General features: G+C 33.7%; 10 protein-coding genes across 11 annotated transcripts; 4 read left to right on the forward strand and 6 right to left on the reverse strand.

The window, feature by feature from the left end:
- Nucleotides 1–2,334: 2,334 nt before the first annotated feature.
- On the reverse strand, nt 2,335–5,279 carry LOC102609283 (probable small nuclear ribonucleoprotein F). Its single transcript, XM_006474121.4, has 5 exons — nt 5,113–5,279; nt 4,653–4,740; nt 4,537–4,574; nt 4,307–4,371; nt 2,335–2,601 (listed from the first exon to the last, which is right to left on the reverse strand). Exons 1-5 carry the CDS (start codon nt 5,116–5,118, stop codon nt 2,532–2,534), a joined length of 267 nt encoding a protein of 88 aa, XP_006474184.1. The 5' UTR covers nt 5,119–5,279; the 3' UTR covers nt 2,335–2,531.
- A 7,176-nt stretch (nt 5,280–12,455) lies between these two features.
- Nucleotides 12,456–13,538, forward strand: LOC102608997 (auxin-responsive protein IAA33). The gene is made up of 2 exons (XM_006474120.4): nt 12,456–13,148; nt 13,245–13,538. Exons 1-2 carry the CDS (start codon nt 12,721–12,723, stop codon nt 13,324–13,326), a joined length of 510 nt encoding a protein of 169 aa, XP_006474183.1. The 5' UTR covers nt 12,456–12,720; the 3' UTR covers nt 13,327–13,538.
- A 3,920-nt stretch (nt 13,539–17,458) lies between these two features.
- On the reverse strand, nt 17,459–20,240 carry LOC102608707 ((DL)-glycerol-3-phosphatase 2). Its single transcript, XM_006474119.4, has 6 exons — nt 20,048–20,240; nt 19,405–19,629; nt 18,662–18,722; nt 18,344–18,491; nt 18,116–18,195; nt 17,459–17,869 (listed from the first exon to the last, which is right to left on the reverse strand). The coding sequence occupies exons 1-6, from the start codon at nt 20,112–20,114 to the stop codon at nt 17,737–17,739; spliced, it is 714 nt and encodes a 237-aa protein (XP_006474182.1). The 5' UTR covers nt 20,115–20,240; the 3' UTR covers nt 17,459–17,736.
- Nucleotides 20,241–22,669: 2,429 nt separating this feature from the next.
- Nucleotides 22,670–23,464, forward strand: LOC102608415 (uncharacterized). The gene has a single exon (XM_006474118.2). The coding sequence runs from the start codon at nt 22,670–22,672 to the stop codon at nt 23,462–23,464; it is 795 nt and encodes a 264-aa protein (XP_006474181.1).
- Nucleotides 23,465–25,663: 2,199 nt separating this feature from the next.
- Nucleotides 25,664–26,503, forward strand: LOC107176438 (uncharacterized). The gene has a single exon (XM_015528952.1). The coding sequence runs from the start codon at nt 25,664–25,666 to the stop codon at nt 26,501–26,503; it is 840 nt and encodes a 279-aa protein (XP_015384438.1).
- Nucleotides 26,504–32,488: 5,985 nt separating this feature from the next.
- Nucleotides 32,489–34,850, reverse strand: LOC102608119 (hypothetical protein). The gene has a single exon (XM_006474117.4). It carries the CDS (start codon nt 34,645–34,647, stop codon nt 32,710–32,712), a length of 1,938 nt encoding a protein of 645 aa, XP_006474180.1. The 5' UTR covers nt 34,648–34,850; the 3' UTR covers nt 32,489–32,709.
- A 5,666-nt stretch (nt 34,851–40,516) lies between these two features.
- On the reverse strand, nt 40,517–41,023 carry LOC102607827 (histone H4). The gene has a single exon (XM_006474116.4). It carries the CDS (start codon nt 40,939–40,941, stop codon nt 40,630–40,632), a length of 312 nt encoding a protein of 103 aa, XP_006474179.1. The 5' UTR covers nt 40,942–41,023; the 3' UTR covers nt 40,517–40,629.
- Nucleotides 41,024–42,298: 1,275 nt separating this feature from the next.
- On the forward strand, nt 42,299–44,085 carry LOC102607526 (DNA repair protein XRCC3 homolog). The gene has a single exon (XM_006474115.4). The coding sequence runs from the start codon at nt 42,373–42,375 to the stop codon at nt 43,336–43,338; it is 966 nt and encodes a 321-aa protein (XP_006474178.2). The 5' UTR covers nt 42,299–42,372; the 3' UTR covers nt 43,339–44,085.
- A 3,517-nt stretch (nt 44,086–47,602) lies between these two features.
- On the reverse strand, nt 47,603–50,943 carry LOC102606939 (hypothetical protein). 2 transcript variants are annotated; one of them, XR_370277.4, is made up of 7 exons: nt 50,613–50,943; nt 49,975–50,089; nt 49,058–49,732; nt 48,802–48,904; nt 48,344–48,406; nt 48,164–48,232; nt 47,603–48,004 (listed from the first exon to the last, which is right to left on the reverse strand). XR_370277.4 is itself a non-coding variant. In XM_006474113.4 (6 exons), the coding sequence occupies exons 1-5, from the start codon at nt 50,693–50,695 to the stop codon at nt 48,381–48,383; spliced, it is 1,002 nt and encodes a 333-aa protein (XP_006474176.1). In that variant the 5' UTR covers nt 50,696–50,943; the 3' UTR covers nt 47,603–48,004; nt 48,344–48,380. The 2 variants fall into 2 exon arrangements, 1 of the variants encoding a protein (XP_006474176.1); XM_006474113.4 differs by lacking the exon at nt 48,164–48,232.
- Nucleotides 50,944–52,893: 1,950 nt separating this feature from the next.
- On the reverse strand, nt 52,894–57,884 carry LOC102606634 (uncharacterized). Its single transcript, XM_006474112.4, has 12 exons — nt 57,748–57,884; nt 57,398–57,490; nt 57,083–57,211; nt 56,653–56,947; nt 56,398–56,516; nt 55,595–55,727; nt 55,326–55,402; nt 54,666–54,863; nt 54,090–54,279; nt 53,688–53,866; nt 53,367–53,467; nt 52,894–53,279 (listed from the first exon to the last, which is right to left on the reverse strand). The coding sequence occupies exons 1-12, from the start codon at nt 57,802–57,804 to the stop codon at nt 53,138–53,140; spliced, it is 1,713 nt and encodes a 570-aa protein (XP_006474175.2). The 5' UTR covers nt 57,805–57,884; the 3' UTR covers nt 52,894–53,137.
- Nucleotides 57,885–63,316: the final 5,432 nt, after the last annotated feature.

The following is a 63,316-nucleotide window of genomic DNA, read 5'->3' on the forward strand; positions in this document are numbered from 1 at the left end:
TTAGATGAACCAATCAAGGTATAGTCAACATAATACAACACATATTGAATCCCATAAATTCAATAGAAGACAGATTTAAAAAATGATTTATCGTGATATTCCCACCTTCTTTGACAAAATGGGCAATTAAAGCAAACACATGGGAGGTTCCGGAACACTTGGCTTATGAAAAATATATATATTTATGGGGTCATTCTTTTCCCCGAAAGCAACATTGATGTAATTCCAACCGCTATTGTGTTATTGGTGGGTAAGGATGGCAATTGTATCCGTAAATCCGTAAATTCGTTCAAACTCACCCGCCAAAACCTGCCCGTTGCGGGTAATTTTATCCGTTGCGGGCGGGTTTAGTATTATAAATTAAAACCCGCACATGGATGTGGATGGGTTTGGTATTAACCTTATACCCAGTGGATACCCGCATGGATATCCACCAAACCCGTAATAATTTTTTTCAAATATTTTTAATTTAATTTAAATATAAAAATATATAAAGAAAATAATATAATTAATCAAATTACTAAATAACCAAAGGCTCAAAGTTATGTATGTGTGTATATGGCTCATCTCCTATTCTAAAGTCATAACCTAAAGAAAACTAAAGATATTTCCCTTCGAATTAGTATTTGAAAATATTAATATTAATTATTATTATAGCCATTGTGTTGGATGGGTGCTTATAGTGGTGAATAAAATAAATATCTTCTCTTGGATCTTGTTTTAAATGATAATATGAAATGTAATTATTATTTTTAGATATTAGTTTGTGCTTTTTAAATAGATTTGTGTAATTTATACTTAAATTTGAGAATTTGTGTTGAATTGATGTGGAAATTTTACTTTTTTATTTACATTGTTTAAATATAAAATTGAATATGTTATATGGAATTTGAGGTTATTATTATAAATTTATATATTAAAAATTTGTGATTTTAAATACAGAAACCCGCAAAAAATCCGCCGGATACCATTGCGGATTTGGTAATTGTTAAAACCCGCTGCGGGTTGCGGGTGGATTTGATAATTTAAATTTTGTGCGGATTTGAGTTTAATATTGGCAAACTCGCTGCGGGCGGTGCCCATTGCCATCCCTATTGGTGGGGGACACTTAATCACCGCCACAGCGTTTCAACTAAAGAGCTTCTCCTCCTCTTGTTATAATGAAAGAAACTGTGGGCGTGTTATATATAGACCACAGATTTTGACCCCCATTTTTTTTTTCTTTTTTTAAAGTTGGGGGCCTCGGTGGTTGAGAAATGAGAAATGAATGGGGAGAAAGGAAAAGCAACTCAACTCAACTCATTTGAGTTTGGGTGGTAGACTCAGATTATAAAGCTACTTCTTTCTCAACGTGTTTCGATTTTAATTGGTCGTTCGACACAAAGCTTGAATCTAAGCCACAGCTTGCAAACTACCTCAAGTTTTTTTTTTTCAAGGGTAGATGGATGAAGTTAAAATTTCAATCATAACGTTGAAGATATGGGTTGACTTGTCGTGCCTCATTCACATTCTGTTAATTTTAACATGTTCTTAAACATCAGTATACGTATATTCTAAAATACTTATATGTACTACCATTACTACTACTACCAACTCTTTGTATGAATATAACAATTTTTAAAATATAACATAAACCTATTAATTATATCAAATTGTTGGTGATTTAATTGTGCAGAGAGGGTACCAAACAAAGGCATTGATTTAGTTTGATAATGACTGAGAGCTAACTATATGCGAAGATCAAGCGGAAAATGGATCTGAATCTCGATTATTTTATCTCATTGACTGACAGATTGGTGGCGTTACCATTTAACATCCATCCTTTTGACGGCAAATCCTATTTCCTGTATTTTTCTTACCTACCCACTTTACTTCAACGACCTATGAAGAGTTATTTGATAATTCAAACCCATTGATTGATATACCGTAATCAAAGATTTTAGTAAGCATAATTTCAACATCTTGGTCTGGTAGGATTTAGAGGCTTGCATCTACGACTTTAGAAGGAATAAGTCTTCATTTGAAGTTTTGCAAAACCAAACGTCAATAGAGTAAACTTGAAGAGGTCGAAGTCTAAAAAGATTACTATCTTCATTTCAAAAGCCAAAACATTTGGAAAAGAGAAGCTGTTTTATAGGTCTAAATTTAAGAAAAATGAAAGTCCAAAAAGTTGAAAATCTTTTTTTTCATTTTACAGGCAGCTCCCCACTGCCTCAGTTCAAACTTGTCCTCAATGGAGGACCATCTGGCCAATAGCGTAAGTACCAAAATGATAAATTCCTCCCGACAAAAGTATTGTTTTTCAAAGAACCGAGAGAATTACCCGAAGCTAAGTTTACAGGGCATTCAAACGCCAGAATTCATATCAAAGGGAAATCAATTTGTTTGTCAGGCCCCGATGAAAGGCATGGGGAATATATCAGTAAAATTACAAATCATCTGAAACTTACATACAAGTACAATGGAGCAGGTTTAAGCTTAAAATAACAGAGTTCTATTTAGCCGATGACTAAAATGCTTGAACAAATCCCTTAGTCTCGATCAGCATCCTCTATTTCTTCATCCTCTGGAACCCCGCGGAGATAGAGAACATTGTTGCATCTGCATACAAAAATAAACAAAAGAAGAAAAGGGAAAAAAACAAAAATCAGATGCATCAAACTCAGTAGGTTGCAGTTTCAACAGTGGTAAAAGACAAGAAGCCGAAGCGACTGTAAACACATTGGTTGTAAGCTTGGCAAAAGTCATCCAAGAAAAAACCTCTCCCTTATTGCAAAAAGCAACCAGTCCAAATCTAAGTTCAAGAAGCTTAACAAGCTAAGATAGCCACTTATCCAAGTCCTTTCTTACTTTCCTAACCGATTACACGTCTATCTATCAGGTTTACCCAACTACAAGAATGGTGCAGATACTGATACAAATGCAGACAGACAACAATAGTGATAATCAAGCCACAAAAAAAATCAACAAAAACAATCAAAATAGATTAACACTTAAATATATGTATCTAAATTGCTAATAAACAAAAATATGCATTAGATATTCTTCAGTTCAGACCAAAACATTAGCAAGCTAGTCAGCAGGGTCTTTGGAAATGCAGATTAAAAACATTAACCATAAGAGGAATTAGGGATGGCAATTGTGCCCGCAAACCCGCAAATCCGCCCGTTGCGGATAATTTTGAGGGTTGCGGCGGGTTTGGTATTATAAATTGAAACCCCCACTTGGATGCGGGTGGGTTTAGTATTAGCCCAATATCCGGCGGATACCCGCATGGATAACCACTAGACCCGCAATGGTTTTTTAAATATTTTTAATTTAATCTTAATTGAAAAAATATTTAAATCTAAAAATATATAAAGAAAATAATGTAATTATGCAAAGTACCAAATAACCAAAGTGTTTTTGTATGGTCTATTTTTCTTTAACTTAATGCATGAATTATTTCATTATTATAATTTTTTTCCTCGAATTAATATTTGAAAAGTATTATTCTTTAGAAAATATTAGTCTTAATCATTATTGTAGGCATCATGTTGGATGGGTGCTAATGATGATGAATGAAATGAAAATCTTCTCTTAGAGCTTGTGTTGAATGATAATATGAAATATAATTGTTATTTGTAGATACTAGTTTGTGGGTTTTTTTTAATGGATTTGTGTGTTTTATACTTAAATTTGAGAATTTGTGTTGGATTGATGTTGAAATTTTAATTTTTCATTTACATTGGTTAAATTTAAAATTGAGTATGTTATGTCGAATTTAAGGTTATTATTGTAAATTTATATATTGGACATTTGTGATTTTAAATGTACAAGCCCGTAAAAAATCCGCCAGATACCATTGCGGGTTTGGTAATTGTCAAAACCCATAACGGGTGGGTTTTCTTAAAAAAATTAAAACCCACTGCGGGCGGTGCCCATTGCCATCCCTAAAAGGAATACTCAAATGCAATCTTGTCACAAAAGTGCAAAACACTCATTCTAAGAAACAGAATCTTAAAAAATCCATATCATCTTGTTTTCTTATGTTTAAGTATGAACAAGATACTAAAGGAAAATTTCAGCCCTAGATAATATCAATAGCCACACACTTTCTACTTATCCTCGCAATGACCAAAATCAAACGAGGCTTTAAGTCCACCCTCAAATGTTATATCTAGTTTGCCAATATCCTTTACGCCATAGACAACAAAATTTAACGTAATTTCATTTACTAATAGCCTGAGAGACTTTTGTCCTGATCATTGCATTTTAAGTGATAAGATAATTCAGGAACAAAACAATAACATCAAGTGGAAGTTACCTGATCAAGATCTCTCCAAGGTTTCCAGAGAACTGTCCATCAACATATTCTTCAGCATTTCCTAGCTGCGGATACCATAACGCAAATCAAAGCAAAAGATTATTAACAACATGCACTCATGCATCCTCTATACGAGAAAAAGTTGTGCTATGCCTGACATAGATACCTAATTAACAATGGACACTAGATAAGCAAATAGAAATAAAAAGGAAAGGAATCTTAAGTTGCACCTGCAAGTTCATGTAAGAATCCACTGAGGCAAGGAAACCTGAACAAGATAATAAATTTATTAAAAAATAAACAATGGAAGCCAATTGTGTCGAATAAAAAACGAAATTGAAAGTACCTTTATACTCCATTCCCCACTTGAGTTTAACAATGACAGTCTTTCCAGTCAAGTTATTCAAGAAAGGTTTCGGGTTAACCGGTATCGTCTGCAATATTCACATAAATCATAGCAATTAAGTTGAAAACACAATGTCAATTATATCTTACAGCAAATTCCATCAAATAATGCAGTAGCATTCGATAAGTTTACGCAACCAAATTTAGTTCAGTTTTTTTTTCTTTTCTTTTTCTTTAGTGATGTTTATTTGTGCAGGTACAAAAGTAATATTATAAAAACATATACGAACAAAAAAAAAAACTAAACCCTCAAAAATTTATCACGAATACTCTTACGAAATACAAAAGTTACTTGTCTATATAGGCAAATAATCAAACAAGAAAATAAATTTACCACAATACAATGAAAACTAAAATAATTAACAAAAAAAAGTTTGCAATTTAATTTTGGTGTCACTTACAGCCATCGAAGGACGAGGAAGGAAGGAAAGTACGCTGTCGCTGCGTGTTCTATTGATGATCTTGATCTGTGGTGGAGCAGTTGCAACTTGCAAGGGTTTTTTGCTTTCTAGGGTTTTGTAATTTGTATCAGTTACTCAATGAACCCCATCGATTCCCTGACTTCACGTTCTTCTGAAAATGACAGTGGTTGTCTTAGAGAATTGATGGGTGTATTTAGTAATATTTACAAGGGTCCCTGGTCGTTTTAAGTTGGGTCAACTTCATTCTTTTGAGCCCATATCCGTTGTTATGCTCCCTTCGTTTAAAGGAATTGAGATCTCTTTTCTTTTGAATATGATTTTCTATATTATGTGCATATGATTAAGATTCAAGAATAATTCTTTTATTGCATGTCTTTTTTTTTTTTTTTTGGTTTGAACCACAAGGTGGTCTTGAGTGGGCCCCAACTGTGGGAGGCACCTTTAAGCCCGTACCACAACCCAGACTAATCCCCGCTCGCACCGGGTCAGCCCATAAGGGGTAAAGTACTGGCCAAAGTGGTGACTCCATACGAGAGTGGGACTTGAACCCCTAACCTCTCTTAAGGAGTGAGAGTGCCGAACCACTCACACCAACCAACTTTGATTTTTTATTGCATATCTTTAGTAATAACTATCGATCATGAAACTCTATAATTGCTCTAGTAATAAATGTCCTAAATAAGAGAAAATTTTGATTCGGAGAATATAGCGAATCTGATGATTTTTTAATCTCTTCAAAATTTAGTTTATTATTGGAAAGTTCTCAAGTTTCGAAACTGTTTGTTTTTATTCTACAATGTGCAACATTCTAATCAATGTCGTCTGAACAACTCAAGTCTGTATGAACAATTCAATTATTATTATTTTGAGAAGATTCAATTAATTATATTATTCTAAGTACTTGAGTAATTCTACATTAGTGTGAATGTGACGATTTAGGGTACTTATTAAAAAACTCAAATTCTTGTTCTTTTCGAAGTACTGGTACTGTATAGCCTCCTTTCCATGTGAAAAATGAAAAAGGATAAAAGCTTGTTTAGTCCCTATATTATGAGGTTAGTGTCTATTTAGTCCCTGTATTTTTAAAAACACCTCAAAACGTCCCTGCTACTAAATATTGACACTTATGCCATTATTTTTTTTTTATTTTTAACTTGCTTTTACAATATTACATTTTTACAATAATGTTTCTTTTTTGGATATTAATAAAAAATTAAATTATCAAATTAAACTCAAAAATAAAATAAAAACAAAAAAGGTATATATTAATTTTTGTGGAAGCTCACGTATGTCTAAAAAATTAATATCGTAAAAAATTACATTATCAATTTTTTTAGAAAAATTAATATTTTAACTCAAGAGTGTGTTCCACAAAAATTAATATATATTATTTTATTTTATTTTATTTTTTGGTGTTAAAGTGGTAATTTATTTTTTTTCTTTTTAATAATGTCTAAAAAATTATTATAATAGGGCAATATTATAAAAATAAGTTAAAAGGAACAAAAGATAATGGCAAAAGTGTCAATAATTTAATGGTAGGGATGGTTTGAGGTATTTTTAAAAATATAGGGACTAAACGAGCACTAACTTCAAAATATAGGGACTAAACGAGCTTTTACCCAATGAAAAATGGGTAGTGAAAAAATTTGATCATCATTAAAATGTGAAGTTGACCATATAAGTGAATTGATTTTCAGTAATCGATGATTAGATTATATATATATATATAATTAACGTATATATTCTACACGTATTAAAATATGATTGGCCGACTAGCTTTTGAAAAGATTGTTATTAATGTTGTTTCTTGTAATAAAAGACAAGAAAAATAGATAACATAATTATTAATTAAGAATTGACAAGTTTGAATGAAATGAAAGGGGATGTTAAGTACTAGTCAATTTCAAATTACATCACCAAATTGGCTAAGATGTTCAACTGAACTGATCAGTTAATTATAAATGAATTGTACAATACAGGGTTGGCTTTGCATTTAGCTCCAATTTTCGTAGTTTTTTTTTTTTTTTAAAATAGGAGATAAAAAATTTGGAACATATAAGTTGGAGATGTAGCTCGCATTTCTTTAAATTATATAAAAACCAATGTCTTTGAATTTATAAGGACTTGTGAGTGGGAAAAGGGTACAAACCAAACATGAAACATCATGCTCCGTAATACAAGTTACCTTATAAATGCCTAACTAATAAAACATATTATGGATTTCCTGAAAGAGGTTTAGGTCTCATTTTCTAGAAAATAGGTTTATACTAAGAATACGTTTGAAAGACATTAATTCACTAAGAAGATTTTAGTCAATTTAATTGATAAAATTTTGAATTCTGCCCCAAAACAATAAAATTTTTGAGATATTTTTACCATGCAAAAGGTTTGAATCCCACTCACACTCTATATGTTTAAAGGTGCTTTAACGTATATTTTAGGGTTAATTTTGAATTATTCCGTCATAAAATGATAATTTTTTAAAATACACCTATTCAAAATTATCATAAACTTCCCGTTATCCTCTACTTTTTTTAAGAAGACAAAAAAAAAATAATTTCGTTTTATTTTAAATAAAAAATGAGATAAATTGAGGTTTACAATAACTTAGAGATGTTTTAAAGATTGTTATTTAACAAAGACGTAATCGGAAATTTATTCTTTTATTTATCTAACTAGGAAATAGAACCGCACTTCGTGTGGCTTTAAAAAAAAATTAGTATTATCTTTTTTTATTACTTTACACTTGATGAAATTGATAAAAAATATGAATTGATTTTTTTTTTAAAATGACGCAGCCTTATAAAACTAATGTTATTTATGAAAGTTAATTATTTTTTTGTTAACTTTAAAAATATATATTAATATGTATAGTTAAGTGTACACAACCTTTTCATCAATAAAAATTATGTTCACACTAATCAATTCTCCATTCTTCTTGGTATTAACATACTCCCACATCTTACAAAGTCTAACTCTTATCATCTAACTATCTTTATCATTGTTTAACTCATGAAGAAAAAAGTACTCCATGAAGCACACAATACAAAAAATTTAAATAAGTCAAAAAATAAAAACACAATAACATTTCTAAAGAGGATGTTGATTAAATAATTAAAAAAAACCCAAACATAACAAATCTTAAATACTTAATATTTATAGAGTTTAAAGAAGTCAAAAAACACTAAATAAAAGATTGCATAATTAAATATGGGATTATGACACTAAAATTAGGTCCTAGTGGCATTGGTGAGAGAAAATAAAGGAACCTTCCTTCCTATATTAATTAGTTGATGTATTTTAAACCACTAAAGTTTAGTTGTTGGCTTAATAAAATAAATGAATGTTTGAAAACATATAATTAATGGTTACATATTGTTGAATTTAAATAGAAAGAGGTAGAGCCATGTAATCTTTTATACTCTACTAATTATTTTCTATTTTTAATATTTTGTAATATAATTATTTTTTAATCTCAACCAATATATTAGATAATATAGAATATAAAAAGATGCGAAATAATAATACCACAAATCTTAACTACTTAATATTTATAGAGTTTGAAGAAGTCAAAAGGCACTAAACAAAAGATTGAATAATTAAATATGAGATTATGACATTAAAATTAGGCTCTAATGACATTGTTGAGGGAAGATGAAGGAACGTTCTTTCCTATATTAATTAATTGATGTATTTTAAGCCACTAAAATTTAATTGTTGACATAATAAAATAAATGAATATTTCAAGACTTATAATTAATTATTTTTAATGGTTAAATATTGTTGAATTTAAATAGAAAGAGGAAAAGACATGTAATAATTTATAATCTAATAATTATTTTCTATTTTAATATTTTGCAATGTAATTATTTTTTAATTTCAACCAATTTATTAGATAATAAAGAATATGAGATGATGAGAAATGGTGATGCCACACCACCTCTTGTAGTCCCAACTTTATATATATATATATAGATATAGATTTTTAATATTTTGTAATGTAATTATTTTTTAATCTCAACCAATATATGAGATAATAGAGAATATAAAAAGATGAGAAATAATGATACCATAAATCTTAAATATTTAATGTTTATGTAGTTTGAAGAAGCCAAAAGGCACTAAACAAAAGATTGAATAATTAAATATGGGATTATAACATTAAAATTAGGCTCTAATGGCCTTGTTGAGGGAAGATGAAGGAACCTTCCTTCTTATATTAATTAATTGATGTATTTTAAGCCACTAAAATTTAATTGTTAGCACAATAAAATAAATGAATGTTTCAAGACTTATAATTAATTATTATTAATGGTTAAATATTGTTGAATTTAAATAAAAAGAGGAAAAGATATGTAATCATTTATAATCTAATAATTATTTTTTATTTTAATATTTTGTAATGTAATTATTTTTTAATTTCAACCAATTTATTATATTATAGAACCGCGCTTCACGCAGCTTTGAAAAAAGAATTTAGTATTATCTTTTTTTTTCTTACTTTACACTTGATAAAACTGATAAAAAATATGAATTGATTTTTTTTAAGATGAGGCAGCCTTATAAAAAACAAAAAAAAAAAACCATTAGCCAGCAATACAAATAAAGAAGCAACGCAAGATAAAGAATAAAATGAGAAAATATATTATAAATTGATTTTATTCATTCCAACTGTATGTGTACAAAACAAAAAGATGAGCTCTCATTTTATAGTTACATAATTACTCCATGAAATTAATGAAAAATTATGGATCATAATTCATTGTGAGATATTGGGAGTTATAGGGAAGTTAAATGTTGCTAATGGGAGATAGTAGGGAGACTAAGAAATATATGTTATGAACATCTACATTTATTTTAATAAAGGGTAAAAGCTCGTTTAGTCCCTATATTTTGAAGTTAGTGCCCGTTTAGTCCCTATATTTTTAAAAATACCTCAAACTATCCATACCATTAAATTATTGACACTTTTGCCATTATCTTTTGTTCCTTTTAACTTATTTTTATAATATTGCCCTATTATAATAATTTTTTAGACATTATTAAAAAGAAAAAAATAACCCTATTATAATAATTTTTTTAGACATTATTAAAAAGAAAAAAATAAATTACCAGTTTAACACCAAAAAATAAAATAAAATAAAATAAAATAAAATAAAATATATTAATTTTTGTGGAACACACTCTTGAGTTAAAATATTAATTTTTCTAAAAAAATTGATAATGTAATTTTTTACGATATTAATTTTTTAGACATACGTGAGCTTTCACAAAAATTAATATATACCTTTTTTGTTTTTATTTTATTTTTGAGTTTAATTTGATAATTTAATTTTTTATTAATATCCACAAAAGAAACATTATTGTAAAAATGTAATATTGTAAAAGCAAGTTAAAAATAAAAAATAATAATGGCATAAGTGTCAATATTTAGTAGCAGGGACGTTTTGAGGTGTTTTTAAAAAAACAGGGACTAAATGGACACTAACCTCATAATATAAGGACTAAACAAGCTTTTACCCTTTTAATAAATTCATAACATTCCCCCTTAGATGTTCATTACAAATAATATGTCTCATTAAAATCTTTACATAATTGTTATTGTATAATAACAATCAAATTAATTATGTGAAGATGTAAAACCAAATATAAAAGAAAATTTATCTATTTATTAGATAATATAGAATATACAAATGTTGTTATTGTGTAAAATCTTTACACAATAAATTCATAACATTCCCCCTTAGATGTTCATTACAAATAATATGTCTCATTAAAATCTTTATATAATTATTATTGTGTAATAACAATCAAATTAATTATGTGAAGACGGAAAACTAAATCTAAAAGAAAATTTATCTATTTATTAGATAATAGAGAATATACAAATATGAGAAATGATGATGCCACGTCACCTCCTCAAGTCCCAACTTTATATATATATATATACTTGAAAAAATATTATTTAAATGTTTAAAATAATTTACCTAACATCAAAAACGGACATTTTTCACGAACTTCCATCATGGCCACAGACAGCAGTATCATGCTGCAAAATGTTCTGTGCCAAAGGGCAACTTTGCACCTTTTCGCTTATACTATATTACCAAATTAACCCCATAGGCGACATCTGCAATTTGCCTCTAAAGCATTTGATTTAGGTGCATATTGGTCTTTTCACTCAAAAATAAAAGATGACGTGGACTTCCCGACCGGCTGAGAGTCAAAGTAGCGAGCCGTTCGGCGACCGCAGCGCGGTCGTCTCTGTAGCCCATGCGTTACAATTTACAAGATTTATTAATTGCTTAATTATTAATCAATTTGTTTTTTTAACAACCAATTTTTGTGTTTTGATATTTTAAAATACACTTCTTTTTATTGGGTTTGCTTTTCCTTCACGCCTTTTATCGCCATCCCCATAAATATTACTTTATTTATATATAATAATTAAAAATTTTCTCATGGCCAAACACAAGAATATTCAATAAAAATATTACCTACAGTGTATATAATTACTAGAGCACTTCTTAGATTTGAACTTAAAATCCAGGACTAAAATTTAGGATGAATTTATAGTATCGTAGATAATTTTTAATGTTTGTAAAAATTGGTTTATGACACCGTAAATCTGTTCCGACTTATATATATATATATATATAACTTTATAGTATCTTAAATCAATAATGTTATAAGCTGATTTACAACACTAAAAATTTGTCCTAAATTTCAATCCCAGATTCTAAACCCAAGTATATATATATATATATATATTCACAAACACCTTCTTTTGCACTCACAAGCAAACATCCCTGCCCTCCACTTAACCCTCACCCATTTGTTTCCAAAATATTTTATTTAAATAATAAGTAGGTTTGTGTGATTGACAATCATTTTTAAAATTATTAGTGTTCATGGTACTAGAGGCGTGTCTACGATTTTCTCAAAATAATAAGTGTTCAAAATTCGAATCTCATTCACATTAGAATTGACAGTTAAAATTTATCACTCACATACTTATTTATTCCTTACAATTAGTAGTTTATTTCATAATAATTGCGAAAGATAGAAAATCACAATACCTATGATAAATATATTTATGTATGAGGTCTCAAACGGCGAGACAATAAATTAAAGAACTATATATAATCTAGAAGAATATCAATGAAGAGCAGTGATGAATTATTTAAAAAAGAAAAATAAAAAAGAGTACAATTTCATTAAATATAGGGCATCGAATTTGGAAAAAGAAAAGGCATATCACAAGTTTTAGGGTGTTTCCAGACACCAGCTTGACCCGTCCCCGACATTTGTGCTCACAGTTTCTCTCTACATATGTGGCTGCATGTGTTCTCATTGAATACTCTTTTGTGTGTGTGTGTGTGTGTGTGTGTGTGTGCATACATAATCACATAATGAACACTTACATATACGCAACGTGTAAAACCAAAAGACCGTCTATTAAGTATTGATCTCTCTGCCCACACCACACCAAAAAAACCAAATCCTTTTCACTTTCATCCCACTTCAGACCAAACCCTCTTCAGTTTCTTTGTCTTCTGTCCTTTCGGAGCAAATTAATTAAACATGAATAGATCATTTGATCAGGCTCAAAGACAAGAATCTTTGAAAAGGAGATGGCAAGAGAGAAGAGCTATGTCTCCAAATATGAATTGTACCACCACTACGAATACAGGAGTACTTGTTAATAACCCTAATAATAACAGGCTCCAAGCTTTTCCTGGCCTTGATGATGATGATCTCGTCTCCACGGTGGTTCCTCCGGTGACTGTAGTCCTCGAGGGCCGTTCGATCTGCCAACGCATCAGTCTTCATAAGCATGCAAGCTACCAGAGCCTGGCCAAGGCACTAAGGCAGATGTTTGTTGAGGGCGGCGAGGCTGCTGCAATCAATTCAGAGCAAGATCTTGATCTCTCTAATGCTGTCCCGGGTCACCTCATTGCTTATGAAGACATGGAAAATGATCTCCTCCTCGCCGGTGACCTTAACTGGAAGTACGTAATGTTGCCGTATTTTTAGAAATTAACTATACATAATTATTTTACTAATTTAATTTAATATATTGTTTTTGGTTGGTTTGTGGATCATAGGGATTTTGTACGAGTTGCTAAGAGAATTCGGATACTGCCGGTGAAGGGGAATTCGAGGAAGGGACCAACAAGAGTGGCATAGAGCTTGCTGTGTTGTCTGGCCCTTTTGCAGATTATTGAGTTTCCAAGCAAGTCAAAAGAAAATTAATATGACTGAAAAAATCAACGAAGAACCGAAACCAATGTTTTGGATTGTTATATGAAATGTCTCAGCTAAGCTATATATAGCTAGCTAGTTAATCTTTGCATGCATGTGTAAAGTTTCTTGGTTTCCCTAAATGAATAAAATATCCTTTATTTTTCTAGATTTGCATATATATAAGTTAAGTTTGATCCTTTTGGGGTTCTTCACTGCTTGTATCTTTTGATTTTTTTTCCCCCACTCTCCTTTGTACTTTCTTGGCATGAGAGCAGAAAATAGGAGTTTGTTTTATAATTGTTTCCTCTTAGTTTAGGAATTAGGATGTATCCTTTATTGACAAGCAAGTTATTTTGAGATTTTAAAGATTTTGTGACATACAAATATATGATCTGATGTGTATGGTTAATTGTTAATTGCTTAGTATTTTACTTAAGAATAACTCTAATTAGGAGAAAATTTTAGTATCTCTCGATCACTTGTAACTTTTCTTTATGAAATCATGAAATCTAATGAGAAAGAAAACCGTATCTTGTGCAATTTGATGAAGAGAAAAGAGACAGAGAGTGATAATAAAAATCAACAAACATGTTCAAATTTTTTTTTCTCTTTGTTGGAAGATCAATATCTAGATTTTAGTAATTTTTCTTTATTCATTTATGCGTAAATCCTACAAAAAAAAAAGGAAAAAATTGTTTAACTTTAAATGAAAATTTGTTGAGTTATTGAGAAGTTATTCACTAATCTTTCGTAAGTGATCAACTTATTATAGGCAACATATGAGTTATACGTCAATAATCTATTATGGCAAATAATTCATTTCATTGTTGCTCTGAGCATCATCATCATACTCCTAATGAACAAAACTTTCGGAGTGGAAATGGGAGAAAAAATTTGGGTTATAGTAGGCATTTCAAAAAACTACGAACAAATCCATTTTTATTTGGTGCGAGCGTATGCATTTTGTAAAAATACTCTTCTAAAGGTGCGACTGATATTTGTTGATGCTATTGAGGACCGTTTTAATTAATGTGTTGTTGGTTAAGATATGGACCGTTTGTAGGTGAAATTGGTTAAGTGATGAATTTATTGTCCCTTAATAACAAGTGATCAATAAATATTTTGAACAATTCAAGAGTTTACATGATAAAATAAATTGAAGTGACGACTCTTAGAGATGTGGTCCTTATTATGTTCCCTTGTTAGCCACTGCGATTACAAGTAATAATACATGTCTTGAAATTTCTTTAAACTCCTTTTTACATATTCTAATTATTTGTCACAAATCACGATATTACTTCATGTTATGATTTAGAATAAGATATGTATCCATACGGTCCTTCTCAGTGCGCCAAATTATACAAGTAGGTAAGATGAACCTTTCACGTTTCAAACAACGAATTATAATCAAATTGAAATGATTAAAATGTTAACTTCATGCTAATAGTGGGAAATGTTGAAGATTTTTTATTTTTCACTGCGATCATATTTAATGAAAATAGTATTGGTTGTATTCAAATTTGGGATAGACCATGCTTTTGATGAGATCGAATAATGGAGTGACTGTGACAGAACTTAAAATGGGTTAAAAAGCAACACTTTGGGTCTAATAATATCATGTTATCGATTATTAAGGATAATCAAATATGTCTATATCATATCCCAAAACGGCAAAAAAAAAAAAAAAAGAATATAATGGGAGATTAAGGTACCTGTGAGGATTTGTAAGTAGAGAGTGGATGTATCACAATCTTTGAAGGGAATGGTTTTAAAGCCTAATAATTTGGTTGTAGAAGGAATAATATTGAATTAATAAACTTTTTATCTCTCTCCATTGTACACATTTTCTCTAATATTAGAGGCATTTACAAACTTTAATTTACATTAAAAGATTATTATGGGTGTGTTTATGATTGAGCTTGTGCAGCTGTAACTTTTAAACTATAATACTAAAGTGTTTGATAAATACTAACTGTTATAAATTAAAAACTGTGTTTATATAATTTTTCACTTATACAATAAATTTTTTTTTATATTTTTAATAATTTTATTAAAATTTAAATTTAAAATTTATATTTACTACATATTATTAACTTTAATTTTATAATTATAATTTTTTTATAATAATTATATTTTAAAAAATTATGTCACCTTAATCTCAAACACAACCTATATATGCACACTTTTGTGTAGCCGACCCTAAAGCTTCGCTGTTTGCAGCTGCAATTAATAGCTGCTGTGCTTTTTCATGAATTAGGTTCAATTAATTTAGGCCTTGGGCTGGTCCAGATAACACATTTCCTAATTGACAATAAATAACATGAAATCAAGAAAACAAAAAGCAGAAAGTGACTCATTTCCAGCATTAATATAGCTTTTATTGAATTTTTACTATTTCCTGTACTAGATGAATTATTGCTTGGCCCGAAAAAAAGAGAGAGAGAGAACTGAAACGAAATTAAATAGCAGCAATTGGGTGGTCGGCATGGTGGTTATATATCAGAACTTTAATGTTCAAACATAAGGCCAAACCATTGTTACATTACTATTATTATTATTATTATTATTGTTTGTGTGGGTTCAAATTACATTATTAATTTATTAGAATAAATAACAACTAAAATTTTCTGTCAATTCATTAGGGCACGTGCAACATTGCTTGCAAAAGCAGGTAACAAAACCGACACAGCAGCGAGCGATTTAATATATGCTGCTTCCTGAATCAAAGGGGAAGGTGTGCTCTGCCTTTGGGATTTCAAGTCACGTTCTTTGTTTTATATTTATGTGTGTGTTGCTTTGTATAAACTGATACTAGTTAATGTTTTCTTATTGCATCCATATAACCTTAATTGAATTTATTTATTTACTTCTATCGAGATTGGTTCTTATAAATATTCAAATCATCCATATTATCTAGTCTTTTAATTATCGGTAATATGTATTCAAACATTATCGCTCAAAAGAGCTGTGTTATTGCAACAATATCAATCAGATAGAGAACACGTTGATCAATTGATGTGGCTTCACGTACCACCAATAATTAATGTTACTTAATTTTAATTTGTCCAGCCTGGGATCTGGAGCCATTACTACAGACCTGCACGTTATATGTATAGTTGGTGTCAAGAAGACAATCTCACACATCGGTTGAGAAAACAAAAATCTTGAACTAAATATGTACCCTCCTCCACTATGAGTTAAGCCTGTGGTGGTACTATAATTCGCTAGCTTAACTTGATGACGTCAATCGAATAAACACTCAATTAAACAAGCAATAAATATATTAGTTCGAGTGCAACTAGCATTTAAGAACTTGCATTTGTTGGTTAGTTGTTTTATATACCGCAAATCTTTTGGCAGCTGCAAGGAAAATATCGGGTGAAGGCTTGCCTTGTTTTGCCTTGTGGGCTGCGGCCGCTCATGTTGGCATCCCTTTGGCATGGAGATGTTTCTAACCCCTACAAACAGAAAATTGACCGCTACTTAAACAAACAGAGAATTTCTTGTGAATCTATCTTCAAACATGAGTGATTGATTTCTTCTTGCTTGAAACAGCCACCATCGAAGGGTCGTTGCTTTAACTATTTTGACAAGGGATTGTAGCGTGCTTGCTAACCGCTGGCCACTGGCTGAGAAGTGTTTAAGAATAGGAGAAATGTAACACTTGATTATTGGTTTTATTAATCTATTTTTAATTGCATCTGATGACATATACTTTCAAAGCAAATGCAAATTTTAGTTAATTTTTAATTCAAGGAGTCGGTAAGTGGGCATCCTTATGAAACGGACAAGGTCCCCCATCCATTCATTCTCTGCCGTCATGGGTCTGGTCCCTTGGTCCTTTCACTACTTTCAATGGAATGAACTGTTCATTTGATAATAAGTAATAACAGCTAAAATAGCTTTCAACATGGTAAAAATGCTTTTCACTTGGGAAGTTCTTTTACTTAAAAGTGCTTTTACAGGGAACATTCACATATTCAAGTGTTTAGAAGTACCCCTGGAAAAAATTTCCCATAGTCATCTACACTGCACAATGAAATTTTAAACGAGGATAAAAGAGGTAACAGCAAACTTGAAAAGAATTTGTCTTCACTCACTGAATTCCTGGGTGCCTTTTACATTCTTCTTATTTCAAAATATTTCAGTTCCTACATTCTACTCATTTGCATATCAAATCAGCTTTCTAGGAACTGGGTTCTTGCAACAATAGGCAATCAGATCAGAAGTTCAAATGAAAGAGTGATATCCTTGACAAGAATATTAATAAAGAATAGCCTTCAAATATCAAGAATCGATGGAAATGACTCAGTACTCAGGTCGATGCCATGATAATTTCATGAATATGAAAATCTAGTTTAGTGCATCTTCAAATGGCGGCAAACCCCAATCCTTTGGGTTGAAATCTAATAATGAGCTCAATAGTTGGTCTGCATTAGAATGATAAGAGCTATCCAGCCTTGGATCTGGAACCATTACTACAGACCTGCAAGGTAGATGGAAGCTTTCATCATAATTAACATCATAATCAATGCCACATTACTCAATTGTTGCTTTCTCTTGTTCTCAAAACTTATATGTTTGAGTTGTAAAGTAAATTTCGCATCTACTTCCAAAATGCATTATGCCTCAAAAGAAATTTTTTTCCAACACAACTTGAGGCATATTGTTGAGAATATAAAATTGTCAGTATTCAGACAATCAAAACTGAACATGTGGAAGAATTGCTTACATCCCAGCATTCTTAGCCGCAAGTACTCCTGAAGGGGCATCTTCAAACACGAGAATTTTTTGTGAATCTATTGGCCCACCCTGTTTACGCACAAATTGTCATGAGCAGCAGCGTCAACCAAACTAATGAACTGGAACTGACAAAATGCTTTACAAAGATTTCAGGAAATGCTACTGATGCAAGTAATGCAACTCAAAGCATAGAAAAGCATCAATAAGATGGTTATACCTCAAATCTTTTGGCAGCTGCTAGGAATATGTCTGGGGATGGCTTGCCTTGTTTAACTTCTGGATCGTCCCCACGAACAACATGATGCATCAATGAGAAAAGTTCACGATGTTTTTGTGTCTTCAATTCAAAATGACGCGCGAGAGAACTACAAAACACATTTGAAGATAAATAGGTCACATTAAGATCCTTAAGTTAGAGCAAATTTTCCAGTAAGCACTGGAAGGTAGAGAAAACTTCATAGGTAGATGAGCTTTAGATTTCTCAGTGAATGAAACAATACCACAACAAGAGCAGAGAGTATGGGAGAGGTCTTACCCAGTTGCCACACACATTGGTATTCCTTTGGCGTGGAGATGTCTGATCAAATGGCTAGCCCCTACAACAGGAAACAATTAAACAATTAACTATCATTTGATATGCAACTAATTCTAAATGCCAAGAAAACTGATGTATACATATAAAAGTTTTCTAATTGGTTCCCCTAGTACGGATGTGTATCTGCATCAAATTCGTGTTTGTGTGATAAGATATGGAAGACTATGAGGTTTGTTCACATACAAGTGTCTGAAGGAAGCCATCAATACTTTGACCTATTTCAGGATCCTTCACATGTTACCTTCTGGTTCGCCCATGGACAGACAGATAAATTTTTAAGTTAATCGAGACTTCACATTTCAAGCCCCATGTGATCTTAGTTGACACAAAGTTCCAGCAAAGTTGTCTAAGACTTTCAAATTTTGAGCTTTATCAGAAACCATAAACAACAAATAGTGATACCAGTAAGAATGAATTTATAATTGGTAGCAATTGATTAATCTATTTTGAGAAATAATGCAACAAGGAATGGTATGGGTAACGCTGCTGACAGAGCAAACTTTCTTCTCAGACGATCAACACAAATGGATGAAAAGTTGGGGTCGTTAACTTTATTGAGATTGGATGCAGTAACCAATTCGTCATGAATACAGACAGAATTGAGAACTTCATCCTCAACTCTGCAACAATAACATTTCCCTAAAAAGCGGTACTAACCTACGTGATATCACAATAACTAATACCTGGCATGAGCTCACTCGTTGGGAACAAGGTCTGCAGGGTCTCTTCTCTTTGTACAAGAAAGTCCTCAGCCGAAAGTTTGTCACTGATCCCAGTCTCTTCAACAAAGACTTGAGCAGCTTCTACAGCTTTCTTCCCCATCATTTTTGCCTTAAGACTCCAATCAAAAGTTTTGTTGTATCTGGCAAGTATGAGTTCCTGAACTTCAGTATAGAACTTCTCTGTATCTGCAGTCATCAGCAGGAGAAAGACCGTCAGATGTACAAAGCAAGATATTAATATCAATAAGAACTAACATAACAAGCATTGCAATCGAAGCAAATTAAATCAATGACTAAATATTAGATGAAACATTTATGTCATTGAAAAAGACCACACGTACGGAATTGTCCAACAGCCAGATTTCTGATTGAACAAAACTGAATATTTGTGTATCGAAGCTTTGAATTATAAGTAAAGCTACTTACATTGTCAAATTAAATGACTTAAAGAATCCATAATGCAAGAGGTTTAGTTGCATTTGGAAATTTCAGACCCACCAAATAAATCATCACACAATATAAGATAAGATCTGAACTCAACTCAGACTTACTTATGACATGAACATGAAAGAATAATTGAGCGTGTTCGATGAAATTAAATTACCGAGTAAGAGACCGTCCATGTCGAAGATGACGTGAGTGATTGGCTTCTTGTTCGAACCAGCCGCCATTCAGATTTGGGTTTTGTTCTCTGCGTAAATAAATATTTGATGAGAAGCGGACAAAAACCACAAAAAAGATTCTTTTATAGAATGATGATCGTTTTGCCAGACCAAAGCCAGTGGATTCCGGCGGTTTATATATATAACGTTTAAGTTCCTTAATTATAGATAAAATACATGTGTTGAGACAATTAACATATCTTTGTTCTCTTGGGCCGGTCCATTGGCAAAGTTTAGCTCTAGTGAAGCCCACTTGGTTGGAACGGGGTTACTTTTAGGAGGGGTTGAGAATCAATAGCCTTACCTTCGTTAAGATTACGGAAAAAGACAAAATATTATAGTAGAATTAATTAAATTTTAAACGTACTTTTTAATAATAAAAGTAGATAATTTATTACTTCATTGTCCAAAATTATTTTGATTTTATTGAAAAAAACTAATTATATTGTAAACCAAGATTTAAAGATGGGAGGGTTCATAATTTATAGGTGTAAACATATTTAAAATTAGTTAAATACATAACTGTCCTGTTATGTAGTTCATCCAAAAACAGAAGTGTGATTGGGGGAAAATAAAATAAAAAAAAATGTGTAGGGCTTTATAAGGATTTTGGAGGGGGTGTGAAAAGCATTACTCTTTTAGGAGGCTTATTCCAAAACTAGTGTTTGAGATTCAAGACAAACAACAACAAGACAGATCAGTATGAACAGAATAGGACCGTAACAGCAAGACAGAACACAACGATATAAAAATCTAACTGAAGCTTCGTAACTGTTCAACTGAATTGGTTTTGTCAATATATTCATTGTGTCTATCGACATGGATAAAATGTTAATTAGTCGTTATCATATGTTCATTAAGGTTTTGAGTGATCTACTTGTAAGTATTGTATCAAACTAAATTCGTTATTCAGATTCTGTTATATCAGTTGGGGTCGTTAACCTCAAAGCCATCTCGTTGATTAACGAAATTAAACTAACAACAGTACATAGCGGCTGGTAAATTTATAGGTTGCCGTAGATATTTGCTAAGGAGAGCACGCATATCCAATTTTTTTTATTCTTGAAAAGGAATACGGATCGTCTCCTCATTCTCGAACTTCGATGTTTTCTTGTACTTTTGATGTTGAGATCAAAGTCACTAAAAAGCGCAGTATTGCTGATGTTGCCATGTTTATTATTTTAATATATATATATAAAATTAAGTTTTTAGATCAAACCTTAACATTAATATTTGAAGTCGAGTATAATTTTTTGATTGTGAGAAATTTTTGAATATTTTAAAGTAGATCATATGCATTGCATTCAAAGGATAGTAGATCATATGCATTACTAACGTGGCCGAATGAGACACGGCCTTCCTCTCGAAGCACCACCAAAACGACATTGGATAGCGACCAAATCTTCGGCGTTAATTTGGTAATAATTAAAACCTATTTCACACTATCAATGGCTAGTCTCTAAATCATCTGTTTTTGCCGTTCTGACCTTTGATACATCGTTGATCTTTCTTTAGACAATGCCCTTGCTCTGTTCCTTCTAGATGTCTTGCTTCTCTTCGGACTCTTCTCTCTTCACATCATTGTCTTCTAGAAGTCAACGAAATCGCGATCAATAAATACTAATAATAACAGTACGTAAAAATCTAAATATTATTATTCAATAACATCACTTTGCGCGGATGCTGGGCAATTGGACAAAAAATTCAAACGAGAAGAAGTTGTAGTTGGAACGAAACGACGTAAACCCAATAAACTCTCCCCACATTTGTGCTTTTCTCTTCACTTCCTTTTTTTTCTAATAATTAAAAATAAAAATTGTGATCATAGCCACCGTCTTATTTATATATACTAATATCCATTTGCGTTATATCACGTTTAATTAAGTGTACACTTGCTTTGTTCAATACACACACACACACACGCTTGACAACATGTTAGATAATTATATATTATTACGAACTATTCTTAGTACAAATATGTAGATATAATATATTTTTATAAAAAATATGGACATATTGTATTTAGTTACGAGTGACAAGTAATTAATAACTATAATAAATACGAATTATTAATAGAAGACCTGAAAAAACTGCATTAGAGTTTGTAGTTTTTTGTTATTATTAACTAGTCTAATTTTGCACCTAATGTATATAAAACCCATTAGATAATTATGAGATTGGATAAGCTGCATGCATAATGTATATGGGGATGATCATGATATATAGGAATGGTCTTAGTCTTGATTTCCATTAAACTTTATCTCTTATTTAACGTATAGGTTTGTGCACATAAAATATCTTCCCTATTTAAACAATATTGATATTTATTGAGGACAAAACAATTTTTCTTTTCAAGAAAAAAAGAGTCCATCCCGCCCCCCCCCCCCCCCCCCCCCCCCCCCCCCCCCCTTCTAGGCTTTCTTCGGTGTATAAATATAAAGCGTTCCCATAGCTTTCTGTAAGACTCGAGTCGAGATACATCTTGCCTAACACTAGAAAAAAGTGAGCTTTAAATTTGTTAAAATTATAGTCTAATTCCCTTAATCATTCTAGTTTCTACAAATATGAGTTTTGATTTCGAGTCTTTCCCCGAAAAGATGCAAGACAATTATAATTACACAGAAAATGAGCTTCAAGACGGTGCCGAGGAAGTAGAGGACGTGCTCTCTCTTTCCGAGCTTCCTCTTGACAGCAACGACTTCGAAGAAATGACAAGGAGCCAGCCGGAGCCTCAATATGATGACCAGGTCTTCGAGTTTGTGAGCGTCGACCACCCCAGCTTTGAAATGTCCCCTGCTGAAGATATTATCTTCTGTGGAAATAAACTCACACCTTCTTCTTCTTCTTCATTTGATGATTCGCCAAAACACCAACAAACAAAAATTGCATCCAATATTTATGAACGAAAAAAACAACACCGACGATCGGAGTCTCTCTCAGAGTTCGGAAGCTATGCAACTCGTTGTTCACAGAATCGTGAGGTCTTGACGATGAGGACCAGCCGTTCACTTGACGATCAAAAAATGGGTCGTTTTAGTAACTCAAAAGCGTCAACTGATTCGGCTGATAAAAGGCCTGCTGGGAAGCCAAGCCCAAGATGGTACTTTCCCATGTTTGGAATTTCCAAGTTTCCGCCGCAGATGGACCTCAGAGACATTAAAAGCCGACAGGTTCGCCGGGCTACTGCATCCGTGATGTTGGATGCCCAACGTAATTTCCCGGCTAACCGGAGCTCCAGCAAGGGTTCATCCTCCTCCTCCTCATCTTCTTCTTCTTCTTCTTGGAAGTTCATTAAAGCGTTAAGCTGCAAGGATCATGCTAATGTTGCTGTAACTTTATCGCTGGGTCAAGTGATGTGAGAGTCATTACTTGCTTCTCTGCATGCATGTGTTCGTACATAAATAATGTCTTTGCACAAATATGTTAGCATAGTCTTCTTTATTACGAGGGGTAACTAGTTAGACTCACTTCATCCCCCCTTAGCTAGGTGTATCTTTTTGTTTTCGTTATTAATAAATTTCTCGAGTACCTTCGAGACTTATTAAAAAAAAAAAAAAAGGAAAAAAAAAATCTCTCTCATAGTTTTGAATCCAGAGTAATATTGGTGCTAATTTGTAAATGGCACGTTACTTGCATACGAATATACGCTGGAGTTGGAACCGTAACCCCACTAAAATCATTTTCCAACACTTTATTTTCGTGTTAATGCTATATTTCCATTATCTTTTCCTATTTCTTGTTTGATGATTTGGCTGTTCATTTTTATGAGGACGCAATGGTTAAGTAATTCTATGAAAACCTACACTTCAATAGACGATGGCACATCAGTGAATATAATCATCTAGCGCATACATTAATAGTAAAACCTCAATAAATTCAAATTAATTGGCACTTTCAGGACCAATAAAACAATATTAACGGCGAGTCCACCCTCGCAGGCCAGGCTGCGCTCATATGCAAACGTCACGAAATCATATTGGCCCAGCATGTGGTCACGCTTATCTCTATTCAAGCCCACTTGTTCGGATTGTTTTATTTATGCGAACTCCGAAGTTGGATTACGTATGCATGCCTAGATGGTGTTGTTTTGTTATTCGACAGACATGATTAGTTTAGATCTCCTTGGGAGTTAGGAACGTGGGAATGTAAAATCAAGGTGACATTCATGAAAAGATTCGCATCTAAACTTCGTTATAAAAATTCTTCTTTGTCGTTTTGTGGTCGATCGGTAAATTCGAGGCTCGTCCTCGTTAATTAACTTTTCTTTTTTTTTTTGGAGCTCGTTAACAACCTTCTAGGTTGCAGTAACTTCAAACTAATTAAACTACAATGCTCACAAAATTGAAGTTACTGCCAATTAAGATACTTTAATACCCTCCATTTTGGTACTTGGCTAATCGTCATTTCTCTTTGTCCCGATGAATTAGGGTGAATACCCACCATGCCTGCTATGCAACCATTGGTGGTGTCATATAATTAAATTGATAATTTTTTTTTTGAAAAAGAAAACAAAAAAAATGAGGCTAGTGTAAATCTTTACTTAGCTGGCGTACCCGAATAAAAAATGACCATTAGTAACCACCGAAACGACGGACAGAGGCTAGTTTCCAAAACTTTTGCCGAAAGGATGTTAATTAAAATGGACATAAAATCCACTTTTCACCATTAATACCAAGTCACCAAATCCTCTTTATGCCGTTTTGATGACAATCTCTCTCTCTCTCTCTCTCTAGACAATAAATTATTTCTATCCTTGTTTTGCACTTACTAGAACTCGACAAAATTTAGCAGAGAATTAAAAGTAATTAAATTAAAATAAACAATGTCCATACAATTAATAACTCTGCATGGACTTTGGACATGTGGCCTCCAAACAATCTAAGTGGTTGGGAGGAAACTACTTGATTCCAATAAGCGCTCCACATTTGTCTCTTTCTCTACACCTCTCTATTTCCTTATAATTAAAAAACAAAAAGAAATGTAATTATAGCCCTCATATATATTAGTGTAAGAATGTCCTATCACGTGACAATATCATCACATACACGCATTGGCACATATACACTTGACAATACTATTGTGGTAAATTAATTATATATCAAATTATAAATATCATTTCAAATAAATTTAAAATCATCTTAAATATATTCGAACCCCTTTTTTTAAATATAAAATCTACAAAATTGTATTAAATGAAAAAAGTATACGATAAATATTAGTTATGACTTTTATAACAAATTATTTATTTATCTCGTATTTAAGTCATGTGTGTATATACATACATACATACATACATACATACCTACCTGTCCAATTAAATATTCTCAACCTAGAGAAAAAATAAATAAATAAATGAAAAAGCTTCCCCACTCAATTTAGACTTGATATATATAATCGTAATCGTATGTCCATCCAAATAGCTTTATTTAAGCATATAAATTGCCTTGAGACCTACTTATGCTTATTCAAAAGATCCAGCGTTGTTAAAAAAAGAATTAGCCCACCAATTACCCTTTCAACAAATGTGCTTCCATTTCCAGTGTTTCTCCGAAAACAAAATGGAAGACAGCAATAACAGCGGTAGAAATTTTCACGGCGCTGCCGAGGAAGAAGCAGAGGAGGCCCTCTCTCTTTGCGACCTTCCTCTCGACGAAGAAGATAACGCCGCCAACAACAACTCCCAGGAAATAGCAACGAGCCAGAGCCAGAGGCACACTCCGCGATCATCGTCAACGGAGGCACAAGATCAATTCTTTGAGTTTCTTAGCGGCGACTTCAGCTCTGAGATGTGCCCCGCAGAGGATATCATCTTCTGCGGGAAGCTCATATCTTCAACGCCACAGCCTGATCCGCCTTCACGAGTTTTATCGAATGAAGCTAAAACAAAAGGGATTTTACACCGTCGATCGGAGTCCCTCTCAGACTTAGATAGCTATGCAACTACTCCTCGTTCTAATAGTACCAAGAATAATTACCAATTCTTGAGAATCAGCCGTTCCCTTGACTACCAAAGGCTCCGTCGTTTCGGCAGCTCCAAAACATCGTCTGATTTGGATATCGAGAGAAGCGCTTCCGTTAAAAGCGTGGGGAAATCTGATAACAATAAGAGAGCTTCATCGAAGCCAAAATGGTACTTTCCCCTCCTTGGAATCGTGAAATTTCCGCCGGAGATGGACATAAGAGACATTAGAAGCCGGCAGTTTCGCCGGAGTTCGTCCGTGATGTTCCCATCATTGGATGCCGAAGGTAACTTCCCGGCTAACCGGAGCACCGGCAGCAAGAGTTCATCATCTTCTTCTTCTTCCTCCTCTTCTTCTTGGAAATTCATTAAAGCGTTAAGCTGCAGCGACCATGCCAGTGTTGCTGTAACGGCGTCGCTTTGCGTTTCGCACGCTTGAGGAGGATCATCACGTGCCATGCATACATATTTCAGTATTTTGGTCGAAATTGCACATAGAGTCGGCTTTCGTTGCATGGGAGGGATATTTTGGTCATTTCAGTATAAAGTGTATGGCTTTTGTTTGTACGCGTGGGTAAAATTATCATAAGACTTTACGTAGAAGGGATGATAATATACAGTGATGGAACATGGATGATGATGCATTCGTGCTCTCTTCCTCTCCAGTCTCTCTCAGTAGTAATTGAGAACGAAGGTTTTTTTATTTTTTATTTTTTTTGGTTTGTTACGCGGGGCCATAGAAATCAATGATAATCACGTCACGAGACTCCCGACAATGATATAATATCAGAAATTTATAATACACAGCTCATTGCTTTAATTTTTTTTTATTGAATTTTTGTGATTAAATTTAGAAATTTGCTCTTCCTTGCTTGGTTTTTTGCTATTGTTTTTATATGGGAGTTGGAGGTTGAATTGCATATACTTTATTTACAACTAAAAATATTGGTTATACTTTATTGTATTATCAATATCTCAACTCCTATCCAAAAGAACAAAAAAAATGATTAATATCTCAACTGATATAATAGTTTGATTAAAGATAGATTTATATTAGAAAAAGAAATGAAGTTGCTAATATTATTTCTCTTGACACAATATATATTAGGGAGGAGCATTTATCTTCAAAATGTTAATATTTAGCCAGTGACTTCATTTTTTTTTTTCTTTTGGGAAAAAAAATGGAAGTCCGCTACTTTTATAAAATAACCCTAATTTTAGGGCTATTCACAAATTTCTCTATGTTGTTCCACGTCGTGAACATGTTCTCATCAAATTAATGATACAGCCATTTTTTCTTTTGGATGCATCGACTCTTTTACTTTTTTTTTATAAGCCCGTCTCAAAAATTCCCAATTAGTCACCATTTTTTCACCTTAAAATATTAATGGAATTGACATTGTTATATTCTAGTGCTTGAACAAGAACTTTAGTGCTTGCCGAATGGATTCATGGGATTTGCTCACATAAAATCCTAATCTTTTGACAGCGATTTATTAACGTAAGAAGATACAAATTAATTCAAACTATGCTGCCATGGGTACGGTATTATTATTATTATTATTATTACAGTGCTTGATTAATTAATATAAAATACTATTGGAAGATCGATCGGCGTGATTGACACATGTAAAATTTTATTATGCTACGTTATTTAAATTATATGCTCTTAGTTTGTTATGGTACAACTTAACTAACTTTTAACTATGTTGCCGGCTCTCAATTAGATGACATCAAAGTTAATTTCAACTCTCTTGTTTATATATGAAGATTATGACTAATTAATTAATTTCTAGAAGCAGGGAATATGTTATACGAAAGATAATATAACAATAACAATACGTGTGTGGATGTTGAGACTTTGACAATCTTCGCACACGTATATATATGATACTGATTTTTGAACAAATACAAATTGAACCTAGTTAATTAAGATTGTTAATGTCTAGACATTTACATTCACGAGTCTTAGTCTTAAATGCACTTAGTTGATTAAAACCAGGAGTTTGTTTCAGTATCTGTGTAGTTTCCAAGTACATACGTTTGTCTTCACGTCAGACAAATTACTAAGCTAGAGTTAATCATTTAATTAGTATTTTAAATTAATCTTGTACTCATTTAAGGATGAGGTAAAGGTGGCGGACAAAGTGAATTCCAAGCAATCGAGGGGAAAGGGTCAGTGCCATAATTGCTAGTTTGCTAATTGCTATGACAATATTTCACTATAGGAGGAGTAATTTGCAGGCTACCCTTTACCAACCTCGTTCCAATCCTTTTACTCCATTTTCGTTTTCTATGATGTTAGGGAGATTATTAACACTTTTTACCTTGCGATTTAAGTTTCTTTTCAAATGAACTTTTTGTTATTAACATTAAAAACATTGAGATAAAAAACACATTGCTGAATGATAATTAAACGTGATACTTTAACATAGAATTTTAATTCATATAAATGTCAAATTTTCATTTAATATCAATTTATATGTTAAAACGTCGTATTTAGCAAACAGCTATCTAAGAACCGATCGAAATTATGATAGCTTGGGCATATTCACTAAATTCTAACTTGGATTTATCTTGCATCGATATCCACTTATTCAATTAAAGCTTCCATGCGACCTTTCAAGGGAGAAGGAAAAAAAAGAAAAAAAAAAGTTCCCATGCGAAATAATACAATCTAATTTGTGAAGTAAAGTATGGATGATGCATTGTTGTTTCATTTACTAAATCATTATATTATTATGATGTTGTCAACAATGATAATGCCGGGGAATTATAGCATTGATAATGGAAATGACTTACAAAAACCTTAATAAACGTAGAGAGTAAATCTTGAGGTGGCAAAGTTTTAAAGCAGTCAAGGCATTTGATTTGAAATGAATGATTTTTATTTTTTTTTGGGTTTCCATGATACAATTTAAGCCGGTGAGAAAGACTTAAGTGAAAACAAGTGTATCATTATTCATCTAATAATATTTTAATACACATATTACTTTTAAAATTGACCAACTATATTAGTAATTAGAAGCAAAGCCAAAAGTTGAGTACCATAATGAAAAAGAACGTAAATTTATAAAGATCAAATCTTAAAAATGAACATCTAAATAGGGGATCATAATGAAGAAGAGAACTCATAGAGACCAAATATTGAAAAGATATCTCCATTACCAAAATGTACATAATGACTCTTATTATATTTGCAATTGATTTCTATGGAGTGATTATGATCCATCCCATACAGTGTATATATAATTTTATTAGATCATTTAGATTGTCCCATATAAAATTTTCACTTAGCCCCTCCACGTTTTGAGTAGAAGACGCGATATAATAATATAGAAGGCATTTAAATAAGATAACAAGAAGTCTCTAATGAAAATAGCTAGAGTGGGTTGAGGCCCTCTATCGCGCGATACCGGCTTCATACTGCCTTCCTTTGACCAATTTTTAAGTCCCCAATTTCCAAGCACATGATTCATGTTTCTAATGGCCAATTTGTAATATTAAACCCACATAATTGGAATTTCACTTCTGGACGTTCCATCTTCAAATGTTCTCCAGGCTGCTATTAAAATATATATTTTGTAGACCATAATTGAATCAACTAATACGAAACTCTAATAATCAAGAAAAATCTAACTTATTTGAAGGTTCTATTCACCTTCCCGGACGGCTTGACAATTACATTTCTGGACCAAAATTATTAATTGTAAGGACTTGGCTAGATATCATATTTAGAAATTATTTGCATGTTGTACGAATTCAAGAGTGGACTATTAGGTAGTAAATTTCCAAAGGGAACTAAAAAAAACGCTGAGTTCTCTGTCAACACTCAAGACTATGAAATTTGTAAACTACAGTTTGATTCTTCTTAGAAGGCGAGCCATGTTTGATGCTTATCTTGTCTCAATCTGCATTAACTATTGACCCATCTTGTGGGAATTGTTGATGTAGTGTATAATTAAAATTATGACTTTCGGAATGAAGTTTCTGTGTTTGAAAAGGAAAGGTGGTAATTTTCAATCTTTTATGGTGGAATTGTTCATAACATAATAAATGATGCAGCATATTTATAATCCAACCTCTTCTTTGTTGCTTCGCTTTTCAGTTTCTTTCCATTTTGCTGAAATCTTCAAGATAGCTCCAAACTTGACTGCCAATAGTACCACCATTCGAGAAACTCAAATGAACCAAGGTGTTTTATTTTTATTTTTTTGGGGTGAATTAAAAACAATTTTCAGTAATGAAATATTATAAAAGTGCATGTTTTTTCAAATTATTTCTAAAAATTTTAAATTTATTTTTATATATTGAGTCGCTTATGACATTACAATAGAAGCTCATATACCTTAAGGTTAACATCAACTTGAACACATCTCAAGTTAAGGTAAATTTGCAAATACTGGAATATATGAAAAAGCTGTTTTACAAGTAACAACAAAAAACTCGTGCAATTTTACATGCATGGAAGTATTTAAGGACCGATGCTACCTGGGCACGCCCTGTACACAAACACAAGCTTCAGTGTCTTGCCACTTGGCACTAAATGACAAAAACAAGACTCCATTTCGAAGCACACCATTGAAACCCTCATCTAATTGGAATCCAAATGCCAGTAATCCATTGAAATGCAACATTTCATCACACATTTTCATCTGCACGCAGCACAACCAAGTTCTTCAATATGAGAGTAAAAAATCTTTCACATTCTAGTCCCAAGCACATGCCAGTCCTAATTCCTCTTATTTTTACCACCTATTGGATACAAACCGAGGCCATCACTAAGTTTGGCTCTGTGCTCACTGGAAAAATATAACAATGAAGAAAGGCATCAGAGTTGATTATCATACACACCCAGGTGCCTGATTAAGCCACCGGAAACAGTTCTGCAGTGTAGGACTCACAAGCAGAATCATATAAAAGGAATAAAGTTTAAATGTTCTGGATTTCCCAGTTCTCTTGCTGATCTATTGGAGAGGGAACACTGCACAAGAGTACTAAAGACATGGCAGCCCAACAATATCACTCTATCTAACCATGTAGGCGAGACTTCATTGTCACTAATGTAAGCACATTCCTGGTACTACATAAAGTTTATTCCGTGTCCCAACATGGTTGGGTATAATTGAACTTTCAGAAGTCCTAAATGAGTGTATATCCTTGAGAAACTCTTGCTGGACTTAAGGTTTAACAATATAGGTAAAAAAATTTAAAAAAAGGAAAAATAGAATGAGAAGAAGAAGAAAGTTCCCAGAATAAGAAGCTAAGAATCAGCAGGATAAAAGAAAATCCATTACAAGCATATTCGTTTATAAGAAGCTCAAAAAATTCAAAACATCATAAAGTATATAGGTCATGCAAAGTTACATTTCAATAATATTTTGTTGAATCCCAAGGCAATATTTATCCAAATTCCTAGGAAAAAATTCCTAGGAAAGTAGGAGCTTTAAGTAATTAGTGCCTACATTTTTTTATATGAAACTCAATAAAAATGTATTAATGGAGAAAAATCAAAATAGAGAGTGGACCAGTTGTCCACTAAGCAAATTTTTTGTACTATACAAAAATATACCACAAATTAGTGCCTACATTTTAAGAAATCTGTTTAGTTGATCAAAACTTAAACACACAGCCTCGTACAAGAAGAAATGCAATCTATGTTGGGGCAAAAAGTTTCAAGGAGCCACACAACCCTAGACACTTGAGAACTTGCCTCAGCATTTCTCCCTCCTTTCCTCCATGCGATCTAGTTCACAAATTTAGCATCTCAAATGTTATATTCAGAACTCCAAAATTGAAATTGTGTAAATCCTTGGGTCCACAAAATACACTTAAATGCAAGAAAAATGAATTTCATATTTAACCAAAAGAATCTAAAACCACTAAACACAGTAGCAAGCTACTGAATCTTGGAACCGTCATTATAGCATTTGTTACAAATAATCAACCATGAGACCTTGGAAAGTAGAAGAGACTTTGCATAACCTCAACCAACTACACCTAGAAAGTAGAAGAGACTCTGCATAACTTTAACCGGCTACACCAGAGAATTAAATTCTCTGCAATCAAAGAACTCCTTGCTGAATCTTAGTTATCTCCTCAGCAAAGCATCCCAATCTCATAAAAGCATTTTTCAGGTTTATGGCTTCAATAGATTTGAATAATTAGTCTCAAGACTGCTCCATTACGAACATTATGCAACATTCAATTTCAACTTAAATTGCCATCTAGACAGCATATGATCATAAGTCATTCGGCAACCATTTACTTGATCCAGATATTTGGAGTCCTTAGATACATGCAATAGTCAATCATCAACACTGGTACTCAAGTAACAAGATCATTTTGCAGCACACATTAACTTAATAACATGTATGTATGTAGCAAAATGCACCAACTAAAATTGAAATCATAAACTTCAACATAGAGAACAACATATACAATCCATTAATGAAGAACATGAACTGATTACAAAAAGAGACATTGTTTCACATAAATGTTGATCTAAATTACAGGCTCAGCGTCAAAAAAGGCTACAAGTAAAACCCAAATCACATACTCACTTGACGTCCCCTCACAGACAAGAAAAATACAAATAGAAAATGAAAACCAACAGTTGCTAAGCAGAAGCCACCTAATCACAAATTAATTGCATATATAAACCCCACTCTCATACTTGTGACCAACCTCATAAAAGTCCGTCTTACCTTCAGTAGCAGGCCGTAGACAGACCCCAGATAATGATAGCATTCCTTGTGAAGCAAATTTCACATGGCAGACAACGTCAATCTCTTCCCCACCATCTTCCTCACTTGAATCCACGGGCATCCTCACTCTCAATTTTCCAGGAGCACCCTTTACAGGTATCTCTGGCACAATCCATTTCAATTCTCTATCAGACCTATTCAACACAGCTTTAGGCGAAACCTTCAACAATGTAGGATCAACCGGGAGTTTCAAGGAAAATGTTACATCATTTAACGGCATGGGCAAATCAGGGTTGGAAACATATTGTACCATCACAGAAAGCAAAGTTCCACTATGTCTTTTAATCAACCGAACTCTTAAAGGCAATGGCGTTAACCTAGGAAGCAAACTATACCTCAAAATGGGAATAGGTTCATCAGAAGGAGCTGTTCTCACATGAAACATGCCATCACCTAAACTACTAACTTTTGAACTCTGCACAGCAAATCTCTTAACAGCACTTGTACCCTCCACCCTAAATGAAAATTCAGTATCTTTATCATCCCCTGAGGTTTTCTTAGGCATTGTTCTCAAATAAACGGCACCCATCAACCCTACTCTAGCAAGCAATGATTCCCTAAACTCTGCATTAACTTGCTCAACAATATACATCTCAGGACCCTTCATTTCTGTCCTTTTCACGAGATTATCGAGTGGAGTACCTGCACCATCCTTTGATGAAGGGGCCGGAGCATCAGGCCCTGTTTGCAACAATTCAAGTCCACTAAGACCTTCCTTTTTCGCAATCTTTTTGGGACCAACGAACTCAGAAGCATCCAATCCTCCACCCCAGGCATCACTAAACCCTTCAAAAGTCTCCTCCATAGTAGCCTGGTCATTACTAAACTCAATTCCACCATACTCACCTTCAAAACCCTCAACATTAATGTGCGTCGACTGAGTAGCCTCAGCCGGAGGCAATGTGGTAACTTCAATTCCCGCCAACGCCACCGTTAAATCATTGCTTGAATCCTTATTCTTCTTAAAACCACCCACCAATTCCGGCTCCTTATTTATAGCTTCGCTTGCTGCAAACGGGTCTTTCTCGGTAGGTGATTCCTCTGACTTCTCTTGCTCTTTATCTTGCTCGGCTGCCGTTTGTACAACAAGCGTCGCTGCCACCTCATCACCTGCTGCCAGCGTCTCAGCTGGAACCTCAAATGTCGCGTGAGAGAAAGAATCAACAGCGGCTTGATGCTCAATCGAATGAATTTCAAGTGAATTCCACTGATCCGCTCCACGAATCTTGGCCTCCGTATCCAAAGCAGAGTGAACCATCTTCGCAATCCCGTCTCCGTGCATCGAACCCAACATTGCCGCCAAGCGAATACTACTGACGCCACGTAGGACGATATCGAGCGCCATGTAAATTTCGGCGTACTTACGGTTGAGTTTCTCAGGAGTGACGTCAACGCCGCGGCACGCCGTTACGATGACGCTAACGGCTTGGTTAACGATGTTGATGCACTCGAAGACATTGATGGAGTTATCGTGATCGGCGTTGGTGATGCCGAGGACGTAGATGGAGTTGACGAGTCGGTAGACGACGCGATAGCGGGACTCGACACCGACTATGAGCTGGCCGCTTGAGGCGGCGAGGGGGTCGTCACCGAGGGAGGCGATGGATTCGAGGGCGCTTTCCGAATCGGCGGAGATGTTGGCAGGGGATTGATGTTGGGGGTTGGGGTTGAGGCGTTTGGTGGCGGCGAAGACTTCGCGGGTTTGGCGGAAGGCGGAGAGGGCGGCAAGCGCTCGGGTCGGCGGGAACCATTCTCGGGTTTGGAGGAGGATATCGGATCCGTTTACGGGTTGTAGCGAGAGTGCTAGGCACGACATTTCGGATCGGATCGGATCTAACGAGTGAGCTATAGTAAATAACAAGTTTATAGGTAGTGACCGAGGTGTGATAGCAACATTGCGCAGCGATGGTATGGAGGAATTTGATTTGATCTTTTTTCTGGTTGCAGAAATGAATCGAGATCGAGAGAGACAGCGAGCGAGGCTGCTGATGACTGGCGCTGAGGGAGTGGCTATGGGCCGAAACTCAAATTGATGGGCTTCTAGTTTGGATCTCGGAAAAAAAAAATCTTTTAGATCCAATATAAACTATTGGATTTGAAATAGATTGAGTATATCAGGTGAGCGACGGGCCACATATCAAGACTCTCAAATTCTCAATGAACCCATGACATTAGCCCGTATCCAATTGGTAGTTTTATATTTCTCTTGCACGGCATAACAGCATGCTTCTTCCCTTACGTAAAAAAGCAATAGACACATATATACATACGGAATTCAAACAGGCAAAATCATAAACGACACTGCGCGAGAGTCTTGAATTAACATAAGCATACTATAGCTTATAAAAATAAATAAATTAATTAAATTAATTCTGATGAACTTAAATTATATCATAAACATTTACTGGCTAAACAGTCTACATAGGGATGGTAATGGGGAGGGGAGGGGAGGGACCAATCTCCCTGTACCCATCCCCGATATTTTGCGTATGTCCTTGTCCCTGTTAAAATTATTTAAGAGAATCTCCATCCCCTCCCCGAATAATAACAGGGGATCCCCGAGTGTCTCCGATCCCCGAATAACTAATACATTTTTTTATTTTCGATTTTGAGTTAATCATATTAAAATAAAAAATTCAAATAAAAGTAAAGTTCGAAATATATCTTACATTAATATCCATTACAAAAGTCACATACATTAAATTAGTAAGTAACGCAGCATGCAAGGGATACAAACTATCATGAACAAATTAATAGCCTAATACAAAATTGTTACAAATAAAATCAAATTTAGATTCAAAATTAACTTTTCAATGGTGGTGTGGGCACTTTATAAATTTGAATTATTCACTTTACAACACAATAGTTAAGTCGTAGCAAATCAATAACAAATATTAGATTAGATTAGATATTAAAATTGTGATTTGCTGTAGGCAATTATAACATCTAAAAATAAATAAAAAATAAATTTAAGTTTAAAATATTTCATGAATATTAAAATTAAAACAAAAGTTTTAACCTAATAGAATCTATCCGGTCTTTTTAATGTCCTAAATAAAAATTTAGGACTTTAATTAGTTAATTACGCCTAAAAGTTTAATAATATAAATATTTTGATTTTTTTTTATTTTTACCAATACTTATAATTTTATAATTCAAATTTTATTATTTTTTAATTTTATAATTCAAATTTTATAATTTTTTAATTTTATAATTCAAATTTTATAATTTTATAATTTTATAATTCAAATTTTATTATTTTTTTACTAGTAATTTTAAAAAATAAAAATTAAAATGGGGAAATGGGTAGGAGATTGGGATTCCACCTCATCCTCGTCCCCTCCCCGAATAAGAAATTGGGTAAAAAAATTTACCTATTACTTTCCCGAATAAGAAATTGAATATAAAATTATCCTCATACCCTCCCCGAATGGGGAAAATCTTCGAGAGTACCCGTCCCCGTGGGGATTTTTGCCATCCCTAAGTCTACATGAATTATTCAATTAATGAAACTGTATTTTTCAATGGACTAGCCAATGTTGTGAATATACCTATCCACCAATTGAGGTTTCTTTCTATAATGTGTTTTACACTTGCTCTTTCAAAGGTTGTATCACTATCACACACCACACGTGATATTAAAATTTAATTTTACCATAATCATGATGTTCGTAAAACCATTATGTGTGGATGTCACAAGAAAATAACAGTAATGACGTACGTATATGAAATCAAATGATTTTTATTGCTATTTTTCCAATCGCCGTTTTTCTAGGCTGTAATATATATGTCTCTCAGTTTCGGAAATATGTTAATGCCCCAAATTTCCTGGTTCTTGCAAATTTGAAAGTCTGCATGTTTTGACCAAAGTTTATTCAAAAATCAATGCAGTGAAGATGAAACCAAAATGATCATAAAAAGCCTCCCCGTTAATGACTCAAGAGATACCAAGTACAAGTCTATAACCCCGGTTGTTCCCAGTTCTAACTTTGAATACAAACATACAAATACAAAAGCGAAGCATATGCCTGCGTTTTTTTTTTTTTAACCTTACTTTCCGTTCTTTTGACTTTTATGTTTTTGTGACTGAACCTTACTTCTTCTAGATTTCTTGATTGGTTTCTGGTTCTTCTTCATTGTGTCTTTCATTGGAATTGTAATGTCCAGCAGCAGCAGCACCTCTTCCAACTCATGTTAGTCAAGACTCAGGATGTTCGAAATCACAATCTTCATAGCAATTTTCCTTGTCAATGAAATCCAATTTAACTAACTTCTACCATCAGAAGCCAAGCAAATAACCTAAATCACGAGTCACCACCAACTCCCACTATGTATGGCCTACAGTATTTAAAGCCACATAATAGCATCAGATGCAGTATGATATTGTTAATGCACAAATATTGCGACTTTAATCCATTGAGAATTGAGACCAGTTGTGGGCAAAAGGCCCCCGTTCACCTTCCCGGTTCTCCAATGACACAAGTCACTGACACTCCTATATAATGCAGATACCCCCAGTGTATTTTCAAGCACCTGGTTTTCTTCGCTCTTCGAAGACCACCTATTATCATAATTTCTATCTCTTCATTCCCAACCAGATAAGAAACACCAAAACAAATTATTAAAAAAATGCAAAATGGAAACTAATTACCGTCTCCCATATAAAAATGTATATGAAAAACCTACCTAGGAGGGAAGTATTTTGCAGTAGAAATAAAAACTAATTGCCCGACCAAATTGGCTCACCAACGGTTATATTGACCACGACGAAACGCTGCACTTCACAAGTTTCTACAGTTACTCAAATTCCTGGGACTCGAATCACCATTTTTCTCCCTTTAAGATCTACGCTCACAGAAACAAATCAGAGGCGCCGGTGGTTTTTCCGACCAAAAACTTCCAATGCTTAAGTCAGTATTTGGAGTTTTCGGGAAAACTGTATAATTTAAGCTCGTGCAAACTCACAGCAATGTTTTCAGGATGCGTTTGATACACGTATTATATTATGATGTATTGCATTATTTTAATGCTGGTGTATTGTATTATGATGTATTGCATTAGCACTGTATTATAATAATACTGTACAATATTTTGGTACTACACTATACTGTAATAATTTTTTTGATTAATTTAAATTAAATATTATACTATATTATATTAATATATTTAAATTGTATTAATATTTTACATTATTATTATTAATTTTAAATTAATATTATTTAAATTTATTCATATTTAACTATTTATTATTAGTTATAATAAATTATAAATTTATTAATAAATTATAATATAAAAATATTAAATAATAAATTACATATTTATTAATTTATATTAATAATTATAATGTAAAAATAAAAAATAAAAATATTATATTATATTAAAATTTGTTATTATTATTATTATTATTATTATTATTATTATTATTATTATTATTATTATAAAACAGAAGTCAAAGTCAAAAAGCAAAAGCAAAAATCAAGTTGCAAAGGCAAAAAGCGAAAAAGGGAGAAAAAAAAAAAAACCAAGCGGCAGTTGCCGCATTAATTTAAGAGTGCTGTTATTTATCCCGAATTTACACCCCGAAATCAAAACGCACAATTTGCTATGAGTTAATCATGTGTCCATTATCTTGCTTTATATAAAGGAAAAGAAAAAGCTGGGGAAAGAAAAAGCAAAAGCAAAGCTGTTTCTTCACGTGTTTCTTCAGTCAATGTGTGGGCCTAACTAGAAAATTTGTTGTGTCCAGTTGTGGTCCGCTTATTTTACTTTGCTTTGCTATTTCCTTCCTTCTTTATTATTTCCTTCTTCTTTGCTATTTTCTTCTTTGTATTAGATGATGATACATGCATCAAACACAATAACGAAAATTGAACGAGAGCAAGAGAACGAACCATCGATCAAGAGTTGAGGGAAGGGGGAAAAAAAAGAGATTGAATTAAGACGCAAGTGGCGTGGTTGAGTGGATTTGAAACCAAAAATGGAATGAAATCCTCCTGACTTAATAAACGAATCTGCCTGAAGAAAAAGAGTGCTGCTAACTGGAAAGAGATATGGAACGTGAAAGCAAAATGTTTACCTTGCTTTACGGGCTTAACTAGAGAAGTGGAAAGTGAAAGCAAGGAAGTGGAAAATGAAGGCAAAATGAAGCAACACGTGTGGAGAGAAAAAAAGTAAACGGTGCGTTTTGATTTCGGGGCGCAGATTCGGGTAGTAAATTTGGGGTAAATAGGTTTTTCCTTAATTTAAACCCGACTTAGTTAATGCGGCAACTTGCTGCATTAGCTTGGCCCAATAATGTGGTGTTACTATAGGCAATCGTTCCGTGTTTTTAGAACATTTCCCATGCCCGTCATATTCGGGTGATTAAGGGTCTTAACGAGTCTCAACAACCAAACGTGGGTAAACATGGGGCATCGTGTTTTCTCCACCGGTTTGAGGCGTGGCGAAATTATCATGTAGTTGTGAGATCGTGCCCTCCTTCTGAGTGACAAACGTCTGATCGGTATGAATTTTTAGTCAGCACTCGTTTTTGGTCGATATGTACTCTCTAACGGATATGCCACAAGAAATCTGCTCATACCATTCAACCGAGGAGATTCACCCTCGGAAAAAAAAATGAGAATATGCCCGATTGGTACTTTTTAATTACTCAACAAAAACCTCATTTCTTGGTATCTAACTTCAGACGGGTAACGTAGATAACGCATGAATTACACTGCCTTTTTCCATTTCAGATGAGAACCGTTGGATCTGTTGACTTACTATCTATGGTGGATTCGCTAGAAGACAAACGTCTGTGGTTAGAAACCGCTTGGGCAAAGTAGCTGGACCCTAATGCTCAACCCATTATTGCAACAATATTATTATTATATTATTTTCTTCAATTTTCTCATTTTCTTTTATTTATAAAAATGTTGTGAATGTGACAACTAAAATTGTAGTGTAAATTTGTAACGAAAGAAATTGTGTTACATTATATAATATTGTAAAAAGAAATTTACAGTATAATTCATTGGTAACTCTTTTTTGACTATTTAACTATTTAATTTTTTATTACTCTTTTGAAGTCCTTAATGAGACCTGAATTTATTTCTTTTGTAATAATAATAAAAAAATTAACTACAAGCATCCTCTTAAGCCAACGACGGGCAATGCTAGAGCTCGGACCTTTTGTCCTTTAATAAGAAAATAAATAGACAAAATATTTATCTTGTTGGACGCCTAATGCGATCTTTGTTTGTGAAACAATTTTTCCACACTACAGAACTTTACATACTGTACAAAAATACCAAGACACTAAAATTGTGGGGTGCGTATAGTAATAACCCGCCGAGAAGAAGTATGCTCCTTGGTTTACTAATGAATTGGTGTGCTCTAAACAAACCAAGTACATTTTGCAGAAACCACAGAAACTTTATCCCTCGCCAAGAGTCTCAACTTCATTCGGCGATTTGATTCAAAAGATTAAACAGCCGCTTCCTAAATTAATTTCTGTGCTATAATCCGGTAACAAATTTCATTTACTTTTTCCAAGCTCGAGCACAGAGCACTTAATTACGGACAAATCAATTATTTTTGTTTCAAGAGATTTCCCATTACCATGCCGTTCAATTGAATCACAATTTCCCGGCATCCAAACACATTTAGCCCCAAAATTTCCCCGAAAAAAAAAATGAAATCCAGAGTTTTAGCAACAATTAACATAAAATTTCATTGATAGACCAAATATCAATACAAATTACAAAGTCATCAGATACTCAATAGCATTCCAAAACATAAAAATTAAGAAACCCTAAATTTAACCACCGAAACCGTAAAGGGTCCTGCCCTGCCTCTTCAAAGCATAAACAACATCCATGGCGGTGACAGTCTTACGACGAGCGTGCTCAGTGTAAGTCACAGCATCACGAATCACGTTCTCCAAAAAGATCTTCAAAACCCCGCGAGTCTCCTCGTAAATCAGACCGCTGATACGCTTGACTCCGCCACGCCTCGCCAGCCGCCGGATAGCCGGCTTTGTGATCCCCTGAATGTTATCCCTCAGCACCTTGCGGTGCCTCTTCGCTCCTCCCTTTCCCAATCCTTTGCCCCCCTTTCCTCTTCCTGACATTTCTCTTCTGCTTTCCTTCTCTCTCTTTTCAGTTCTTTAATTTTATGCTTCTTTTATTTGTTTCATTCGTTGAGGTGACGAAGGGCGGAGGGGTTTATATAGGAGGCTAAATGGAGTGATGGCCGTTGGATTTAGAGCGATCCGTGTGAAGGATAGAATTTGGAATATTATCCGTTGGATTGTGGCTTATTGAATTTGAGTGGTGGATCGCGGGGGGTTTTGGAAATTGGGAACGAGCGGGTGGATGCTTTTGGGGGGAACTGGAACTATGAGAAAACTTACTTTTAGTGGTAGGCCGGGAAAAAGAAAAAATTTGTTTTGCCGCGTTTGGTTGGCTTAAATTTTTAGCGTTATCAATAAAGAACCCATTTCTTTATTTTAATAATCATATATTCATATTGACAAAAATGATGTCATACATTCAATTTTTTTTTAAATTTTTTGAGAACCCATTTTCTATTTTAATAATCATATATTCATTTGATATTCTAAAAAAAAAAAAAGATTAATGATTTGATTAATGCAAACAAAAAGTAAAAACAATTTCCTCTTAATTTGTGTGTCCCGCGATTCAATTCTTTGATACAGGTCATTGAAAAAGTTAAAACTTGATAGATTTATATTAAAAAGAATTAACCTGTTTTTTATAGAAGAAAAATTACTGATTAATAATGTTCAGTCTATACACAACACATACAATAGATATTCAAGTAAAATAATTATAACCTTATCAAAATAACTTGACCTGTTACTAGATTTTCTTTGGATCAGATAATTGAACATATTTTATTTGTACCACCAAATCAACATTAACTTCAATTTTTATTATTTTCCTTCGTGCTATTCCTCTTCGAGGTTTTTCATTTATCTAACTAAACAATCTAAACTTGGGAACTATTTTTTCAATTAAGATTTATATTTATGGGGCATGATTATATTTTTTGTATGTTAGGGTTTATTTTTCGTTTCAAGCTACAAGCAGCAAATCGTTATTATTATTATTATTTTGAAAACCGATCGCTTTATCGTTTGTAAACCTCATTCTAATGGCAAAGACTGAAATAAAAAGGCTTATTCTAATGGTAAAGATTGAAATAAAAAGGGCTTAGTATGTTATTGAAGGAGCTTTAAAATCTAATTTGTTATGCCCACTACTTATCGAGTTACTGTTACTCTTTAAAAAGATGTAATTTTTGCACTTTGATTTTCTCACAAATCCTCGGTATAATTCAATAGTTTATCCGATCGTGTATTGTAATGTATTTTATGTTGATTGGTTTTGATGTGTGTCATACCACTACATCATAATAAAAGAAAGAATAAATAAATAAACAAAAGTAAAGTAAAGTGAATAACATAAAATTTACTATCTCCGACTCCGAATATTAATTTTCTTAATTAAAAATTTAAAATCATAAATCTGATTAAGTCATGGAACAAACAATATCAACCCATATTCATTTAGCGCCAATTTTATTTTGGTCGTTAATGGGTACGCCTATGACACCACAAAATTTGCTCGACAACCCATTAACGACCGAAAAGTGCACCGTGGGCTGCCCCATAATCGACCGTTGCCTTGGTGGCGGCATTCCCTGCAACTCGATAACGGAGCTGGTAGCCGAAAGCGGCTCCGGCAAGACCCAGTTCTGCCTCCAACTCACCCTCTCCGCCCAACTCCCCAGCTCCCATGGCGGCCTCTCCGCCTCTTCTCTCTATCTTCATACAGAATTCCCCTTTCCCATGCGCCGCCTCCACCAACTCAGCCACACATTTCGGCCCTCCAACGACCATAACCCATGCGATTACGTATTTGTTCAGAGCGTCCACTCCGTGGACCAACTGCTCGATATAATGCCTAAGATAGAATCTTTTATTAAAAATTCTTCGAACTCCAGATTGCCCATTAGGCTTATAGTCATTGATTCCATCGCAGCGTTGTTTCGGTCTGACTTTGACAACACCATGGATGACCTTAAGAAAAGGTCGTTTTTGTTTTTTAAGATATCGGGGATGTTGAAGGCGATGGCTGTGGGGTTTGGTTTGGCAGTTCTGGTGACCAACCAGGTGGTCGATTTGATGGAGCCAAATGAAGGGGTTAATGGGTTGAGAGTTGGGAATTTAGGTTGCTTGTACTCTTCAGGGAGACCAATTTGTCCGGCTTTGGGGATAGCCTGGGCTAATTGTGTGAATTCGAGGTTGTTTTTGTCTAGGAATGAGGATTTTGTTGTCCGAGAGAATCAGATGGTCAATGGTGGTGTTGGCGGTAGTGGTAGTGAAGATTTTGTGTGTAGGAGGACAAGGAGGTCGCTTCATGTTGTTTTTGCCCCTCATTTGGCTGATACATCTTGTGAGTTTGAGATTACTAGAGAAGGTGTTTTTGGATTTGAAAGATAGTGCTATGTAAATTATGTCATCTCAGACGTATTATTGCCAAATTTCTTGAATTTTGTTCTCAAGTTTATGTGTGCACTTTTGGGGGAAGAAGAGCAAGAGCTTGTATGTGTCTTTTTTGATTTCGTTCTATTTATGCAACGTCATTCTTATTTATCATGATCTTTTTGGAGTAATAGCGCGACATTGGCAGAGACAATTTTGTTTAGCTTTTCTTTTCAGGTGTAAATTGTTTGATATTTGGTGCTTAATTCTGTTGGACCATCTTTATGTATTTACTCATCAAATTTACATTTGTCTTGCACTTATTTCTGTGGTCACTGAATCCATACATGATGTAAATGATAGTTGGAATTACCTGTGGTGTTATGTAGTCTGACCTGGGTCAGTTCAGGCGAAGTCTGATCTTACAGAAGCTGTTTAGAACTCTGTTGAGGAGCTCTTTTCTTCTTTCTAATAGCAATAAACTCAAGCGGCTGCATGATGGTTTCTTGACTATTAATCTGTACAAGTTTGTTTTTCAGATTACGATTGACTTGACTCAGATCGTTGATTGGAATGTTTCAATGCTAAGACATTGAAGCACCGGAAGAATCAAATTGCCATTCCTCCTATCTCATTGGAGTCGAGCCTTGTTCTAGAAAGAAGCCTAATTTGACGTCTGTGGTTTCGAATTTTCATTTTATCTTATATAGGATAAACATTTTGGCCTTTGTAGTTTTACCTCAGCAATGCCTCTTTACACCTTTATGTAATCTGCTATAGTTTCAAAACAAGGTAAACTGGAAAGATAAAACAGCAAGAAAGAACCAGCAGCAGCCATTACATATGCTCACTTGCTAACTTATGTGAGCATGGCACATCAGCAACGCATATTTCTATTCCTCTGTCTTGCTGATTTCTCTGTACTCTCATTCAGTTCATATCTTCAATATCCTTTTGAAATGGAGCTAAACTCTACTGTTTTAGATAATGGATAAAAGAGCTATATTTCATCATTTTCATTTTCCTATACCAGATTTTTTAGTACTTGTGTCTTTTTCTCCATTTTTAGGTATTGAGCCACAGCCTAGAAGGCTTCTTGCACTGATGGTCTGATACCATCCTTACATTTTTTTCAGAGTGTTGTATTGGCAAACGATATCCTTTCATTTTTTACAGTATTGTATTTAGCAAACGCTAGCATGAAATGGAGTTATATATTTACTGAAGTTCAATGAATTTTTTTTTTTTATTAAGACCAAGAACTGATTTCCTATGTCCTTGCGTTGTGTTGAGATGGCGTGCTCTATCAATGCATAAGCATATAGTATAGAACTGTATTTTACGTTGTTCACTTCTTTGATTTACAGGAATCTGCGCATAAAGGAATCTAGACTAAAATCTGTGGCCTCAATTTTGTTGCATGCATAAAGGACTCAATACAGACAGTTAATTAGCTGCTCGGAGAATCCTCTCGGCAAGATCCCTATTCAGTATGCTGTCACTTTCTCCAAATAGAAGCTCCATTGGCATGTCCTCTTCAGTCTTCACTGGCAGCATTGCCATACTTCTCCATAATCTTTTCTTTCTTACACAACCTCTTCTTCTCCTCAATATCCTTCTCCCACCTATAATGCAACTCAGCCTGCGTCAGAGCAGCCTCTGGGTGTATGTCTTGCCCTCTTCCGGAAGCTTTCCATGCATGAATATTGACTTGCTTCCACTCCAATGCTTGCCCACCCATTCTATATCTGTTATATCCTGCATAGAACTTCTCATTCGGATTGTCATCAGGGTTGAGATCCTCCCGCATAGACCGAATTTTTGGATCATAATATGCGGAATTTTCATCAAGATTCAGGAGATACTTAGGTATATCTTCACGAATACGCAAATCTCTATTAGTTCCCGTGATTCCACTGCCATTACCACAAACACCCTTCTTAACTTGGGGCAAAATTCGTAGTGTCACTCTCATCAAGCTTCAAACCATCTTCGTTATAAGCTTCATGTCTCTTACTGACATCACGGGCATACTTTGCTGGATCATAACAATCTTCTCTATCTTTTCATCTGCTGCAATGCGCATGTTTGTCAATATTGCTCTTCTTTTTCTCGGCCTTTCCATGATTGAATTAGCATTATGTGACATTGCTTCGCAGTTTTCACACGCTCCTTTCCTGTACTAGTCCGCCTGGAAAGTTTTGGCACCTCTATCATAACACAAGTTTATGTTGCTCTGAAGTGATTCTTTCTGTTTTCTTTGGTGTTTCAAGTTATCTGGTACCTCAGACTTTGCATACCAAGGCGCATGCTTCATATACAGAGGAACATGTGTGTTGATTTCTTCCCAATCTACCGTTGATTTGGATCCCACTGAAGCAGGAGCCATCTCGATGAGATTGCAAACCCTAGAGCCAACACTTATTAGAAGATTAATTTTGAAGAAGGCGACAACTAAAAACTAACCCTAGCATCCGTATGGAGATTCTGAAAGACCAAGATTCAGATGGCCCTATTTGATTGAAATCTCAAACCTTAAATTTATGAGGAAACCGAATACAGTTCGGACTTCGGGGTAAGAAAACTTGACTAATGGCTTGAGTTTGGATATAAGATGAGGCTATTTGAGCCCCATGAAAGTACTCTCTACACCCATAATTTTCTATAGTTTTTTTATTACCAATATATCCATCGATACAATTAACCAAGAATTTAAATTAAAAAAAGGGGAAATCTCATGGGGACACTGCATAGACAAACAACAATCTTCTGCTATTTTTAAATTTATAAAAGATTGATAAATCAATTTAAAGATGAAAATTAAGCCAGAGAAGAATTAATTGGTCCGTTTGAATTTAAATAAATAGAATACGTACACTCTCTTTCGCTGTGTATAACTCCACAAGTTGATTGCGACTCAACTAATTGTGATGATTTTTCAAAGTCTGAATGGAAGGCAATAGACGATGAAAGGAAACCAAGTTGTTGGCTTTACCATTTTCAATTTATTGAATTACGATTAAATCTTTAAATTTTCATTGATTTGACCATCACCGCAGTTAACAAACAGATATATCATAAATTTTGTAGCTAATCCTTCATTATTCTCTCTAATTCGTTTTTGTCCAAGAAGGACGAGTGATGAGCAAGAAAAAATTCAATAACTGAGGGGAAAAAATTAGAATAAAGATTATTATAGTACAATGATAGTTAATTAGATTGCAAATGAAAATAGGGTTATTTATGATTTTTGAAGGTGTATAGAATAAAATTTTACTTTTATAATCTACATGATGAGTTTATTGAGTAAATAAATTTAGAGAAGAAAATTCAGAGTTCAAATAACACGAACCTTTTAACATATATAATAAATAAATATTAGATTTGTAATCTACAACTACTAGGAAATGAATCAGAAAGTCTCTACAAAATAAGGAATCGTCACCCAAAGCCAAAAAGAAAAATTAGCATTAAACATTTTCCTTTCTTACAAACCTGCAAATTGATATAATAATATTGTAATTTTGTAGCCTTCCAATATAAAAAAGCAATCTTTGTTTGTTCTTGTTAGCATCATTAGTTAGCTTTTACAATGTTGGGTGAACGCAGTGATAGGGCAACGGAAGCAATGTTTGGAGATGAACGGTGGCTGTTTCAGAGGATAGTGTCGGAGTCTGATTTGCAAACAGAACGTGAGATCCTTGTTCTTCAAATTGAAGCTGATAAATATATACTTCCAGGATTGAAGAGAAAAGATCGCAGTGACTTGAGAGACGGTAAAGCTATTAACGTTTGCGCATATGATGATGACACCAGAGATATATATGAACTCAAGCTGCAATTTGAACCTCCTTATTATCGTCTCAAGGACACGATTGAGCTGTTTGAGAAGAAGAGGATAAGTGCAGGGCAACGAATTGGATTCAGATATGAAGCTCACTTTGCAACTTTGGTCTCTAAGCTTTTGAAATAACAAACAGAGGTTACTCAATTTGTCAACGTTGTGTCAAAGTTGATAAAGTTTTCGTTGTAGACGATGATGCAGAATGAAAAAAATTTCTTTAAAACAAATGATTTAACAAGAACAGTGACACGACAGTATCATAAAATATTGCATGATTTTCATCTTCTCACCAACCCGCGTATTTTAAACTTAAGACAACCACCTGGTTGTTAACGGTTTTGTTGTTTGATTATTTTAAGAATGACGTGGCTCCTCACAGGTACATAAGACATCCAATCAAGCATTCATGCTTAAACGCAATTCAGAATCATTACCGGCTATCTAAAACTTCTCAACTTTGATTTCAAGTAGTGGCAGACTCGGGGATCACATTTCCCAATCAAGTTCAGTCGAATAAATATTTGCACACATATTCAACAAATAGTTACTGCCTGCAAATATCAAGACAAGACGTTTACAAATTAAGGGAGGACACAAACAGTACATAGAGAATCATGGGTTTCATCCCAAAGCCCCCAAGCAATCTTTCCTACATTTCATGTGTGTTCCAATTTTGAGCTTTTAATTCAAATGGGACTGTAAGCACTACCAAAAGGTCTTCGAAACATGTGTTTTTAAGACTATAGGAACGAATTTACAGCTTTTGTTTGGCCCGGAACAAGAAACTGGAAAGCTGCCCAGAATTGTGAGAATCCTCCATCGGCTGGCTAGGTTCAATACCTGCAGATTCAACAGACGACAGAATTTAATTTTCTATAAGATCTTAAGAGAAGAAGAACACAATAATTTGGGGCAATTTCATGCCGGCCATTAACCATTATGTACAAATAACTTGACTTTTATAGTTCCATTTCATGTTTGTGAGAGCAAGGTTATTACAATATAAAGTAGGAAGGTGTGAGAAGCACTTCCCATATTTTAGTAATCTCCAGAAAAGAATTGCAAAAACTGTACCCAGGTAAGGAAAGGAAGGATAAGCAAAGTTGCTCCACCACATCATTTTTACATTCTTATGCAACAAAAATCTATGAATTAAGGTAACTAAGGCAATGAAATCACCTTTCATGTTGGTCACGTAGTAAATTACCACGGGCTCTCATGCCGAATAGAAAACAAAGGGCACTGCAGGAGAAAAGATGAGAACCTCTCATTAGCATTTTTTCTCAAAACGACAACCATTGGCCGCCATTGGCAAATCAGCAAATCAAAAAAACTAAGCACGGTTGAGATTGATACTTCACAATAGAAATAAGTATGTTTGAGATTGAGATACTTCACAGTTCACAAGTTTGAATTATTGTGCCTGTCATATGTTGAACAGTATTATTCAAATTCCTAATATAGTGATAGTCATATTCATATGTGTTTTACCTAAGAAGATAGATGAGCATGAAGAATGGAGCAACCATTTTAAATAATTTTTACATTAGCAAAGTGATATATGCAGTACCAATCACTGAATTGTTCTCCAATATTGCTGTTTACAAATTATTAAAACTCAACTGTTAAGAGCTTACCAATCAAAAAAATTGTTAGCATCAAAACAAGCATAAGCTGGACAGAACAATTAAACTGCAACTGCCCAGGACTCTGTCGCCGTCTTTGAAAACCACCAAAGACCTGCAAAAGATTAAGCTTGTAAGATTTCCAGGACTTTAATCAGTTAAAATCATCTTCAATCATCAGATCATAATAGAGATATAGGTCATTATACATATATTGCTAAATTTTTATTGAAATCAGTTCAAACCGAGCAAGCATGTTAAATCTGACCTGGTGGAACAGATTGCCTGTTCCCTTTGCCTGAGGAAGTTCTGTACACATGTGCTTCCAGAAAACAGGCTTGGAACCTTTTTCCTTAGGTGTGGACTCAGTCATTGCCATTAAATTGCTATCTTCTCCATTTTCATTAGCAATTGCAATCTTCAATGAGGCAAAATTTGGTGAACTCCATGGTCTTCGTGTACCAGTTGCTTTATCTGATTTACAAATTATATCATCCCTTCTTCCAGGAGATTCCTCTTCTATCTCTATGACGCAATCTCTATTTTTATCAAAACTAACAGCAGCTTTGGAACTTGTCAATTCATCAGAATTTTGCGTGGCACAGGTAGCATCAAGATTAAGCCTTGTATCTATTTTCTTGTGAGTGTTCTCCAAAAGTGAGTTTTTCTCAGAAGGTGTCAACTTGACGCATTCTTCTTTCCCAGTGGATGAGGAGGAGGAATTTCCAGAAAGAAACATGGCTAAATCATCACATTCCTCTTCATCCAATTCTATCCATCGAAGGGGTTGCTTTCCTTCCTCATTAAAAGCTTCCCTTAATGCTGCTTCCACACAAGAAATTTGGTTCTCAATGGCTTCAATAAATTGCCCATGCCTAGTTTTTGTATAATCATTATGACAATGTCCATGGCTCAACCTGATAGCCCTTTCAAACTCATCCAGCTGATTCAACAATCACAAGCAAACAACAGAAAATCAGAATTTTCAGACGTTAGTGAGTCAGTTAAATAGATTTGAGTAAGAATTTCCACATATAAGCTCTGGTTGGATGAAAACATAATAGAAGGCCAAATGCACTTCTGAAACCCAAGAAAAATACTAGTCCACATAATTTGGGGATTTTATCTTCTTTATAAGCCTCCAGTTGGCATCATAATTGTTGAAGCACAGAAGAGAAAACATACCTGCCATTTAGCAGTACCAAGAGCAGTTTGTAGTTCCCTTGAGAGTTCATTCAAATCCTCTGGGTTTAGACCTTCGTTCTTCTGTTTTACCCACAATCTGTAAGCGGATTCCATACTGGCAACATAAACCAATCAAAATAATGAACTTCAAATGGCAGAAAAGGAAGTTTGGAATTTAAAAAGATTTCTCCGAACTTCAACAAAGCTGCTTCTTTTATATTTTTAAAAGACAATTCTTTAAAGGCATAGCAGTTCACAGTTTATTCTGATAGAATAGGCATACTTCCTTTTTCCAAATCTAATACCAAAAAAATTGCACTCATATTTTCTCCTTAAGAAACAAAAACATAAAAATAAAGCCTTAGGATTATAATCCCTCAATTTCAAACTCAAAATTCCAAACCCACATCACAAAACCAGTCCAATATCAAATTTATGCACACATCTTCAATATACTTGCAATGTAACCCAAAACAATTCGCGCACACATCACAAAAACCAATAAAACGCACAATTAAACAGACAAAATCCACAATTTCTATCACAAAAATGAACAAAATAACCAGAATTCCAGAAAAAAATGACAGAGATGAAAAAAGGAGAAAAAAAAATTAAAACTTCCAAATCAGAAATCATACATATCAGCTGATTCTTGAACCTCCTCTGCTGCGGAAAAAAAGGAGTCCTTTTTCCATAGATCAAAGCTATTAGCTACCATCATCTTCACAGGAGCACCGCCAACAGCAATAATTTGAAGTAATTACTCTTAATTGGTATAAAAAAAAATGAAAATGCTTCTCTTTCTTTCTCTCCTCCTCTCTTCAGAGATAAGATAAAGCAAGGAATGAAGAGAGATATAAAGAAATAGGAGAGAAGAAGAGAAGAGAGAGAAAGCCACACGCAATTGAAATTTCTTTCTCTTCTTCTTCTTCTTCTTCTTCCTTTTGTTTTGGTGAAGGCTAAGCTAATAAAAATGCCAGGCCTTTTTGTTTTGTTCAAGTAAAGAAGAGGTTCTATTTTCTGTTAAAGGCTCTATCTTAACGCATTTAAGGTTGCGCACCAGAACTTGCCAGATATATACGACTAGTATTTTTCAGTGACGTGGAAAGTAACGATTGGGGGTCAACTATTTAGTGTTTTGACGTTCATAGGTGGTTAATAGAGAAAGCAAAAACGGCGTCGGCGGTTGGAGAGAGAAGGAAAAAGGACAAGCAAGCGGCGGGTGATGAGGTGGCACAGCCAGCACATGATTGTCATTGGCCAACTCTCACGGGTCCCATCAACGTACCTAATTAATATATTGTTTTTTTCTCCTAAAATTTCATTTTGGTCTTTACAGAATTAGGATAAAAGACTGCATTGTTTTCATTAGATTGTAAATACTAACTAATTCTGTAAGAACAAAATAAATTTTGGCCAAACACTTGTAAGAAAATAAACCATGCTTCTAATTATCTTAGTGAAGGCTTGAGATGATTTTGTCGGTATATATATGATGGAGAATATCAAGGGAACATAAATCGGCGCAGTTATTAGTATGATTAAAATAATAATAATAATAATAATAATTTTCTATTTATTAATAGAGAGTATGGTTGCTTTCTAGTCACAATTCACAACCACTTCAACAACCATTTTATTGAATGAGCAAGTAGCAACGAATATGGTCGCCCATTTTGAAAATCAATAATTATATATCTGAACCGAATTGGAAATAAGCTGTTAGTGTTGTTGTTTAAGCCAAACGCCCATTTTTAAATTTGGGGGCAACAATTTTTTTTTTTTTTTTTTTTGTGTAACTCATTTGGTATCCAACAACCGTATTGGATCCCGACTAATCTGAATTCGAGATATAATCACAGTTAAGACTTTTTACCCCTCCCAAATAGCGTGTTTAGTAGAGAATCGAATTCGAAAACTTTTCTCACATATTTAGTATGTGCTGCCAACTGAGCCACAACCACTTGAGGGAGGCAACAATTTTTTTGTCTGATGGCAAAAGCTGTGGAAAGTAATTGGCTTGTCAACATTGTTGGACTAGCATTGTGTAATTGGCATACGTAGTTTGGCTGGCACAGTATATACAAACTTTAAAATATGTGTTCACAAATTACACATGAATTGATAAATGAATTTTTTGCCAATAAGAATAAGACACTAATGAGAGTCTTTTCGGGATTTTATAATTCTTTCCAGATACTCTCACATTAAAAACATTTTTAACACCTGTGTTCCAATAAGTGAGCATCCCAATAAAATAATTCAATCCATTATTGTCATGCTTCATGAGTCATAGCCTTTTAGATGATCATCATCTTGAAAGTCAATAACTTCATAAGAAAAACAAATAAATAAAACCATTCACTTCCTTCAGAGTTTAGTTTAATCACAAACAAACCACATTAGCTAGAAACAATCTTGAAATCAAAAGGAATTTGAATCATCGGATAGTATTTTGATCAGACCTCAAAGGTAGTCAATGAAATTTTACCCTCTTAAAAGATCGTCTAATCTATAAATGATGTTTAGGCAGAATAACGACAGTTAGTGGCACCAGTCAATTTGGCGTTTAGATCTTATCTTACAAAAAGGCATTTTCTTCTCTCACACTCTAAAATTGACCGCACGTTTAAAAGTAGTGGGCATATCTTTTTTTTAGCACTGTTCCTTTTGATTTCTACAATCCTACTCCACATCAACAATCACAAAAATGAGGTATATTTGGTGCCTCTTTTATTAAAATGCTATTAAAATATGAATAAAAAGCACTTACACTGAAACATTTAGACTCAAACGTGCTGTTGCAAAAAGTCAGATGCATCATGAAAGAGACAACCAATGCTTAACACTTTAACAAAAATTATGCCAGATGCAGACCGTTCATACAAAGAAATAGTGGTCTTTGTGTTATATGCAGTATGCTCCGTAAAACAGTGGCACGTTATATTATAACTAGGGCTGACAATTCATGTGGACTGACTGTGTTCATGTCGCGCATAGAGATAGTCAAATATATTTGTCTAATAGTTTAATTAATCATGTAAACAAAATTTCAACAGAGATGCTAGCAAAAAATAGTTATCCCCTATATATTGGTAACCTTTTACCTATGGCTTACGATTGGAAATATCAATCCAGCCAGCTGAACAAGCCAATGGTGTTTTCAATCCTTAGACATAACTCTGGACAGTTCACTTTCAACCAACGAGCGACCAGCAGAACATGAAGTTAAAATAGAAGATATAATCCTCCGTTCTAGATCTTTGAACTCCAATGCTAGTTTTACATCCCAGCTTGTGTTTTCACTGCAGGATGGCACAATCTCTTTTCAAAAGAAAGTTTTTAATGCTCAATTACAGAGTTTGTGTTAAATAAGTGAGAGATTTCTTTACCCATCGCCAAAATCCGTGTCTCCCAGAATCTCCATCATGTTGCTGAAGGTGGATTGAAGATCTTCCAGGACTTCCAATTCAATTTCCAGGTCAGGTTGTTGCTAGAAATTTCCAAAAAAAAAAAAATTTAAAAATGAAATCATACACATCCAAGATTTGAATAAATAAAATTAACTAAGGTATGAACTAATCATTGAAGTGCAGTCAAGTTCCTTATTGAAAATTGAAAACATAGTTTGGCAAAAACAAAAATTGGGAAGAAATATAATAAAATTTTGCCAGCTGTAATTATTACATATGAAGAAGAGAAAGAAAAAGTACATGGGTCTTCTCATACTGCATTGGATTTCGAACTCTCCTTAGATAGTCTAATAATGGAGATGGCAATCCATAATAGAAAATATTGTGATTCTTTGAGAGCCAAGTACCCCGCACCATGTGGGTGGTCCAATTAGACATTGGGCAATCATCAAAACAATCAGCCTGACCAACATCAATATCTGCACCAAAACAATGATATAATATATAGACATGTTATCAAAACATGAGCACGTACCGATAGGGAGTAGAGTACAAGAGAAGAGTGTGAATTCAAGTAAGAATGAGAACCAATCTCAAATGGGGATACAACTTGGATTTTCTCAAACACCTGGAAAGATGTCTACGGACGGTAATAAGAATGCGATAAAAGAAAAAATAATTAACAACAACAAAAACATATACCTATTGGAATAACATCATATCGGTTGTCTCCTTGTGGTGAGAAGCCATAGAATGTAATTAGATGTGAAGTAGAGAAATTGCCATAACTAAGACAGCATTGTTCTCCAATATTGCAAGGTCTTGACAAAGGGAACTTCAACGAATTTGTAGCTGAATCTACTCTGCCATAGTGCACTATGTGTGGATTTAACTGAAAAAGGAACCAAAACACATGCATGAACATGAAAATTGGGAGGGGGAAAAATCAGACAAGAGGACGTCAAAGTATAACGTTTCTAATGTCTATAGGACGTTATGATAAGCTCTAACAGCAAAGATTAAAAAAGGGCCAAACTAGAACAATTCAAATGACTGTAGCAACCAAAAGGAAGCACATGGTCGGTAAGCTTTTGTTGGGGGGAAAAAATCAGTATAATCCAACATAGAGCATCTACTTGAAGCCTAAACTGAAGTACCTCAGATTGCTCATAGTTTGATGGTAAATGCCAGAACTTAATGAGGAATGACTTCTGATTTCCATACAGGGCATAAAAGGGTACAGAGCACCAAACGAAGGAGGAAGGAGGAATGAAATACCGAGTGGTTAAGAAAGCCAGCTATAGGAATCAAACAAGTCCTCAGCTTTCCATCAGCAAATATGATTTTCATGCTATTTGAGTAAAAGAGTTCACAAGCCCATAAAAACTGCTCCCACGTGTAAAACTTTGGAGGAAATATATCAGGATAATCATTACATAGTCGAGGAAACAACTCATCATATTGAGTGCGCAAGTGCTGCAAAAGGGTAAGATGAAATAGTGGTCAGGAAGTAGTTTTCTTCATGCAATATAGAAATATGTAAGCAAGCAAGCAAAACATGAAATATTTCAACCAGAACAATTCAGTTTTTTATATTTTATTTTATTTCCCAAAAAGTTCAGATTTGGGAAAAAATGAGAAAATATTGCCAAAGGGATACAAGGAATTGATTTTAGTTAATTGATCCAAATTATTATACATGTCAAGATCTGGCACAATAGTAAGAATTGATATAGGACTCTAGGCTATATGTTGAACTCCACTGAGATTCAGGAAAATTTAACGAGCAGTTGCAGATTACCAGATCACCATTCTAAACTTAAAGATGCGAAACTCATCTCCTTCGGGATCAACATTTTTCTGACAAGCAAATTTTTCTTGAAATAAGAAAAGCACAAAGGTTAAATTTATCAATAATCCATGGCCAGCTGAAATAACCTCTTTTGCTTGCATTATCTCTTCTAACAGCAAGGTTCCTTCAAGAGCCATAATTGCATCAACTCCAAAGCTCAAACCTGCAGCAATTAAAAGGAACCAAGCAGAAAGAATAGTGTTAGAAATTTTACAATGGAAATATTTATTTTCCCGCACACACAACCACATGCAAAAGGAAAATCTTATAAGCCATAATGCAGTTACACCTCCAATGGTAGTTGCAAGAACCTACACGTAAACTAGCCCAGAAAAGTATGTCAAAGCAAGCATACCTGTATGAAATTCTTTTGGCAGACTGTCGAAATAATTCTTGAATTTTGAACCACAATTGTGCTTCTCTTTCATGCTCCAGAGCAACAACATAGTCTCAGAGGACATTCCTTCAATCTTCCCCAAGACATTATCCTGCAGTCAAATAAAGTCTAAAAGTCCTCAACAACACTAAACTGGACCAAAATTTTTAGACTCAGTATGAGTCTGCAAATGGCTCTAAATTCAGTGATAGTTAGCTTACAACAGCGTATTATCTAATAAATTGTAATTTTCATATGTCAACTGCTCAGGCACCTAAAACCATGAGCCTTATACATACTGCACAGACATCTCTCCCCTCTCTTTGGTTAAATCCTGTATAGCTTCTATTGGAAAGAATGTTCTACCTCTTATATTTTAATCCCTTCATTATCTTCATAAGGTGATGACCAGTTGTAGCATTTGAAATCCTTGAATATTTTTTTTTTCAATTTTCTGAATGGTATAGGGCAGATGCTGCTAGCATAATCACAGGTAGTGGATGTAGATCATGAATCTACAACATGTGGGTTCAATTCCTATTCTCGTAGCCAAATAGGTTTTCATACTGAGGATAGAAACATAGAAGTTGAAGCTCAAGAGAAAGGCAATTTGTTGTCTCAGTATAGCACCAATCTGACAAAGTTCTTTTAAATGGCAGGATGATTACTACTTTCTCCTTTGAGTCTTCCGGAACATTTTTCTTAGAACCGTAACAGTCGGTGTAACCTAATGCAGGTGACATCATAAAATCATTGAAAGTTTTTAAATTATGAAAAAGTACCATGTCAGATTTGTGGACAAGATCCTTAGAAAGGATAATAGATACAGGGATCTCCAAAGCAATATCTCCAACTCTCAAATCTTCCATCGCAACAACTCCTCTACCGGCTCCGCCTACATCTATATGATGATGCAGCATGAATAACATAATATATTAAAAGCCAAACTTGAATGCTTCAATGTCAAATAAAGCCATCATAAAAAGTAGACTAGATAAGTGAACATCGAAGATGCCATCTTAACCTTGAAAACTTACATGCAATCTCCAGTTTTGTTTTAACACCATTGCTTTCACCCCATTGCACTAGACATTTTTCCTTTTCACAAGTATAGTTTTTATCAATTCTGGCGACCTCTTTGATCTGGTTCCCAAACTCCTGGATCTTAAGAATAATTGCAGCTTGTAATCCTTGCCAGACATTCATTTTCTTGTGCATTTGACGAGAGAGTAAGGTGTTAACACGCGCAAGGATCGAATTGAGGGTTTCCAACTCATTCCTAGGGCTGTAAAATCCCATTTGTGTGTCAAATTCACCAAAATAAAGTTCCACCTGCACCCACCATGAGCTCACTTAATAGAAAGAGGACATGTTATGTACCGGATATTTCGTTCAACAGATTCCCTGTGAACAGCTTTACAACATGTCTCAAGTGTAAAAAATATGCATTTTTGAGTTGCAATTTACCTCATCTAAGTGGATAATTCTTCCTATCCTAAGCATTGTTTCCAAACTGTTACTTATTGAATCAGGACACATCGAGCTCTGCAGGTGTATTTGTTCCTTGACACCGAAACCCTTATCATTTAGTAATTTCTGTCGAAAAGAAAGAGAAATATAATTAGAACTTAGCATCTTAGCAACTCTTATCAAGTTAGAGAACTTCTTTTGAAAGCTACAATCAATGTACTAGACTAAAATAATCCATGAATCAACATTTCTTTTAGAAAAATAAAAATAAAAACTTTAAACTTTTTGTCAATTATCCAATGCATCTGTCACCTTCTTTTTATGGAATAAAGGATCATCTTCAGTGAGCTCAAGAACCAATGAACATCCATCACCATTCTCCAAAGAGTCCCTTGATGAACATGCCTGCAATTTATTGAAATAAATTCACGTTACTTCAAACAAAAACCGCAGGCAGCTCTATAAAGCTAAAAAAATAAACCCGAAAATTCAAGCTTTACAAAGAATGGCTACAAAAAGGGTCAGCTTGCCTGCTAAGAACTGGTGGAGCAAAACCAAAAAAATAAAAGCAAAAGTAAAGGTAATAATCAATCAGTTTTAGCATGACTAATTGAAAAAACAAATAAATAAATAAAGTTACAACGTGAAGGGTCTGGCTTTACCTCAACATCCGCCATTGAAGAACTCAAATTCAAGTGATACTGTGAATGAAGTAGCATCAAATATTTGACGTTTAAAATCACTCTCTTTACGGGCCTTAAAATCAAGTCCGGTCCATGGTTTGGGCCTTACAGCCCCTTCAAAGGGGGGAGTTTTTAACACCCCCTCTAAGATCCTTATAATACTCCTTTTGAATTTTTTTTTTTTTTTTGATGAAGGAAATTTCATTAAACAAGAGAAATAGTCAACAGAGGATATAACCATAGAGGTGGAACATCCCTCTACTCTCCAGGACCTGACATAGAACCCCCCACCCTAGCTACACGGTGGGCAGCGGCGTTCGCAGATCGTCGCACAAAAGAGAATCTCACTTCTCCAATTAACTGAGCTAAATCTCTACAATCTGCAATAATTAAACCAAAACCATTAGAACTAGCAGATTAAGAAATAATTAAACCAATATTCTCGGTTTAACTGATAAAATACAAATTCTTATATTAAAATTAATCATCTACTCATAAATTCTACCCATTTATTTTTAAATTACATAAAAATCCTAAAATATTCATCTTAATTTTTTTCTTCTTATATAATTTCTATTTTATAACTCTTGTTTAATTTTCTCAAATAATTGAATTAAAATTTAAAATATAAATATGAATTATAAAATAAGGTGGATATAAAAATTTTACTAAAAGAATAATTTATCTAAATTTTTAATTAATTTTTTTCAAAGCAAGAAATGAATTCATTTATGCTATGTTGGTTAATTAATTTAAATTAAAAAGGAGTTTTAAGACCTGAAAAAAAAAAAGGAGTTTTAAGAGGAACTTTTACGGGGTAAAAGGATACTCCACCTCAAAAGTAAGTTGGGCCAATTTGACATAAAACTTGGGCTTCGACGACAGCATTGTGCCGCTGAACAAAACTTTGGGCTTTAAGAAATGGAGTAAAATAGCTAGTTTCAAATTATGAGAAATAGGGTACACTTCAAATTATATCAGCACTTTAATTTCAAGTGTGGTATATACTTACTTATTAAAAAAAAAGTGTGGCATTTATTTCTTAAAAATATATATAATCAATAAATTATTTATTAGTCCATTTTGGGTGTGTTCGGAATTGAGGTTGGATAATTGTAACTTAAAAACTACAGCACTAAAATGTTTGGTAAACACTAGTTGTTGTAGCTCGGAAACTATGTTGATATAATTTTTCATTTATATGATGGAAAATCTATTATATTTTTAATATTTTTTTCAAAATTATTATTTAAACTTTATATTCATTATATATTATTAATGTTTGTTTCATAATTACAGTATTTTTTTTTCCACAATAGCTATAACTTAAAAAGTAAAGTATGCCGCCTTATTGCTTTTATATATGGTTGAGATACTACTTGAGAAATAATGCATTGTTAATTATAGGGGATGGTTTGGTTCGCTAAAAGGTTTAATACTTGGTACGGATTTAATCTTAATTCTTATCATATATTCGTCATGAAATTTATATTTGATTTCTTCTGAAAATGTATAAAGAGAGTGTTATTTCGGTGTTTGGATTCATTGATTGTCGTGGACAGTAGTTTAAACATAAAATGGATTAAGTCAAGACATGGATTACAACTACAAGAGGTGACTTTCATTTTTATTTTCTTGTGGGGTTTTGGGGGAGGGGGGGGGGGGGGGGTGTGTAATAAGGAAGGGCATGGAAGTCGGCCCAAATAGTTGGCAACATTCGGTAAAATGACTTTCATTCCGCTGGCATATAAATGTTGAAAATTCTCCCCTCAAAATGATATGGACAAACTCAATTTAAATGTTGATTCTTCAACAATAAATTTCAATTTTGGGCGCTTGAAAATTGAAATGATCTTTCGGCTTTGCACAAAATCACTCTCTCTATCCCACCCAATCAATTCAAGAAAAATAGAGACGAAACCAAAAAAAAAAAAAAAAGGAGATAAAATTTTATTTAAACAAACACCCATAAGCAAAGTGGAGCGAGATTATCTTCTGGTACGACTAGGAGCACTTATCCTAGCAAATACAGAGACAAAATTTGACCAAAAGCATTCAAAATTCAACAAAGCTTATAAAGAAACATACAAATTCATTGAATACATATATAAAAACCGATTAATGAATAACTAACTATTGCAGTTTTGACTTGAAAACTTTTAATGAAATAGATTATCCACTAACTCGAGCGGATGCTTTTCTAAACTTTTCTAAAACAAAAATGGCTGTTACTTTGGCTAGTCACGTTTATTTTTCTCTCGCTATATACGGTTCCCACTTCTTTGGACCTTTTAGACTTGAAAATTTTGAAACGGAAAAAAAAGGATTGGTCGATCTAAGTAGAGAATCCATGCAAGTTTTTTTGGACGACTTGGTGGAAATGAACGGCCAGCATTAATTCGTGATCTTCTTTTGCCTTTTCAGTCCAAGATTCTGAGCTTTTAACAAACTGTTGATCGTATAGATTATAAAATATAACAATGGATGGTCTCATTTTTGTTATTTCACGTTCACGATGAGTATCTGATTCTGAATGTTAGATGTGCAATGAATCGATGGCCGCCGATGAAGCTGAAAATTCATTCTGTATGTACGGCATATTTGGAAGAGTGATTCGTGTTGTGTCTATTATTTCAGTCCCTCTTTTTTTTTTTTTTTATACATAATAAAAAGAAAGGTGTCGACATTTTGTAAATGATATTATTTACATGCATGCAGTGGTAGTAGGGTCAAATTTAAAATTTTGCAATGCATATATTCCTTTTCCCCACAAAATCTACTCGGTTTTCATGTGATCATATGCTTTTCCAGTGTTTCCTCTGCACCAATTAAAAGGACGATGGGGCCTCATTTTTTGGACTTAAATCAATGGTTGAAAATTCTGGAATCAAAGATTGGATTCTGAATAGTTCACTATATGTTGTAAAGAACGGCGACCAATTTTTCCAATGTATTCTTTCATCAACTGATGATTTATTTTTTTTATATATAGAGTTATTATTTAGTGAAGGTTTACCCACTTTATTAAAGTACAAAAAAGTTATTAAATCACGTGGGGTAATAGTGTAATGGGCATTACTCTATTATATTATATGGTGTAATAATATTTTCGTACTTTAATAAAGTATGGAAACCATGTATATAAACATATTGCTAGACTGACAGTACAAAAAAATTTGAATAATCTGATTGCAAATAGAAGGGACTTTTTTTCTTTTTCCATCTCTTTAAATAATCAAGTTTATAATAGATGTTTAAATCACTTTACAATCAAAATATATGGAAGTACTGAATTATTTTTTTAGCATTAAATCAGTAGTTATTTAACAAAAAAAGATAAAAAACAAATATTAATCAATATTTTTTCAACAAAAATTTAACTCAGTACTAAATTTTAGTCCCTTTAAATAATATTTCCACCCAATGTACTAATTAATTCCTTTTAAAAAAATTATAGATACAGCTTTAATAAAAATTAAGCATCCCATTACAATTATATCTTACGAGCAAGATTCAAATCCAAAATATGATGTGCTATCCGAGAGATTTTTATCTTTCACAATCTCACATGATCTAATGAAAGAAAAATCAAAACCCAAAATATCCCAAACTCGTCACTCCCAAATCCCAATGTCGGCCGATGAGTTAAGAACTTATGACAATAGATTAAATACAAGTGATAATTATTAATTCATATTTTAGATTCTAGGTTGAAGGCAATGGCCAATGCATAGGTAGTCTCTGATCCTCTGCTTTATTCAAAGAAATGCTAGTAAGTCGGCACCTTTGAAGTTATTCTAACTTTTCAAAGTACACACAGAAGCAAACAGTACCATTAATGGAATAATTGTTGGCCATGGCTCACCTAACACATAATTTTTGCTCGTGGGCCACTGCATGTATTCAATGGGGAACCATCGGAATAAAATTGATTGTTTTTATTGAAGTTGGATGAGAGAAGAAACTAAATGAATGTGATGTATGCTTGTTGCTTACCAGTTAGCTTGTTTGAATATAGCTGTGGGAGCCCTTGGAGTTCCTATCAGAAATATATGTCTGCTTCAGTGTCCATATATGAGATTGTCAATTCATCTACGAATTTTGATGTCTCGCTTTCATTGGAATATTGGTATATAATTAAAATCTCGACCATCCCCACCAACCCAACTGCTTTTTCCATCGAAGCATATCCACATATCGGAAGGATCACCTTAAAAACTAAGAAATTTTGTTACTCTTAGAAAATTCATTTTCATAGGATTACACCTTCGTACTATGCTATATTTCTATGAATTTAATTTGTAGTGGCCCCATGATTTTAATATCGGTAGATTGCAGTATGGGATTTTTGAAACAATAGTAACAACATATTGACAATGATCTTATTCGCTGCTTTTATCTCTAATGGTATTGTATATAAAAACATATATTTGAATTCAGTACTGAGTTGATTATTCTCAACTTTTCATAATTTTTTACTACGTGTGTGTGTTGGTAATATACAGTTAAGATTCAATTAGTTTTATATTATTACCCAATAACTACTAATTATATATTTCTAAAAAATTTACAAAAAGTAAGTTTAAGCACTTAATTTAAATCTATGAAAACACAACTTTGAGCTATATTTTTGGTGTTTTTAAATAATTGAAATTAACAGTCGGACGCTTAATTGGCTATGATCCGAATCAATTGTGTTATAACACAATCGGAACACAATTTGGCTACCAATTCTCAATGCTTAGCCAAAAAGAAATGCACGAATTAAGTCCAATGCATTGCAGCACACAGGGTAAAAAGTATCATCCGGATCTTTTTTCCAGCTGATAGAGACGCGTTTTACATGGAAAACATGGGCGATTCTGAAATTCAAAACAACTTTTTTTAATTTTTTTAATTTTTAATTTCGGGTTCAATCATGGTTTTGCATTTGCTGCGGTGACTCGTGAGAAGGCGAGGCAAAATCTTTTGCTCGGCCTGACAAACCAAACGCCTTTCCAAATCATAATCGAGAAGGGGCCAACTTTTTCTCAATCCATCACAAGACTTCGATGATCTTTCCCCCCTTTTTCGCCAACACCAACACCAAATCTGGGTTTTGTTCATTTGTCTTCAAACTTTTTCGCTCTCTCTAATTACTTAACTGCCCTTCCAATCTTATCCACGAATCATGTCATTTCATCAAAAGTATTTTAGGGCTTTCAACTTTTACTCCATAAATTTATAAAGTATTTATAAAGTGAAAAACAGCACTTTATCGTTTTCAAGCACCCCATTTAGCTGTTCACTTTCTTAAAAGGTCATAAAATGATCTTCGCTTTCAACAGTTGTACTCATTACCGATGACAAAACTATAGTACCGCTGCTGCGACACCGTATCTTCAATAGTTGTACTCATCGTCACTTTTTCTATTTTATGTATAGTTTATTATTAGTATATTAAGGTAATTTTTCAGTACCCGGTGGTTGGCAACGAGTTGGATTTCATGAAATTGAAATGGCTGAATGAAAACTATATTTTAAAGATTGATAACAACTCAAAAGCGTC

This window comes from Citrus sinensis, chromosome 9, assembly GCF_022201045.2.
Source record: "Citrus sinensis cultivar Valencia sweet orange chromosome 9, DVS_A1.0, whole genome shotgun sequence".
In the NCBI taxonomy this organism is placed as follows: Eukaryota; Viridiplantae; Streptophyta; class Magnoliopsida; order Sapindales; family Rutaceae; genus Citrus; species Citrus sinensis.

Bases quoted from the DNA above. Each gene is read 5' to 3' on its own strand.
- LOC102609283 (XM_006474121.4), bottom strand. The intron at 4,575-4,652 runs GTACTTTCAATT...TATCTTGTTCAG, and splicing joins GTGGGGAATGGAGTATAAAG to GTTTCCTTGCCTCAGTGGAT. The intron at 4,372-4,536 runs GTGCAACTTAAG...TGGTATCCGCAG, and splicing joins ATTCTTACATGAACTTGCAG to CTAGGAAATGCTGAAGAATA.
- LOC102608997 (XM_006474120.4), top strand. From the start codon at position 12,721: ATGAATAGATCATTTGATCAGGCTCAAAGACAAGAATCTTTGAAAAGG. The intron at 13,149-13,244 runs GTACGTAATGTT...TGTGGATCATAG, and splicing joins GCCGGTGACCTTAACTGGAA to GGATTTTGTACGAGTTGCTA.
- LOC102608707 (XM_006474119.4), bottom strand. From the start codon at position 20,114: ATGGCGGCTGGTTCGAACAAGAAGCCAATCACTCACGTCATCTTCGAC. The intron at 18,196-18,343 runs GTATAACCATCT...GTGCGTAAACAG, and splicing joins CAGCTGCCAAAAGATTTGAG to GGTGGGCCAATAGATTCACA. The intron at 17,870-18,115 runs GTAAGCAATTCT...TCTACCTTGCAG, and splicing joins GCGGCTAAGAATGCTGGGAT to GTCTGTAGTAATGGTTCCAG.
- LOC102608415 (XM_006474118.2), top strand. From the start codon at position 22,670: ATGAGTTTTGATTTCGAGTCTTTCCCCGAAAAGATGCAAGACAATTAT.
- LOC107176438 (XM_015528952.1), top strand. From the start codon at position 25,664: ATGGAAGACAGCAATAACAGCGGTAGAAATTTTCACGGCGCTGCCGAG.
- LOC102608119 (XM_006474117.4), bottom strand. From the start codon at position 34,647: ATGTCGTGCCTAGCACTCTCGCTACAACCCGTAAACGGATCCGATATC.
- LOC102607827 (XM_006474116.4), bottom strand. From the start codon at position 40,941: ATGTCAGGAAGAGGAAAGGGGGGCAAAGGATTGGGAAAGGGAGGAGCG.
- LOC102607526 (XM_006474115.4), top strand. From the start codon at position 42,373: ATGGAACAAACAATATCAACCCATATTCATTTAGCGCCAATTTTATTT.
- LOC102606939 (XM_006474113.4), bottom strand. From the start codon at position 50,695: ATGATGGTAGCTAATAGCTTTGATCTATGGAAAAAGGACTCCTTTTTT. The intron at 50,090-50,612 runs GTATGATTTCTG...TTATGTTGCCAG, and splicing joins GTTCAAGAATCAGCTGATAT to TATGGAATCCGCTTACAGAT. The intron at 48,905-49,057 runs GTCAGATTTAAC...AATCTTTTGCAG, and splicing joins CAGGCAATCTGTTCCACCAG to GTCTTTGGTGGTTTTCAAAG.
- LOC102606634 (XM_006474112.4), bottom strand. From the start codon at position 57,804: ATGCTACTTCATTCACAGTATCACTTGAATTTGAGTTCTTCAATGGCG. The intron at 54,280-54,665 runs GTATTTCATTCC...TTCCTTTTTCAG, and splicing joins CTGGCTTTCTTAACCACTCG to TTAAATCCACACATAGTGCA. The intron at 53,280-53,366 runs GTAAAGAAATCT...GCCATCCTGCAG, and splicing joins GACACGGATTTTGGCGATGG to TGAAAACACAAGCTGGGATG.